Source organism: Archocentrus centrarchus, chromosome 18, assembly GCF_007364275.1.
Source record: "Archocentrus centrarchus isolate MPI-CPG fArcCen1 chromosome 18, fArcCen1, whole genome shotgun sequence".
NCBI classification, from domain to species: Eukaryota; Metazoa; Chordata; class Actinopteri; order Cichliformes; family Cichlidae; genus Archocentrus; species Archocentrus centrarchus.
The window spans coordinates 8,757,498-8,829,586 of record NC_044363.1 but is presented as its reverse complement, the minus strand read 5'-3'; the positions used below and the strand labels follow the sequence as shown (position 1 = coordinate 8,829,586).

Below are 72,089 nucleotides of genomic sequence, written 5' to 3'. Positions count from 1 at the left end.
TGACTTCACAAAGATGTAACCCAGTATTTCACAGCTATCTGAGCTGATCTCCATCCCCTACACTGACAGCATACAGGCTGTAGAAATGTTGGATTCAGTGAATGAATCTCAGCATCAGCAGCTTTGACTCAAACTCATCTCTGCTGCACTGATGTAACCTGTAACTCTGACCATGAACACAGCCTCTGTGCACCAACACAGAGCTTTACTGTAAATACAGTAGAACAAGCTAACCTGTTTATCACACACTAAACTGCAGTATTTTCATACAATCTTTGAATTACACAAAGTCAGCATACTTCAGTTTGTTTTGCCGTCCTTACCTTTAATTCTAACCTCTCTTCTTCCTCTCCTGTCCTCTTTCTCCATCTCTGAGTGAACTTCTCTCTCTTTGCTCTCCCTGAAATACAGCAGCTCTGCATTTAGCTAGCAGACACACTGTGTGACAAACTGCACACACTTTGTGTTTGCTGATATTTGTTGAGCATTTAGAAACGTTGCATTTACCTGCCACATGTTACTCCCTTCATGCTCGCTCCTCTTCGGTAGCGCTAGCTAAACTGTTTGTGCCGCAGCGCAACTTACGGACTCGGTCCGGCCCGCTGTAACCCCTGATTATAGCGCTATAAATGATACATTAATTATATGGGTTTGCGTATTTAATCCCTTTGTACGTGATAATCCCCGGTGATGGAGGATACGCCGGTACGATTGTCTCTTATGTTATTATTCCTCCGTTTAGGCTCAGATCGTTTGATGATTGACGGAGCACTGACAGGAAATGCAAACTTCTCTCTGATGTGTTAAAAAGTAACGAGTCTGTTTTGAAAATGTAAGAAGTAGAAAGTACAAATACTTGTGTAAAAATGTAGGGAGTAAAAGTAAAAAGTACTCAGAAAAATAAATACTCAAGTAAAGTACAGATACCTAAAAAATCTACTTAAGTACAGTAACAAAGTATTTGTACTTCGTTACTTCCCACCTCTGCCTGTTTCATTGCTTTCAGCCTTTGTCTCTGGGAGAACTATAAACTTAGAGACATCAGTTAATTGAGAATTCAATCCTTTTCTGTAATATCATCTGTAGATGGCATAATACTCACCAGCAGATCCAGCCAGAGCCACTATGGTACAAACCAGTGCACACACAGTCAGCATGTTCATGGTTGCAGATGATGAGATGGGAATCAGTGATGCTTCTGTAGGAGACTCGTACAGACTGCAGGTCAGTAAAGAGAAGTCGACTGATTATTAAATGAAGAACGCCTGCCCCTTCCTCCTGTTCCATGACGTCTTTTTGCTATCTTTCTGAGAACAACCAAGAATTAGCAGAAAACAAAATCATTACATCATCCCAGCACTTTAAATCTGGAAGTACAGAAAAAGAGTAAGTCACTGAATGTGTTGAGCAGTTTATCAGATTTATAATGTCCGTGCCACAAAACACTTTTTTTTTTATCTTGAAAACCACTAATTGATTTGATTAAAACAAAGAAACAAACATATCAGTATGTTATTTTCTGTTAAATGATAAAATACACACTCAAACACAAAAATATTTTATTTTATCTTGTATAGCATCACTTAATAAAACCCCGGTTCTCAAATAAAATCCCCACAACCCGCTGACCTTAAAATCCGGCAGGCGTGCAATAAAACAAAGTAAAAGCACGCCCGTGCATAACAATAGTGCTAAAACTCTACTCTGCTCCGTTTTCCTGCCGGCAAAACATCGAGGGGATCACACCAATATTAAAGCAAGGCAGCGGGCATAAAACGCTTGTATAAAAAAAGGGGAAAGGCAAAACAGCAGCACACTGTAGCTTTATCCCGAGGAAGCGATGGCGGCGCCGTGGAAATCAACACGCCGCCGACCCAGGCCCAAACACCCTATAACACAATAAATATTAAAATGACTGGCAAAAATATTGAATATAAACAGAAACCCGCGGAATTACATACCAGTCAATCAATGCTTGCAGGGACCAAATTGGCCAGTGTGGGGCTTCCCCAGCTACTACCTACAAATTAAAAGGCAAATAATCTACAGGATTAAAATTGCATTACAATAGAAAAAGGAGTCATACCATACCCGAAGCTTATGGAGGGAGGGCTACAAGGTTACCACCAGCGTACTCGGCTGCAGCCAGGAGAAACGTGAATGAAAACCCAGAAGCGTGTGCATCACCGAGAGCAAGATCACAATATGGTGTTACACGCTGCCCTTTTATACCATGACCGCCCAGCTAACCAATTAGAATCCATTCTGCTACATAATCAGCTCTCAGGACTATTCTCTTTCTCCAGCTTTGAGTTTCATCTGTTTGAACTTGGTCACTCCTGTCCTGTACTGTGCGCAGTAATCTATAGACCACCCAAATACAATAAGGATTTCTTAAATGAATTCTCTGAATTTCTGGCTGAAATTATGCCTAGATATGATCAAGTCCTTATTGTTGGGGATTGTTGGGGATTGCATACATGTGTGCTGTCCTGGAAAACCATTGGCTAAGGACTTTCAAAGCCTTATTGACTCTTTTAATTTTATGGAGTGTGTGGCTGGACCCACACAAGAACATGGACACACTCTAGACCTCGTCTTATCTTTTGGATTGACTGTTTCTAATGTGAGGATTTGTGATGCAGTGTTTTCAGATCACATGCCTGTGTTGTTTGACATTTCCCTGCCTGGAAATACTCTCAAACCTCGTACTCCTGCTCGGCTAGCACGCATAATCAACCCTTCTACTGCTGATCATTTTTCAGCTGTCTGTAATCAGAACTGTGTTATTCCTGAAGCTGTGTGCCATGATACAGACGCACTCAGTTCTTGGTTTCTTTCCACTTGTCAGTCTGTACTAGATGCCGTGGCTCCATTAAAGCCTAGGCAGCCAAAACCTAAGTCTGAGCATTGGCTGGATGAAACAACTCGTGCTATTAGGCACAAGTGTAGAAAAGCTGAACGAAAGTGGAAGAAAGACAAGCTCCAGGTTTCATTTCAAATCATGAAGGACTGCTGGTATCGCTATGTGAGAGACGCTAGAAGGAAATATTTGTCAAACATCATTAGATCAAACTGCAATAAGCCTCATATATTGTTTAAAACTGTAGACGCTGTTCTTGATGTCCCACAGAGCGTCTGCATTGAATCTTCATCTGAGACATGTGAAAACTTTCTAAACTTCTTTGTGAACAAGGTGGCTAATGTGAGAGCTCAGATATCATCTGTTGCTATCGACCCATCATTCACTGCTCCCTGCTCTGCTGCTTTGATCAGTTTGAGCCTGTGACTTTACCTTTTTTGTATGAGGTTGTTGGTCATATGAAGCCCTCTGGGTCCCCTACAGATGTAGTCCCTCCACGACTATTTAAAGAGGTTGTTACCACCTTGGGGCCATCAGTTCTTGCTGTTATTAACAGCAGTTTGTCCTCAGGTGTTGTTCCAAAAGACTGGAAGAATGCAACAGTGCAACCTCTGTTTAAAAAGGCTGCCTTGGATCCTACTGTGCTTTCAAACTTTAGACCAATTTCCAAGCTGCCTTTTTCTTCTGAGTTTTTAGAGTCAAAAGACATTTTTGAGGTTTTTCACTCTGGTTTTAAGCCCTTCCATAGCACAGAATCTGTACTATTAAAGGTTTTTAATGACATTCTTTTAGCTACAGACTCTGGGGATTATGTTATCCTAGTTTTACTGGATTTAACAGCGGCCTTTGATACAGTGGATCACAGTATTTTACTCTCTCGTTTAGAGCATTGTGCAGGCATTCATGGCACTGCCCTGTGTTGATTGAGGTCCTACCTGGCTGAGAGAACATTCTGTGTCAGTCTTGACAGTTTTAAGTCTTCATGTTCTCCTCTGCTGTGTGGGATACCCCAGGGTTCCATCCTTGAACCACTGCTATTCTCACTGTATCTTCTTCCATTGGGTTGCATTTTTAGAAAGCACAAATGTGCTTTCCATTTTTATGCTGATGATAGTCAGGTGTATGTCCCCTTAAAACAAGAAGACTCTTACTCTATAAAACCTCTGATTAAGTGCCTTGATGAAGTTAAAACCTGGATGGCACTAAACTTTCTTCATTTAAATGACAAGAAGACAGAGGTTTTGGTTGTTAGTCCTGGTACTACTGCTGGGTCGTCTCCTGTAGATCTGGGGCCTCTAACACAATACGCAAAACCTACTGTTACTAACCTGGGTGTCAGAATGGACAGTGTTTTTAACCTAGATAAGCAGATCAGTGCAGTGGTGAAGTCCAGCTTTTTTAAACTCAGACAATTAGCTAAGGTCAAATAGATCCTCTCAAAACAGGACTTTGAAATTGTAATCCATGCACCCATTACATCACAACTGGATTACTGTAACTCTCTTTATTATGGGGTTTCCCAGACATACCTGTCCTTCAGCTGGTGCAAAATGCAGCTGCTCGTCTTTTAACTGGTACATGGAAAAGAGATCATATTTCTCCTGTTTTGGCCTCACTGCACTGGCTCCCTGTTCATTTAAGAGTACATTTTAAAATTCTTTTATTTGCTTTTAAGTCATTAAATGGTCTTGCCCCCCCTTACCTTTCTGAGCTCCTACATGTGCACTCGCCCTCCCGGTCGCTCAGGTCCGCTGATCAGCTGTTCCTGGATGTGCCGAGGACACAACGAAAGCTCAGACGGGACATAGTTTTTGCTGTGACAGCACCGAGGCTGTGGAATTCACTTCCACTCCATATTAGACAGGCCTCTTCACTGTCCATTTTTAAGTCACTTCTTAAAACCCAACTTTTTTCATTGGCGACTGCTTGAGAGTTGACTTTTATTAATTTTTTACTCATTTGTTTTACTTATCAATTTTAATTATGTTTGTTTTTATTGTTTGTATATTTTATTGTGTTTTAATGTTAAGCACTTTGGTCAGCACTTGCTGTTTTTAAAGTGTTATATAAATAAAGTTGGCTTGGCTTGAATAATTCATTTGCAAGCAGTTCTGGCTATGTTCATAGTTATCGGGCTCTCCAGGACACCAGTTGGCATAGTGGAAAATGGTGCCATTGCTCCAAATCTAATGGCCCTCCTGGAGGAGAGAGAGCAGATTACAGTTAAAAGAATATTGGGGTAGTAAGGACGGACCTGAGGAACACCATCATTAAAATGGCCAACAGAAACATCAACTGTTGGACTGCATGTGTTAAATTGCATGAACACATATTGCATATATAATAATTGTACACTTAGTTGTTTTCATTGACTAAAGTATCTGCTGTGCATCAGAGCCACCAATCCAGGTTTCTTTGTAGTCATGATAAAAACTCAGTATGAGCCTCTGAAGCTCGTGGTCCTCCATGAAGTTGTGCACCAAGGCTGCACTGGTAATCGGGCGTACGGGGCATTTGCCCGGTGGGCCGACAGTCCTCTGGGGCCGATGCTGTTAGGTTTTTTTTTCTTCCCTTTTTTTTTTTCTGAGACCGGCCCACAGTTTAGAGGGGGCGCCCCATTGGCCCATCTTCAATATAGACAGTGGACCGAACCAATCAGGATATAGGATGAAAGTTGCCCCACCCTTTTTCTGTACGGTGCCACCTGCTAGTTTCAGTGTTGAGCGCATATGTTAACAGAGAGAATATGGAGAATCCGAAGCAGCAGAAAGGGGTGCAGAGAAGTTACGTGTGATGAAATTGAAGAGTGTCGCTGTAGATGCTACAAAATGTGTAAAGATCACAGACATGTTCGCTGCTGTAGCCTCCACGTCCTCTGTAACAGCAATGCTGCAGCAACAGCAGCTGTAGGCAGAGCCGGCCAGAGGCATAGGCGACATATACAGCTGCATAGGGCCCTCTGACCACCAGGGGGCCACCAAGCTCACCCACATTTGTCATGAAACTTTTTTGTTTTTTTTTTTGTTTTTTTTTTTACAAATGCCAATTTCCTAAAAGAAATAAGAGACTACTCTAACTGTCCAGATTTGTGTACTTGTAACAAAACTAATTTCATGAGTAGGCTACACTCTAATATTTCTGTCTCAGACTGATGCTGGAAAGCTAATTCATGCATTCATCACTTATAGGATGGACTATTGTAATTCTTTATTATCAGGCTGTCCTAAAAGCTCCCTGAAAAGCCTTCAGCTGATCCAAAATGCTGCAGCTAGAGTACTGACAGGGACTAGAAAGAGAGAGCAGATTTCTCCCATATTGGCTTCTCTTCATTGGCTCATAGTACCGTATCACCCCAACAGAGCACTTTGCTCTCAGACTGCTGGCTTACTTGTGGTTCCTAGGATACTTAAGAGTAGAATGGGAGGCAGAGCCTTCAGCTTTCAGGCCCCTCTTCTGTGGAACCAGCTCCCAGTTTGGATTCAGGAGACAGACACCCTCTCTATTTTTAAGATTAGGATGACTGTTGAGTTTTCTCTGTAATTATTGTGGGGTCTTTACCTTACAGTATAAAGTGCCTTGAGGCGGCTGTTTGTTGTGAGTTGGTGCTGTATAAATAAAACTGAATTGAAAAGGCTGAAACAGTAATACATCCTAAAAAAAAAAAAAAAAAAAAAATCAACTTTAACCCTCCAGCATTAATAACGATGAAATGTATTAAGGGGGCCCCAAATCAAATCTTGCTTAGGTCTCCTTCAAGGCTTGGGCAGACTCTGCTGTAGGTGAAGACAGCAGCAGCGTGATGAGCAATGGCATTTGATTAATATCAATATTTATTTACATTTGCATACTTTCCCAAATCTGGCAGCCACGGCACCTTAATCTGATAGTGTTGGATGAGCAGCAAGTGTCCATTTTAGGCTGCATCATAGCATTTTAGATATTTAGGTTACAGGTGTGCTGAAAGGCTGCACAGTAGTTAGAATTTGTAGCCTCTGTGCTGGTTAAACGTGTTTTAAAAAGCACTCAAACAGGTGAAATAACAGATTTTAAAAAGCTAAATGATGCGTAAAAGCTTTGCAATTTAAGAATTACTAAAGTAATTTTTTAAAAAGTATAATAATATTATTAGCAAAAGGTATGCTCATATTGAATAAGAGTAAGACAGTGTCAAATGCTTCTAAGACATAGTTGCGGGCCGGTCTAAGCCAAAAATGCCAGGGCCGATTTTTTTGTCCCAGTCCAACCCTGGATGAGGGTGAGACCTGTTAGATCTTAGGTGTGTGTTTGAGGCTTTTGGAGAGTTGCCAGAGTGAGCGCTGCTCCTCATGACACCTGTAACACTATATTATACTTCAGCAGTGTTTTATGACAGGTACATTCCTACAATGGAGTTCTGTAGGCCCCCACCCTCACGCTCTTCTTTCCAGGAGGGGGTAGAGATAAGACTTGGGTAAGTGGAGTGATACTAACGATGTTATCCCAGTAGATGTTTTGAAATTGTCATGACTTGAGTGTGTGTGGCAGGCAGGAGAGAACCCCAAGATGCAGACTTGGACGGAGGTTGTAACAAAACACGGTGGATTTATTAACAACGGAAAAGCCAAACACAATAATACTGGGGCTGGACAGGTGCCAGGACTAAATAACAAAAACCAGGGCAAAGGGATACACACAACACGGGAACACTTGAGGCAACAACATCAGCGACACAACAAAGAACAAATGGAAACTGAGGGCTTAAATACAAAATGGGTAATCAGGGCAAGAGGAAACAGCAGGGCACAGCAGCTGAGGCAAATGAAACTAATAACACAGGGGAAGCAAAGCTAAACACAAAGCACAGGGAAAACCAGACTGTCAAAATAAAACAGGAAGTGACAAACCAAGGTACATGCTGACTCAACATGGGGAACTGGCACACAGACTCAGGACAGAGACGCAGACTAGTCACAACACTAGGAATAAAACACCATAAGAAACACCGGGGGTCAGAGGACAGACAAGCTGACAAAACAGACACAAGACCATAGATACAGGGAAAGACAGGGACAAAGGGAATAAGAATCAAAACATTCTGGGGACAAAAACTCAGGAAATATGAAACTAAACACAAAACGCTGGGCAAACGGTCCAGGACATGACATAAATGTTCATCATTTGTGACATCTGTCTGATCTGTCATAAACCAAAAGGTACCCCTGTGATGTGTGCGCCTTGAACGTGTGACTTTAGAGTGGGCGTAGTTTAACCAAAAGACAATTGGTTGGGATTCAAGTTTCATGGGCTGAGACTTGTAAATTATGTAAATTAAGAATGTAAATGTAAATTAGGAAGGGTCAAAGGCAAGTGGGCGGTTACCATGTTTAAGATATAAAATGTTTGCCATTCTTCCTCTCACTGGACCTCTCTCTGTTTGCTCTTCTCTTTCCTGTCCTCTCTTTTTTTCCTTTCTGCCTCTTTTTCTGTCTCTGTGTTTCTCTCTTCTCTTCTTTCTTCTTCTTCTGTCTGTGTGTGTGTATCTTAGTCTCAACTATGTTACTGTCTGTATCTTGGGTTTTGTGTGTGTTCTGTGTAACTAATATGTCTAATAAACAGCCTGCACTGGAACCTGCTCGTCCCAGTGATGTTTTGGATATTTGGGGTTTAATTGGGTTTGAATTTTCGGCCAGAAGGAACATGGAGACCCTAACGAAATGCCGCCGGAAATGGGCAGAGTATTTGAAAGCCTTTTTTCCTCATTCCATTCTGACTCTGGGGAGCATTTGTATAACATTATGCTGGTTGGGACTCTTACACATATAGAGACACAGTTGTATCATGAAAGGTATCAAGGTAACAGGTACATCCTCATGCAGTTCATTACATCACAGATTATCATGAATTCAACCCAAACTGAGGTGATGGTACTGTGGTTTGTAGTGCTCTAGGGGGGCGCGTGTGTGTGTGTGTGTGTGTGTGTGTGTGTGTGTGTGTGTGTGTGTGTGTGTGTGTGTGTGTGTGTGTGTGTGTGTGTGTGTGTCATGCATCCAGCTAGGGACCAGGCTTATCAGTCTCAGGCTCTAAACTGCGACGTGACATGCCAGGAAAGAAAATCTTAAAATAAGAATTGGATAATTTCCTGTGCCAAAAAATTAAAATAAAATAAAACCTTCTGCCACCTACAATGGCAAGTAGTGACATCTTTCAGTTGAATATTTTCATAATGAAGATTGATTAATGATACCGAGGCAAGCTGAAGCATCTTTCCTTTTAGATTTCCTTTTTACGACGGAATTAAACAGAAGCGCGTAGGAGGGGACTCGAAAATGAAAGTGTGCTAAGTGCGTGTTTTTCAGCAGGCCAGGAGCCGCAAATCAAAGATCTTTTGATGCAAAGTTTTACGCAGAGCGAACAATGGTTTTACCGGCACTCGTTTTGCTCTCAGTCTGCCGTCTGTCTGTCGCGGAAGATACAGGTGAGAAAATATGTTTTTATTTTTATTTTTTTAAAGCACCACTACAGGAACAGTTTTTATTACCGCTTTTTTATCAGAGCTGGACGTGTATTTAACCACACACACACACACACACACACACACACAATAAAAACCTACTCGGAGTGAATCTTGAGTCGGGATTTCATTTGCGCAATGAGGGGAAATCCTGCCCAATAAAACGATGTGACACCGAACTTTGTGTCGGGATTACATCCACTGCTCAGATAAAACAGAATAAGAAAAACAAATCAGATGTCTACGGAGGGAGAAAAAAAAAACATGTTACTGTCCTAGGAACGAAACTTTGCCAAAGACACCTGCAAAAAATTGAATTCAAAGACATCTAAAGTGAAAACATGAGCATGCAGGCTAGTCCATTTTGGCAACATTTCATTGCAGCAACTCAAAATGGTACTCAGCAGTTTGTATGTACTGTATGCCTTGTAGTGACTTGATCCACAACTTTACAGGCCACTACCGAGGGGCTGCTATGCCGGCGTGATTGCTTGCTTGACGCGTCTCCGTTGGTTTAAAATGAGTGCCATCCACAAACTCTATAAGTGAAGCTCATCTCATTTTATTTCGCTGTGGTGTCCATAACAAATAAACACTTACTGATTCGACACAAAATTGTGTGCAACCAAAGAAAGGCCCAATTGTTGGCCACCTGATGGTCATTATGCACAGACTTATTTAACCTGTCACCTTGTACCGCTCCCTAGTGTACAGACACTCAACTACAATCAAAGAGAAAAAATGTAAATCAAAATAAAATACAAGAAATGGCTCTTACACACCGGCCCCTAATTGTTAATGACCTGGCATAACAATTACATTCCAAACGTTTCATAGAGCCATTAATACACATCATACATGATTTACATCATACATTACATTGATTACATCTGAACATGAACCAGCCAACATCATATTGAAGTACCACAACCTTAATCATTTGTGGCTTCCTGCAACAGACAAAGCTTCGTCACTGGTCTTTCTAGTATATTTGTCTTTGTCTGGAGCTGCACAGAACGGACGAATCCTCGTTTATCAGGGAATGTTTTCAAGACTCTGCCCAACGGCCAGGTACCTCGAGGAGCTGTAGTATCCACCACCATTACAATATCTCCAGGAATAAAACTTCTCTGTTTCTGGTTCCATTTTTGCCGCTCTTGGAGTAGTGGCAAATACTCCTGAGTCCATCTTTTCCAGAAAAGATCAGCAATGTACTGAACCTGTCTCCACCGCCATCTTGAATAAAGATCCTCCTTGTTAAACAGTCCGGGGGCCATAACTGGTTTGCCTTTCATCAGAAGAAGATGGTTTGGTGTGAGTGGTTCTAAATCATTGGGGTCGTCAGAGAGTTTAGTGATTGGACGATCGTTTAATATGGCCTCGGCTTCACATAGCACTGTATGGAGTCCGTCATCATCTAAAGTTTGTAGACGAAGAACAGAAGAAAGAACTTTCCTCACCATACGTATAACACGCTCCCATACTCCGCCATGATGTGATGCAGCAGGTGGATTAAAATGCCATTCAATGCCCTCTCCTAGCAAAGCTCTTCGTATTTTGTCCTGATTCAAAGCGTTTAGAGCCTCCCTAAGCTCTCTCTCTGCCCCCACAAAGTTTGTGCCATTATCTGAACGCATACTGGAAACTTGGCCTCTTCGGCTAACAAATCTTCGTATGGCATTAATACATGCATCAGTATCCAATGATGATGCCACTTCTAAGTGCACGGCTCTACTTGCCAGGCATGTGAAGATGACACCGTAGCGTTTGCAACGACTTCGTCCTCTTTTCACTTCGATGGGTCCGAAATAATCAACTCCGACGTTCGTAAATGGTGGGAGATCAGGTAGAACTCTTTCTTTCGGCAAATCTGCAATTTTCTGTTCTCCTATCCTGCTGTTGTAACGTCGACAAATGCAACACTGGGAAATAAGCTTTCTCACAGCTGAGTTGGCATTAGTAATCCAAAACTTTCTGCGCAATGTAGACAACATTTGACTCCTCCCACTGTGACCTGTCTGTTGATGAATGGCCCTTAATATGAGGGTAGAGATATGCTGATCTTTTGACAGGAGAAGAGGGTGTTTTATTTTCTCCGGCAACGCCGCCCTATTCAAACGACCACCAACCCTCAATAGTCCATCTTCCAGAAATGGGTCTAGTTTGTAAATGATACTGCCTCTTGCCACAGCCTTCCCAGCAGACAATGCTGCCATCTCTTCCTCGAATCTTTGTCGTTGGCTGTAGCGAATGATGGAAATTTCTGCTTTCAGAAGTTCCTCTGGTAATAAGGTTTGACCTCGTACTGCTTCTTTAAATCTTTCCATCTCTAACTGTTCATGGTTAACTGAACAACCTGCATCCTGTAACTCCTTCCTTCTTTGTTTCAGGCCCAGAAGAATACCCCTCAGACGGAGGAACCACCCAACTGCCACCTTGAGTTTCCTCCAATCTGAGAAGTAGGATATAAGCCGATCCATAGCATTTGGGTGGCTTTCAATAATTGTTGCACTCACAGTGACATTTTTCCTCACTTCAGGATCATCGCTAGGTATAGCCGACAATGATGTATTTGCTGGCCAATCTTCTTCTGGCTTGAAGAGAAATTCGGGGCCTTCAATCCATCTTCCCCCATTCAGCAAATCACTTGCTTTCAACCCCCTGGAAGCATCATCAGCTGGGTTGTCCTTAGTATTGACATGTCTCCACTGAGAGATTTTAGTTGCGTCTCTAATGGTGGATACTCTGTTTGCGACGAATGTGTGGAAACGTTTATCTTCATTCTGTATGTACCTCAATACAGACGTACTATCTGTCCAAAATACAGATTCATCTAAAGGAAACTGCAGCTCCGCTCTCAACATCTGATCTACACGAACTGCGAGCACTGCAGCTGTCAACTCTAAATGAGGAATGGTTACTGGCTTTAGGGGGGTGACTCTGGCCTTACCAAGCAGGAAAGAGACTTGGATTTTGCCCTGGCTATTTTTTATCCTGATGTAAGTCACAGTACCATATCCGTCCTGGCTAGCATCTGAAAAATGATGCAGTTGTGATTGCGTTGGGCATCCAAAGTCTTTGAGCTTAATACATCTCCTCACCTGGAATAATGCCATACCTTCCAAATCCTGCAACCACCTCCCCCACCGACGTCGAATATCCTCTGGTATCTCCTTATCCCACCCATGATGTCTCCTACAAAGCTCCTGTAACATAAACTTAGCAGATAGTGTCACTGGGGCCAGGAATCCCAAAGGATCATAGACTGAGCTAATTACCGACAACATTCCTCGCCTAGTATAAGGCTGGTCCTTCAACATCATCTTAAACTTGAACATATCTTTCTCCACACACCATTGTAGCCCGAGGGCCCGTTCAACCGGGAATTCATCTCGATCAAGTTCCGGTTCACTCAAATCCTTAGCCCGGTCTTTCTCAGCAATAGTCTGCAACACAGCTTGACTGTTGCTGGTCCACTTGGTCAGAGTAAAACCCCCTCGTTGGCAAAGGTCAGTGAGAGCTTGACTCATGACCACTGCCTCTTCCACTGTAGATAGGCTCTTCAGGCAATCATCTACATAGAAGTTCCAATAAACTGTCTCCACCACATCTGCAGAGAAGCAAATGGAATTTTCCTTTGCAGTCTTCCTGAGGGCATAACTGGCGCAACTTGGAGATGAGACGGCACCGAATAAGTGAACCACCATTCTGTATTGGGCCACTTTGTCCATATTACCCCCATCCCACCACAGGAAACTCAGGAAATCTCTATCTTCCTCAGTAACCTTTACCTGATGAAACATCGACTGTATATCACCCATTAATGCTATGGGCTCTTCTCTAAATCTAGTGATTACCCCCAACAGAGAACTTGTAAGGTTTGGACCTTGTAAGAGCTGGCTATTCAACGACGTTCCCTGGTATTCTGCTCCACAGTCGAACACAACTCTCAAGGTACCTTTCCTTGGATGTACTACACCATGATGGGGGAGATACCAGACCTTCCCAACTTTCCCATCCAGCTGGCTTTGGGGTACCCTCTCAGCATAACCCTTTTCGATTACGTCATTGAGGACACTGGTGTATTCCCTGTAAAACGTTTCGTTTTTCTCAAACTTTCTTTTCAAACCAAGCAGTCTTTGCTTAACCATTGCACGGTTGTTAGGTAAGGTAAGCTGGTCATTCCTAAATGGCATTTTCAGACTGTAATGTCCATCCTGAAGAGATACTGACTGGTCCATAATCTCCATAAACTTGAGGTCCTCTCTTGACCTTCCCTTTTCCTCCGCAATCTTTTCATTAAAATCGTGATTGTACTGGTTGGTCAACATTTCTTCCAATTTGCCTACAGAGATCCTATTAACAGCAGCCACTGAACTTCCTGCTTGAGTGCTACTATTATCTCTTTCTCTCAATGGACCATTTACAACCCAGCCCAGTACAGTTCTAACCGCATATGGACCGTTCCGCTGACTATTGACAACCTCCCACGGTTCCAATAACTGGGGGGCATTAGTACCAATCAGCAAGCCAATGTCTGCTGTTATATAAGGAATATGGATGTCAGATAGGTATGGCCACTTTACCAGCATTTCCTGTGTCACAATGTTATCTTCGAGGTCATCTGAATACCCAGCTTTTGAAATTCTCTGTTTTCCACATTTTATTTTGTATAATGATGTAACCAAGATAGATAAGCTGTGTGTGGGGGACCGAGTCAAAAACCAAGAGGAGTCACAGGAAATATTAGAAAAATAGGGTTTTTTATTTTAACCCAAAAGATCAAAATTACAAAAAGCTGAGCTCGTAAAAGAGGTCAAAGAAACAAAACTGAACTCAGGCAAAAATGTGCACAACAAACAAACTCACTGCACAAACAAAACATAACTGACCCACCTAAGAAATGACACACAAGGGTATATATACTGGCTGATCAGACCATTGACACACACAATAGGGGTAACTAAACAGAATACACCAATCACAAACACCACAATACAGGTAAGTTTGTTAATAAACTAAACACCAAAAAAACCCACTAAAAGCAAAATCTTAAAGCTCCCATATACAAATAATTAACTTAAACGGAAAGCTTTATTTAACTAAAGAAACAAAGCCCCTCCCCTCTACCAGAGCTGGTGGTGCAGCCCAATTTATCCAGTGTGCAGGTGTGGTCAGCCCTGGCCAACAGCTTGTCAGGCAACTCCCCAGGATTACAGCAGGTAAGTACCAGTAAAGAAACAAACTAATTATGAGCATCAACAAAAATGAACCATGGGTTGAGAAAAATACAAGTGAACTAAATGTGCGCGCTTACAAACAGAACAAATGCATTTAAACCAACCAATTTATTACAAACTAAAATAATGGTATTTGTATGAATAATGCATAAGGGAGTAACCGACTTTGCTGGAGTGTGGCCATAGATTTGGCCATCACACTGTGACTATATGAAACTGTGAACTGAAAAAGAATGCATTAGTACTTCATGTCTATCCAGTAAAACACTGGGAATGGTGTGTGGTACTGACCCAGATTAATCTGTAAAACTGTGTGACAAATGGCTAATTAAATGTAATAATTGGACTCCTTATTCCATTGTGTTGTCTCATTCCTGTTCAACAAACGAACACGCAGAAACCTAAAAGGCTTAAGCAGCAACATATATTTTTTTAAATTTCTTCAAGTGATACAGAGTCAATCAAAGGGAATGGCTGATTCATTGTAGGATCAATGCTGGCTGGTGTAGTCAAATCTTTGAAATCACAGCGATTGAACATCATTTCAGAAAGGAAAGGAAAACATCACGATTAAAGAGGAATATCTTTGGTTTCAGCTCATTGACCATGCTCAGCTCTGTTACCATGACAATTCTCAATGATAATAACATAGGTACTCAGGAGCATCTTTGGTGCTGATGCTTTATCAGTGACCAGGATCTTGCTGCTTTAATACTCTCTCAAGGGCTCTGGGTTGAGGATCAAAGTAATGTTGTGGATGGAGCCTTTGCTGGTCTTCTTACCGTACCACAGGTACACCGGGGGGACTTCGGTCATCTGGTTCAGATTCTGGTCCACCTTTGTATAGCCTGGAACTTCAGAGGTGGAGAATTTTGCATCATTGATGGCCTCAGTATGTTCCTTGGTCTGACGGTACCAGATGATGGTGCTGTGCCCACCTCCATCTCTGTTGAGGTTTCCATCCAGCCTCATTGAACTTTGCAGTGTCTCCATCACAGTTCATGTTGGCAGTGAGGTCACAGATGTAGGTTTATTTCTCTCTCAACACCCACAGGTAGATTCGGGCTCCTCAAGCATTTCGGTTCAGATCACAGACTCTCCCAGCCCAATCCAAACATGTCAGTGTCCTCATCTGCGTGTGTGGTGACACGAAGGTTGAGGATGGGCACATCACAGATTGAGGGACCTTGTAAGTACCACAGTTTGATTTTATCTCCAGGTGTTCCCTCATTGAGATTTGTGGGGATATTTTAATAGTTTACATATTGTACAGCAACTTTTTCCTCAACACATTAAATAAAATATAAAATAATTTTTTTCTTCAAAAATAAAATCAGGAAAAATGAGAACATTTCATGCTCATGAAAATTGTGAAATCAGAAAAAAGTCCAGAAACAAGAAACAACAAGCTATTTGGTTTTCTCTCTGATTCCATTTCTTTCTTTCCATGAACTGACAGATTTCCTCAGGCAGCTCATCGCACTTGTGTGATAAGGCACACCACCACACAGTGGCGCAAAAAGGGGGTATGCACTATATGCTATGCATAGGGGCGCCACTCAAGAGGTGGGCGCCAAAACTATGTGGGAAAATATCTCTCTAGTTGCATTTTCTGTATGCGCCCCTGCGCTCCCTCACCTCCCCTCCTCCTGTCCCCGTTTAAATACAGTCAGCAAGTTATGTCATAGAAGTCTTGTATTTTATAAGTCAATGATTAAGTGATCTGCACACATGAACACAGTGTTCAGAGGATGCGAATGGTGCGGTGTGTGTGTGTGTGTGTGTGTGTGTGTGTGTGTGTGTGTGTGTGTGTGTGTGTGTGTGTGTAGTGTTCTAGCTAGCGTTTGATCGCAAGGCGCCGCCGGTCTGAGACGCCCTGTAGTCGGGCTGAGGATTTCACCGCTTCACTTTCGGAGCTCTGCTGTCTCTGCATTTAGCAAACAGGAGCCCCCCGCGGACTCCGCACCGGCTAGATCGCTGCTTTAATCGCTGCTTGCGCCTGTAACTGCAATTTACAATCTACCACAGCGCAGGGAAAGTTCACAATGTGCACGCATGATTCAACACCAGTGGATCATCGCTGACAAGTTTTTTCCACGCCTCCATTGTCTGTGTGGTTTTGCTCTGTGCAGAGAATATCAGCTGTTATTTTTTTCCTTCCACGATCACTATAACCACAATCTGGTGGCAATCACACTATTGTGGTTTGGTTTGTGCGATTGTTTGGTGCCGTTACCTTCACTTTCTATGAACTGACAGATTTCCTCAGGCAGCACATCGCACCTGCGTAATAAAGCACGTCACCAAAGAAGCTATTTACTACAGAAAAGACTGAAACTGCTGTGATTTAAACCTTTGCCTCTTATAAAGTTCCCTGTCTGTGTTACGGTGTTTATGACGCATTCTGTCTTCAGGACTTTGCTGCGCAGCGTTTCCTGCTGTGTGACGCAGTGATGCACTGTCAGCTCACCTGCTTCGAATGTTATCAGTCCATTAAAGCGGGTGGTCAGCTCACCTGTGCAGGTCTCCTCTTCATCTTCTCCCATATCTGTCCCACCAATCCGCTCTTTTCCCCGCATCGCAAGTGAGGAAAAGATACAGATGGTTTACCTCCGATGTCCGCGTTCAGGTCTTTTGCCTCCCACCTGTTTGGAAAATCCCTGTTTTCCACTTTTCGTTGGGTCATTTTTGGGGGTCAGTCAGCTTAAATGTCACTGTAAAAAGTGCTGACCGATGTTTTATCCACTGATCACTGATCAATCGGCAATACGGAAAACGGGTTAGCGCACAGTTCTTGTCATATAGCTATACCACGGGTAGCCCACATTTACCACGGGTAAATGTGAGCTATTAATAATAGCTATATGACATCATCTTGCTGGCCGTATAAAATTAGATCGTGGGCCGGAAGTGGCCCGCAGGCCTCGAGTCTGACACGTGACATAGAGAAAAACTGCAGTAGGGAAGTTAAAATGTGCAGATGAATTGTTAGTACGAAAAATTATTTCTTATCCAATTACTTGATTAATTGATGGAATAATCGATACAATACTCAATTAATAAACTAATTGATAGTTGCAGCCCCACTTGTATTCAGAAAGCCATAGTCAAAAAAATTTCTGGCTAGAACCCTGGTGTGTGTATGCACGTGGGGTGGGTTGGGTTGGGGGGGCGCCGGAGGAGGGGGGCGCCTAAAAATGTGTCTGCATACACCTCAGAAAGTATATAGCTGCGCCCCTGGCTATAGAGCAGTCTTATCTTTCATGCTGACACCCGGTCAGGACCGCCAGTCTACTCTTGGCATTTTCTCATTCAAACATTGGTGTCATGGAGCCTCAAATTTTAGCATCATAATCAACTTTATTTTCATCACGCATCCCTCAGCCATCTGTGCTTAGCATTGGTATGTGTAACTCTAAGACCACCCGGTCACGAAGGTCGGCAGGCCAGCTGCTTCTGACTGTGCCTAACTAGGTTTAAGCTCAGAGGGGACCGGGCCTTTGCAGTGGCAGCACCAAATCTCTGGAAAGATCTGCCACTGCATATTAGACAGGCATCACTCGCGCACTTTAAATCACTTTTAAAAACTCACCTTTTTTCTTTGGCTTTTAACACTAACACTAATTAAACATTGACACTGTGAGCTGTGTACTCTTTTTAATGTAATTTTCAAGTATTTTAATGCATTTTATTGAGCTGTTTTATGTATATTATTGTTATATTGTACAGCACTTTGGACCCTGTGGGTGATTTTAAAGCACTTTATAAATAAAATTGCATTGGATTGGATTGGAAGTTTTTTGATAAAGAAAGGTAAACAAATAATGTCACAAAGGGGAGAGAATCAAACATATTGTGGCAGCCAATGGGAGGTGCCACCGGAGCAAGGACTTATGGGACTGTTTATGCTGATGTTTGGGTGTTTTAGTTATTGGTGTTTATCAGTTACTCGGTGATGCTGTTTTGGTCTCACTGTGACTGTTGGTTTGTGATGTCAATTACATGTTATCATTGAGGGTGGCTGATAATGGGCCACTATGACTGAGATGGCTACAGCAGCTGATGAGCTTGGGCTATTTTTCCTGTTTAAGGTGTTCTGACTTTGTGTTTATAAAGGTGTAATTTATCTGGGTGACCAGTAGGTGGTCACAGAAATAGCAAAAGCTACAAGGTCTTTTTCATCTTCTGCTGGAGCTTGCCACAATATGCCACATACAAGCAGAAAAGAAAGTGCAAATTTTAAGAACATAATACAGTAAATAAAGAAATAAAGTCTTTACAAAATTCAGCAGGTGCACACCTTTACTTTTTCTTCCACAACTTGATTCTTTTCTTCTGTCATCAGCATCAACTGCTTCTTGTCATTCAATGACATTTACCTCCGCTGCTCTCCTCTGGTGTGTTAGCTCAGATCCAAATGGACAGTCTTCTGTACTCGGGTACAAAGGCCTCTATGCAGGTTTATCAAAAAAGATCTTAAAGAATTTTATTTTTTCAAGTGGGAAATTGCGTGAATGTAATGACCACGCAGGGGGCCCGGCAACACCGATCACTGCTTGTACAAGGTGATGCCTGTAAGGCAGTTACGGAGCATCTCCAGGATCGAGAGGGACCTGGCTGCAGGCTAGAGGGCACCGCCATACCTCAACTCCATTCTGAACTCCACAGGAAGTTGGTCTTCTTCGTGAGTTTATCACTAGGGATTGCCGGTGTCATTGGGGGATGTGCAAGATGGCAACCCAACCAGACATTTCTGACACTTTTGGATAAACATCATTACTGAGAATTTTCTGAGAAACGAACATAAAAGGAGGTTAAAAGACTTGAAAATGTAAATTAACAAACTGTCAAAATAAAATAAAGCCGGTGGATTTAATTGTTCACATGACAAATGGTCACGTGACTTCCAGTATAGAACAACTTTCTGTGGTGTTCTAAACTGGAAGTATAGAACACCACAGAAGAGAGGTTAGAACTATAGAATGGGTTATTCAGGTCAGTGTTAGATTACAGGTGTGCAGTATCTAATCCAACAGAAGGAACTTTCTACTGTTTAAACAGTATCCAGGATCAGGCTCTAAGGCTGCATTTTAAACTGAGAGTAGTGTTGCAGGGAGAGACGAGTGAAATGCCACTAGAAAGAGAACAGCTAACACTCAGCCACAGGATTAATCTAAAGTGTCATGAACAAGATCATCCAACACAAGGCATTCTTAAACCTTGCTGGGAAAATAATGTGGAAAATGAAGGAAAGTTTTAAAAAGCAATGGGAGGAGGAAAGGAGAGGACGATGGTTCTACAAATCCAAAAACAGGAAAACAGGAGAAATAAGAAGCACTCAGAGAGTGCAAACCTCTGCCAATGCAGCTCACTCTCAATATTTACTCTTAAGAGAAAAGTATTGTATTTTGTATATATTCATTTTGTTTTCTTTGGGTTTTTAAATGTACTTTAAGACATTTGTAGTGCAATAAAAACAGGTGCAACATGCAGGCTTTTGCAGTGTTGCCAACTTAGTGACTTTGTCACTAGATTTAGCAGCTTTTCAGACCCCCATAGCGCCTTTTTTTCCAAAAAGAGACTAGCAACAAATTTAGCGAGTTTTTCCGGTGACGTCAGCGACTATTGAAGAGTTTTGGAGATAAACTGGAAACCTGAAATCCTCCGCTGTTGCCGTGTTTTGTGTACATAAAGCCTTCATACTGCTTCCCTTCGTACTCTTTGGCATCGCCAGAGGTGGGAAGTAACAAAATACAAATACTTCATTACTGTACTTAAGTACATTTTTCAGGTATCTTTACTTGAGTATTTATTTTTCTGACTACTTTTTACTTTTACTCCCTACATTTTTACGCAAGTATCTGTACTTTCTACTTCTTACATTTTGTGGTGTTTGTACTGCTATGTTAAACTCTATCTATGTATGGTTTCTTCCTTAAGGCCTGTATTGATTTTGTCCAAAAAGGGTAACTTGGGATGAACATAAAGGTTTGACATCAGCATAAAGGAATGCACAAAGGGCCCCTTTTGGGCTCTCTTGCTTTCCAAATAAGGATCTGACCATACATCCAGCTATAGGTTATGCCTATGGGGATGGTTGAAGCTGTCCCTTATAGCCATATATGGGAAAGTTAGGAATGTGGGGGGTTGACCAACACTATATAACCTTTGTGTGCTCTTTTCTGAACTGAGTTAGGGCGATTGGAATTCGCTCTTCCAGACAGCTATAGAAGAAGCGTCTGTTTTGACACTGTCTGTATTGACACTGTGTTTTTTGCAATTAACTCGGTATATGCATCAAGACTTTGTCAGCGAGGTTTTTTCTTCAAGAACACACCCATCAAAGATACAGCAATTTTCAAAACAGACTCGTTACTTTAGGTTTAACACATCTGAGAAAAGTTTGCTTCCCCGTCAAACATCAAATGATCTGAGCCTAAACGGAGGAATAATAACACATAAGAGACAATCGTACTGGAGTATCTTCCATCACCGGGCTTATCACGTACAAAGGGATTAAATACGCAAACCCATATGATTAATGTATCATTTATAACGTTATAATCAGGGGTTACAGCGGGCCGGACCGAGTCCGTAAGTTATGCTCGTGGGACATAAACAGCTTAGCTAGCGCTACTGAAGAGGATCGAGCATAAAAGGAGTAACTTGTTGCAGGTAATTTGAAATGCAATGTTTCTGAATGTTCAACAAATATCAGCAAACACACAAAGTGTGTGCAGTTTGTCACACAGTGTGTCTGCTAGCTATAAAAAGAGCTGCTGTATTTCAGGGAGAGAAAAGAGAGAGAAGTTCACTCAGAGAAAAATATAAGTGGACAGGAGAGGAAGAAGAACGGTTAGATTTAAAGGTAAGTACTGAAAAACAAACTGAGGTATGCTGACCTTGTGTTATTCAAAGATTGTATGAAAGTATCTGTGTTGGTGCACAGAGGCTGTATTCATGGTCAGAGTTACAGGTTACATCAGTGCAGCAGAGATGAGTCTGAATCAAAGCTGCTGATGCTGAGATTCATTCACTGAGTCCAACATTTCTACAGCCTGTATGCTGTCAGTGTAGGGGATGGAGATCAGCTCAGATAGCTGTGAAATACTGAGTTACATCTTTGTGAATTCAGTTCATCCACACAGAGCAGAAAACCTCAGAGCAGCAGCAGGTCAGCTGATCACAGCCTGCACACCAACATCATTTACTGCAGCTCACAATAGAAAACTGTGATTCTTCTCCTCATGCAGAGCCACTACAGCTGATCTTAGGGTTCCTCCACCTTCTGAATCCCACTGTAACCCCTGAGTATCCTCATGTTGGTGTTTAGGTGGAGGCACAGTCACATTTTAATCCTGCATTCATTAGGATTAAAATTTAGATTGGAATAACATTTCTATTCTCATTTATTTTTTTATATAATTACAATAACATACAATGAGGTTCAGTTAGCATACAGAAAAATAGCAGGTAGAAACGTCCTCCAAAGACCTACTTTTACTTTCTTACTTTGAGTACATTTCAGAGCCTGTACGTTTTTACTTTTACTTAAGTAAAGAAGTTGAACCAGTACTTCAACTTTTACCAGAGTAATTTTTAACACAAGGACTTGTAATTTTACTTAAGTACAGAATGTCAGTACTTTTGCCACCTATGGCGGTGTCTGATACTTTCAACGCTTTACCATTTTATTTACTTACCATTTAAAGCTTAAAAAACAGCTACAAAACATGAGTGCATGATGATTAAAAAGGTAGGCTCCAAAAACAGTGCAAAAAGGATTAAAACGGTTCATAACCCTCAGAACCAACCGGCTGAAAAACTGTGTGGCTTCCTCCTGGCTCTAATTCCCTACACCTGTGCCCCTTAAGCCTTCCTTATATAGAGCAAACATACAATCTAAAATCCGTGCCCCCAACTGCTGCAGTGACACTACTACATACCAGAATTGGCGACAAATCTTATTAAACCCATTAAAAGCTGCGTCACATTTGCTGTGCTTAATAATTTGGCTGTGCAACAACAATTGTTGCCAGTAGATGTCACCCAAGTGTACTGAATGAAACTTCGAGTAGTGAACCATCAACCGGAACCGGATACGACCGTTACGATAGTTACCGGTTGTAGCCAGTGACTTTGCGGCAGTCGTTCATGAGAGAATAAGCACGCTGGAGCTATTTTGACATATTTTGTAGCCATCCTTTTTTGGCTGTGGTGCTGCTCCCCTCAAATTCTATTCGTGAACATTTATTTTCATTCAACCCTGCTCTGCAAACCATCAGCCATGGCCCTGTTCAGGATCTGTTTGAGCCTGTTTCCGCTGTACGTCCATCAGGTGGATGCGCTAGGTAAACTCGATTGATTCCTTAGGTTGACGGACTGTAGAATGAGATTTCAGTCTGTCTAAACGAGTTCCGACTGACGCTCTCACGAGGAGTCGCCTCACGCTAATAATTTATTGCGTTACCTTAGCCTTTAGCTTAGCTAATAGAAGCATAGTCGTGGCTTGGTTCCTCTTTTTGGTTGCTAGTTTCAGCCCAGTTTAGCTACTTGTCGAGATCCATTAGTGGTAATGGGACTTGCAATAAATGTAGCTTCTGTGCCCAGGCTTAGTGAATTGGCAACGTGTCTCCATACCGTATAAAAAAAAAAAAAAAAAACCAAAACCGGTAGCTAGTGAAGCCAAATGTTGTCAGAGCTGGTTCAGTCACTGTAGGAATTTGAAATTGTTGTATCCTAGACATACAAATATGGCCACAGTCACTGCTGCATAAGCAGATATTCAAAAAGCCATATAAAACTGAAATCAAGTTGTTTTTTGCAAACACCACCAAATACTTATTAAACACATCTTTAATGCTGTAATTCTTTGTATTCACACGCACCCTCCAAAATACGCTTCTGTTGCAGATCTATTTTATTTGCTAATCAGGGATTAAAGTATGAATATTTTGACGAGGTATTCAAGTTACTCAAGGAATCGTTGCAGCCCTAGAAAGCACTCACTGAAAGGAACAAAAAACAACTTGATACTGAGGGTTTACTTAAGCCTTTTTGTGACACAGCTAAACCCCTCAAAGTACTTAGTGGAAAGGAGATGTTTTTCTAACATCCAAAGCAGCAGCACTTTTTCCTGTAACCACCATCAAAACTGAGACACAGCTCGAGGTCCTTCATCAAACGCCTGATCACCAAGTGAAGAAAAGAGAACTTTATAGCTGCTCCATCCACCACAGATGGAGTGAAGAACTGCATCACGGAAGTTCAAATATACAGAGGAACTGTGGAATAATTGATAGAATACTCGATTACTAAAATAATTGATAGTTTCAGCCCTAATATGAAGGCTGGCAGAGTTTATGATTCCATTATGAGGATCATGTTTTAATAACTGTCCTTAGTATGTATTTTGCTTTTTACTTCATTAAGGCTTATTAAAGTGGTCCAAGTGATTTTTTTTTTTCTTCTCTCTTCTCAGCACAAATCCACTTAAAGTGTCCAGAAAAATTGGAAGCAGGAATTGGTGAGAGAGTGATTCTTTCTTGCGCCACAGACCCTCAAATCAGTCTCAAAGTGATCGAGTGGATGAAAAATGAGACTGAAGTTCATGTATACAGAAAAGGAGGAGATGATCTTGAACAACAGGGAAAGGACTACAAAGACAAAACTTCAGTCTTTGAACAGGAACTATCAACAGGGAATTGTTCCCTGCAATTGTTGGTTTCTCAGTCTCATAACGGGACATACCAGTGCTTTGTTAGGGAAGGTGACAAAGACGTCAATTGTTCTATTAAGCTCATTGGTAAGTACACTCATGCTAATATCATCCCATATCATACTATATTTTAACCTTAAATGTACAAAACTTCTTCAAAGGTGATAAATGGCAGCATGCAAAATTAAGTGTGCTATGGTAATGGCAGATAAACTGGCATATAGTGCTTTTCTAGTCTTATTAATTTTTCAAATAAACTTTTTTAACCTACTATTGGAAATATATGTTAGACTTGAAATGTGTACACATTAGGATTGTATCAATCTTTTAATCCGAACAGTGTGAGATAGAGCTAGTAAACTTAGTTATGGCATCCATTTTGATTGGTGTAGACTATGGCCTTCTATAACACAAGACTGTTCAGTGTTTCCCATAGAATTTGATTCTATTTCTGGTGGTAGCAGGGCTGAACCTGTGCATATGTGGGAAAACTTAAGGTACATCTACACTTTCTTACATGGTGTATGTAATGTAATGCAACACTATATACTTTGTGACAATAGCAGCAATAATCAACTGCTTCATAGTCTCTTGTGTCCCAGGGTTGAATGCTTAAACTTCACCCTCTGATAACCTTTAAAACTGGACTAAAGGTCAGAATATGGCTACAGCTTGACCGAGCATCAGGAGCTGGTTGAAACTCAATCATGAACATTTGAAAAAGTTCTTCTTGATGTCAGATAGTCTCTGGATTAATTAAATGTCTTATATTTACTCTTTTAACAGTGCGTGGAAAAGAAACAACAAGCTCACCTCTGAACAGTAAGTTATCATTTCTGTCTTACATTTCAGCAAGTAAATTCTATGGCAACTCAAAGGTGGCCCCTGAAATGTGCTTACATATTCACAAGATATTTTATCACCCCACTGGAAAATAAGAGGACATCAAATAATGAGAGCAGCTATTCAACTGGGAAATAACACTAGAGAGGGAATGCATTTGAGGACAGCAGTGAGATGTGAGACATATGTAGTGGTTAATGAAAACGAATCTAGAACAGTGGTTCCCAAAGTGGGGGCTGCAGTAATAACAGAAATTCACTTTGAAATTACTCAAAAGTATGCATATATGTATATGTTTTTACATATTGGCATTAGCACTTTACATATGACTGTCCAGTATTAGCAATTTATAGCCAACAGCCTGTGTTACTTGTGTTTTTTTTTTTTTATCAAATTTTCAAGGAAATACATAGCTTTCTCTTTTATTTTTTATGAGTGTAAAGACAAATTTTACAGGCTGGTGTTATTGGATTTCTGAGGGAGGGGGCCCCATGAGATTTTCTTTTTTTTTTTTTTAAAGTGGGGAGCAGCACTCTTGACTTTGGGAGCCACTGATCTAGAAAGATGATTTCATGAGTTATTAACAAGGTCAGTGTAACATTTGTGGTTAGTAATACTTGGCTGGTGTAGAGAAATTTGCCACTGTGGTTACATTACCTGTTAAACAAGTGACACAGCTATATATGTTTTTAATTGCTCATCTTTACCTCACATCTCAGGAGATATCACCACCTGCATACAGAGAATATATATATATATATTTTTTCTTTTTACTTATTATTAATTTTGTGACTTGCAAAGGATACTTGTCTAAGTATCATGTCAAAAAGGATGTAAAAAATTTAAATAGGACCAGGCTTTACTATCATGCAGTACCCAGTCGTAGATCCAAGATAGCGTTGCGCATATATATATTGCCAAAAGTATTCACTCACCCATCCAGATCATTGAATTCTGGTGTTCTAATCGCATCCATGGCCACAGATGTATAAACCAAGCACCTAGGCATGCAGACTGCTTCAACAAACATTTGTGAAAGAATGGTTCACTCTCAGGAGCTCAGTGAATTCCAGCGTGGTACCATGATAGGATGCCACCTGTGCAGCAAGACCAGGAACAACATTTCCTCGCTACTAAATATTGCACAGCCAACTGTTAGGGGTATTATAAAGTAGAAGTGATTGGGACTCAGTCATGAAGTGGTAGGCCACTTAAAATCATAGAGTGGGGTCAGCAGATGCTGAGGGGCCAGAGCGGGCGACATTCAAGGAAATTTGAAACTGCTGGCTAATACTAAACGTTTGGTTAGATCATAATTTACGTCGGCAGTAATGACGCCCTTGTTACGCCAATTGGAGGTCACTAAATTGAATATTGAATCGTGTGTAACTTTGCAGAAACAATGTTGGACTCTTTAGTTTTCTCTGGGCCCCTCCCCATTCGGACCAGGAGCGACTTGTTTAGCCGCATGTTGTCCTTGAATTGCTGGCTGTCTGAGGGGTGTCCCAAAAAACGAGGTGAGGTTTATAGATAATTGGGAATGTTTCTAGGAAAACCTGGTCTTGCTAGGAGAGATAGCATCCATCCCACTTTAGATGGAGCAGCTCTCATTTCTAGAAATCTGGCCAAGTGTATTAACCCTCCTAAAACATGACTACCCACATATCCACGTGAACTGAAGTGGCCCTTCAGGGGCCACTGAGTAGGGGCCAAGCTGAAGGCTAAGCTAATGGAGAAACACAGGAGATACAAGCCATCTGTTCCCGCAGTAGTGATGGGGAATGTGAACTCTTTGGTCAACAAAACTGACGAGCTCGCTGCGTTAGTAAAACACTAAAGGATCTAGAGAGAAACAGTCTGATTTGTCTGACAGAGATCTGGCTATCGGACAACATTCCCGATGCTAATGTAAACATTCCTGAATTCACTACTGTAAGAGCCAACAGGGAAGCTAAGCAGAGTGGCAAGAGCAGAGGAAGAGGACTTGTGCTGTTTAACATCAGATGGTGTAACCCCGGGCATGTGACAGTGAAGGAGAGGATCTGCTGCCAGAATACTGAACTGGTGGCGGTGAGTCTACGACCCTATTACATGCCCAGGGTCTTTGTGTTTACGTTCCTCCATGAGCGGATCCGGAAACTGCATGCGACATCATACACATGTCCATCGCTAGGCTACAAACGCAGCATCTAGAGGGATTCATTGTTTTATGACTCCACTCGACCCTGCATTGTTTGAAGGTGTTTCCATTAGTGCCTGGTACCAGGGACTTTTTTCGTACTCACTCAGCCGGGGTTCCAAGCAATCCAAGGTGATCTGAAAATCTGACGCACAAGAACAGCAGGACACTGATTGGCCAGGGAGTGTGGTCACTAGCGGAGTCATGAGAGCGACTCCTTCACCAGAATCAATTGTGCCATTTTTAAAACCTGACAGCAAGAAACTGGAGGCACACAAAGCACAGGTTGAATGCCCAGACCGACATTTTGCAGCGACGGTTTTGCAACATGAGAGCCATCTGAAACACACACACACACACACACAGGTTACATATTTTAACCCTATACTACTGTGCAATCACTGCTGATGCACCGTTACCTGCCCCTACAAGCTGTGAACAGCTGGTTAACACAGCTGATCAAAGGAACTTTAAATTACCATAATAACATGACCGTTTAGCCTATCTGAAAAAATTCAAATGGATTCTGAAAGCTGAGAAACTGCACTTCACAACCAGCATAGGGTATTACTGTGGTGTTATTACAGTAATTGTTGCCAGAAGTCCACGAACAGCGGCACTTTTGAAGTACTCTGAGTTGATTATGACGTGTTCGGTGGTATAGGGTTATACTTAATAATAACCTTCATCCATTAAAACATTTCACGGGAGACTTATGCACGATGATGATATTAAATTGGAATTACCGTATTTTTCGGACTATACGTCGCTCCGGAGTATAGGTCGCACCAGCCAAAAAATGCATAATAAAGAAGAAAAAAACATATATAGGTCGCACTGGACTATAAGTCGCACTTTTTTTTGGGGGGGGGGGGGTTGATAGAATCCGAGACTCAGAGCACAAATTCCATCTTGAACGGCAATTTAAAATAATAATGGATTAAAGAACAGGACGAACACGGTTACACCTACGTTATGCTAACGTAGCACATTCAGCTACATGACGCACAACGAACACGTGTTCGGTATTGTTACGTTGTAAACACACTTCCAAAGTCGGCGATATTCACAACAAAGGTCGTCTTTATTAACAGAAAAACGGCTGCTGTAGGCCACAGCCACGCCAACCACAACAACAACAGCGGAACAGCAACACACACACAGGCAAGCTCTCGGTCTTTTTCTCTCTCTCCATGCTGCCTTCACGAACCTCCCGAACAGTCCGAAATCCCACAACATCAACACGCTCTCTAACTAAGAGAATCGCTACAGTATGTTAACGTAACATTAAGTTATTCAGATAACCATAGCATAAAGAACATACTAACAAGTTAACCAAACCATCAATCCATTGAATTCTTCATCCTCGGTGTCACTTCTAAACAATTCCGTACACTCCGTAGACGAAGCGCCGCTTCCTCTTCTGTGTCGCTTTCGTCAGACTCGTCGTCAGCTGCAGTTCCAATTATTCCAGCCTTTCTGAATCCCAACAGGATGGTTTGTCACTGAAGCCCATGTTTTCTTGATCCATCCAATGACTTCCAGGAAATTTGGGTGGCGCATTCTCCCAGTTGCCGTTAAGCTGTGCTCTCCATCCATCATCCACTGCGCCCACAGGTTACGCAAGACTGCCTTAAAGCTGCAGTTCACGGAGATGTCAAGTGGCTGGAGTATTTTGGTTCATGTGTTATAAATGTCACATATACGTCGCTCCGGAGTATAGGTCGCACCCCCAGCCAAACTATGAAAAAAAGTGCGACTTATACTCCGGAAAATACGGTAGCTATGTTAGCTTGCCTCTATCTCATCCATTGTTGTGTTGTGTTTTGAGCTGCATACAAATGAAGTCAAGGAACTGCTGCCCACGCTGCTATATCGACTCCACCTACACTGAGGTGGTCCTCAATTGCAGTGGAATCACAACGCAACCGTGGCGAGTCGACCCTCGATGAGTAGTTACTTATGGAAATGCAGCTTTTGTATTTACGTTCCTCTGTGAGCGGATGTGGAGAGTGCGTGTGACATCACACACATGTCCATCGCCAGGCTACAAACGCAGCACCTAAAGGCATTTGTTGTTTTATCAGAATATTTCAACCACTCTACCCTGGCTTCAACACTGTCTGCTTTTCATCAGGATGTTAACTGTTCCACCAGGAAAAACAGAATAGATCTCCTGTATGCCAGTGTAAGTGATGTATACACCGCCATCCCTCTGCCACCACTGGTAAAATCTGACCGCAATCTCATCTACCTAGAGCCTCAGTATAAACCAGTAAAAGTTCAAATATACAGAGGAACTGTGGAATAATTGATAGAATACTCGATTACTAAAATAATTGATAGTTTCAGCCCTAATATGAAGGCTGGCAGAGTTTATGATTCCATTATGAGGATCATGTTTTAATAACTGTCCTTAGTATGTATTTTGCTTTTTACTTCATTAAGGCTTATTAAAGTGGTCCAAGTGATTTTTTTTTTCTTCTCTCTTCTCAGCACAAATCCACTTAAAGTGTCCAGAAAAATTGGAAGCAGGAATTGGTGAGAGAGTGATTCTTTCTTGCGCCACAGACCCTCAAATCAGTCTCAAAGTGATCGAGTGGATGAAAAATGAGACTGAAGTTCATGTATACAGAAAAGGAGGAGATGTTCTTGAACAACAGGGAAAGGACTACAAAGACAAAACTTCAGTCTTTGAACAGGAACTATCAACAGGGAATTGTTCCCTGCAATTGTTGGTTTCTCAGTCTCATAACGGGACATACCAGTGCTTTGTTAGGGAAGGTGACAAAGACGTCAATTGTTCTATTAAGCTCATTGGTAAGTACACTCATGCTAATATCATCCCATATCATACTATATTTTAACCTTAAATGTACAAAACTTCTTCAAAGGTGATAAATGGCAGCATGCAAAATTAAGTGTGCTATGGTAATGGCAGATAAACTGGCATATAGTGCTTTTCTAGTCTTATTAATTTTTCAAATAAACTTTTTTAACCTACTATTGGAAATATATGTTAGACTTGAAATGTGTACACATTAGGATTGTATCAATCTTTTAATCCGAACAGTGTGAGATAGAGCTAGTAAACTTAGTTATGGCATCCATTTTGATTGGTGTAGACTATGGCCTTCTATAACACAAGACTGTTCAGTGTTTCCCATAGAATTTGATTCTATTTCTGGTGGTAGCAGGGCTGAACCTGTGCATATGTGGGAAAACTTAAGGTACATCTACACTTTCTTACATGGTGTATGTAATGTAATGCAACACTATATATACTTTGTGACAATAGCAGCAATAATCAACTGCTTCATAGTCTCTTGTGTCCCAGGGTTGAATGCTTAAACTTCACCCTCTGATAACCTTTAAAACTGGACTAAAGGTCAGAATATGGCTACAGCTTGACCGAGCATCAGGAGCTGGTTGAAACTCAATCATGAACATTTGAAAAAGTTCTTCTTGATGTCAGATAGTCTCTGGATTAATTAAATGTCTTATATTTACTCTTTTAACAGTGCGTGGAAAAGAAACAACAAGCTCACCTCTGAACAGTAAGTTATCATTTCTGTCTTACATTTCAGCAAGTAAATTCTATGGCAACTCAAAGGTGACCCCTGAAATGTGCTTACATATTCACAAGATATTTTATCACCCCACTGGAAAATAAGAGGACATCAAATAATGAGAGCAGCTATTCAACTGGGAAATAACACTAGAGAGGGAATGCATTTGAGGACAGCAGTGAGATGTGAGACATATGTAGTGGTTAATGAAAACGAATCTAGAACAGTGGTTCCCAAAGTGGGGGCTGCAGTAATAACAGAAATTCACTTTGAAATTACTCAAAAGTATGCATATATGTATATGTTTTCACATATTGGCATTAGCACTTTACATATGACTGTCCAGTATTAGCAATTTATAGCCAACAGCCTGTGTTACTTGTGTTTTTTTTTTTTAATCAAATTTTCAAGGAAATACATAGCTTTCTCTTTTATTTTTTATGAGTGTAAAGACAAATTTTACAGGCTGGTGTTATTGGATTTCTGAGGGAGGGGGCCCCATGAGATTTTCTTTTTTTTTTTTTAAAGTGGGGAGCAGCACTCTTGACTTTGGGAGCCACTGATCTAGAAAGATGATTTCATGAGTTATTAACAAGGTCAGTGTAACATTTGTGGTTAGTAATACTTGGCTGGTGTAGAGAAATTTGCCACTGTGGTTACATTACCTGTTAAACAAGTGACACAGCTATATATGTTTTTAATTGCTCATCTTTACCTCACATCTCAGGAGATATCACCACCTGCATACAGAGAATATATATATATATATTTTTTCTTTTTACTTATTATTAATTTTGTGACTTGCAAAGGATACTTGTCTAAGTATCATGTCAAAAAGGATGTAAATAATTTAAATAGGACCAGGCTTTACTATCATGCAGTACCCAGTCGTAGATCCAAGATAGCGTTGCGCATATATATATTGCCAAAAGTATTCACTCACCCATCCAGATCATTGAATTCTGGTGTTCTAATCGCATCCATGGCCACAGATGTATAAACCAAGCACCTAGGCATGCAGACTGCTTCAACAAACATTTGTGAAAGAATGGTTCACTCTCAGGAGCTCAGTGAATTCCAGCGTGGTACCGTGATAGGATGCCACCTGTGCAGCAAGACCAGGAACAACATTTCCTCGCTACTAAATATTGCACAGCCAACTGTTAGGGGTATTATAAAGTAGAAGTGATTGGGACTCAGTCATGAAGTGGTAGGCCACTTAAAATCATAGAGTGGGGTCAGCAGATGCTGAGGGGCCAGAGCGGGCGACATTCAAGGAAATTTGAAACTGCTGGCTAATACTAAACGTTTGGTTAGATCATAATTTACGTCGGCAGTAATGACGCCCTTGTTACGCCAATTGGAGGTCACTAAATTGAATATTGAATCGTGTGTAACTTTGCAGAAACAATGTTGGACTCTTTAGTTTTCTCTGGGCCCCTCCCCATTCGGACCAGGAGCGACTTGTTTAGCCGGATGTTGTCCTTGAATTGCTGGCTGTCTGAGGGGTGTCCCAAAAAACGAGGTGAGGTTTATAGATAATTGGGAATGTTTCTAGGAAAACCTGGTCTTGCTAGGAGAGATAGCATCCATCCCACTTTAGATGGAGCAGCTCTCATTTCTAGAAATCTGGCCAAGTGTATTAACCCTCCTAAAACATGACTACCCACATATCCACGTGAACTGAAGTGGCCCTTCAGGGGCCACTGAGTAGGGGCCAAGCTGAAGGCTAAGCTAATGGAGAAACACAGGAGATACAAGCCATCTGTTCCCGCAGTAGTGATGGGGAATGTGAACTCTTTGGTCAACAAAACTGACGAGCTCGCTGCGTTAGTAAAACACTAAAGGATCTAGAGAGAAACAGTCTGATTTGTCTGACAGAGATCTGGCTATCGGACAACATTCCCGATGCTAATGTAAACATTCCTGAATTCACTACTGTAAGAGCCAACAGGGAAGCTAAGCAGAGTGGCAAGAGCAGAGGAAGAGGACTTGTGCTGTTTAACATCAGATGGTGTAACCCCGGGCATGTGACAGTGAAGGAGAGGATCTGCTGCCAGAATACTGAACTGGTGGCGGTGAGTCTACGACCCTATTACATGCCCAGGGTCTTTGTGTTTACGTTCCTCCATGAGCGGATCCGGAAACTGCATGCGACATCATACACATGTCCATCGCTAGGCTACAAACGCAGCATCTAGAGGGATTCATTGTTTTATGACTCCACTCGACCCTGCATTGTTTGAAGGTGTTTCCATTAGTGCCTGGTACCAGGGACTTTTTTCGTACTCACTCAGCCGGGGTTCCAAGCAATCCAAGGTGATCTGAAAATCTGACGCACAAGAACAGCAGGACACTGATTGGCCAGGGAGTGTGGTCACTAGCGGAGTCATGAGAGCGACTCCTTCACCAGAATCAATTGTGCCATTTTTAAAACCTGACAGCAAGAAACTGGAGGCACACAAAGCACAGGTTGAATGCCCAGACCGACATTTTGCAGCGACGGTTTTGCAACATGAGAGCCATCTGAAACACACACACACACACACAGGTTACATATTTTAACCCTATACTACTGTGCAATCACTGCTGATGCACCGTTACCTGCCCCTACAAGCTGTGAACAGCTGGTTAACACAGCTGATCAAAGGAACTTTAAATTACCATAATAACATGACCGTTTAGCCTATCTGAAAAAATTCAAATGGATTCTGAAAGCTGAGAAACTGCACTTCACAACCAGCATAGGGTATTACTGTGGTGTTATTACAGTAATTGTTGCCAGAAGTCCACGAACAGCGGCACTTTTGAAGTACTCTGAGTTGATTATGACGTGTTCGGTGGTATAGGGTTATACTTAATAATAACCTTCATCCATTAAAACATTTCACGGGAGACTTATGCACGATGATGATATTAAATTGGAATTAGCTATGTTAGCTTGCCTCTATCTCATCCATTGTTGTGTTGTGTTTTGAGCTGCATACAAATGAAGTCAAGGAACTGCTGCCCACGCTGCTATATCGACTCCACCTACACTGAGGTGGTCCTCAATTGCAGTGGAATCACAACGCAACCGTGGCGAGTCGACCCTCGATGAGTAGTTACTTATGGAAATGCAGCTTTTGTATTTACGTTCCTCTGTGAGCGGATGTGGAGAGTGCGTGTGACATCACACACATGTCCATCGCCAGGCTACAAACGCAGCACCTAAAGGCATTTGTTGTTTTATCAGAATATTTCAACCACTCTACCCTGGCTTCAACACTGTCTGCTTTTCATCAGGATGTTAACTGTTCCACCAGGAAAAACAGAATAGATCTCCTGTATGCCAGTGTAAGTGATGTATACACCGCCATCCCTCTGCCACCACTGGTAAAATCTGACCGCAATCTCATCTACCTAGAGCCTCAGTATAAACCACGTGTCCAAGTACAACCTGTGACAATGCGTCCCTTGAGGAAGTGGTCTCATGAAGCAGAGGAGACTCTCAGGGACTGCTTTGAGTCCACTGACTGGAGTGTAATCCAGGATTCACATGTACTATGTTTCCACTGCCGAGGTCCCGGTGCTCGTGCCAGTGCTTGTGTTGGTTTCAGTGAACAGATGAAACGCTTAAGAAGCCTGCATTTCCACCGCGCTTTGTGAACTGATCCTTTACTTATCAGTGTGGGCGGGTCCTTGTCTGGACACAGAAGCCGAAGGGCACAAATGTTGGACAACACGTTGTGCTGCAAACATTTCACGGTCCAAACAAAACTACTTCAGTATCTGTGTGCAGCACAGAGGTAAACACAGAGAGCGATTACGAGCAAGACGACAAGTACGCACTTTGTGTCCTTTTATCTGTGATATGAACTGATCGGAATACTTTCAGAATACTTTATTGATCCCAGAGGGAAATTTCTGTTTTTACAGCATCCGTTTATAGAAACAATAAAACTAATAAAATAAATTAAAACTAAAACACAAAAAATTTTAAAACCACAAAGATCAATTTGAAATATATACACATGTACATTCTTGTGACTACAATTATAGCCTAGTGACAAAGTGCCAAAAAGTGCTTTAGTATGTGAGATACCTCTACTGGAGGTAGAACTAAACCCAACCATGTTTTTCCTCATCTCTAAGGCCTCCCCTATATGAAATGGATTCTTGGCCAAAATTTTTTTACTGCCAAGATGGTTAAATTGATAGATACTGTTATATAAAAAAAGAACTCAAGTACAGCCTGTCCGTATGGGGGTTAACCTACAAAAACTGACATAGATTAATAAAACAAGGCCTGAGAACTTTCAGAATAGACATGTGTAGTCAGGATTTTGCTTTACCCACTAGAAAAAACTGGATGGATGAATGAATGAATGAATGAATGAAAAGTTTATTGCCATGTGGGTGAACAGGTTCACACATTGGAAATTGCAATTAACAGAGCACCCATCAAGAATACAACAAACACATGTGGGACATGGTTGCGGAGGGTGGGACTCACCCCTCCCTATCACTCCCTATCGCTTCCTGCTGGTTGCCACTGCTGCCCCTGGAGTGTCGGGTGCCCGTGGGTCCCGGGGTTCGCGGCCAGATGTCTTGGCGTGGTTCTTGACCCGCTCCCTTGGCGGTTGTGGCCTGGGGGTGGCTCTGGCCTCTTTGGCGTGGGGGGGGGGGCTCTGCTGGGTGTCGGGCGGTTCTCGGGCGCCTGGGGCCTTGGGGCTGCATTCGCGGCTCGTGCGGGGGATGCCGGCCTGCGGTGGGGGTTGGCTGCTCATTGCCTCTGGCTGTCTGGACTCTTGCTGTTTGGCCGTGGGGGGGTCCGTCTGGGGTTTCCCTCCTTCCTCCTCTGGGGTGTGTGCGCAGTTGCCATCGGGATGTGTGGCCTCTTGTCTTCTGATGTCCTGGTGGGCTGTGGATAGGCCGCGTCCCCTGGGTCCTTTCCCGTTCGCCTCTAGATCACGGGGGGCATGATTGCAGTTACTTGCTTCCATTGGCGAGTACGTTCCATGACAGAGGCACATACACACATTACTTGCAAGCAACAGCAGTATGCGTATGTATGTGCATGTGTAGATATGTGGATATCATTCTTTGATTATTCTTTTCTCACCTTTGTTTTGTTTTTGTTTTTCTTTCTCACTTCTTTTCATACCCTTTCCTTTCTGCCTGTCACGCCTGGTATAAATAAATAAAATAAAATTAAAATTAGGGGTGGGACTTTAACGCGTTAATTTCGATTAATTAATTACGGGGAAATTAACGCCTTAAAAAATTTAACGCATTTTAATCGCACTTTGCACCGTGGAACGTTTCTCAGTGCGCGAGTTCCCGGCGTACAGATTATATCGACGCACAATGTCCAAATTAGGGGCCGCATCCTGCGAAGGACCCGCCCACGTCTTTCGTAGCCCACGAAGACTGCAAAGGCTGGAAGTGAGCGGTTAGCCTTCATATCACCTGCCGTCACCTCTGCGTAGCTCATGTCGCCTAGCAACTGTGAGTGTGAAGCACAGCTGTGTAAAAGCAGCTGGTTAAACGGAGAACGAACTTTTTCTCCTTTTTGTGGTTTAATTTTAAGTCTTTGATTCAAAATAAGCTGTTAAAACAAGCATAACACATTTCAACATCAAGGAATACAGCTGAGCTAATGATTAATTTTCAACTATATTAAGTGAGACATTAATGTTGAATAAAACTATCCAGTTATGATGCTTACCTTTAATTTTAGGAGTTTGCTTATCACAGGAGCACTTCCACCCTTTGTTGGTCTGTGTAGCAGACTGGTGGGAAAATAAACAAAATTTTGAAGTTTAAGCTTATGTATATTGATTCATTCATCAACTAAACTTAAATTAATATTTATCATGTCAAATATTGAAATGCGATTAAAATGCGATTAATTTCGATTAATTAATTACAAAGCTTGTAATTAATTCGATTAATTTTTTTAATCGAGTCCCACCCCTAATTAAAATACAAACTAAATACATGCTAACAAGAGTAGCCTATTGTAAAACTTAAAGAGCTATTCTTGGAAAAGCAAATATGTTTGGTACACCAGCGTATTCAGATCATATTCGGAGTGCGAAAACTACCAGACATGACAGGCTAAAAAAAAAAAAAAAAGAATACAACAAACACAACACTGGGGGACAGGTGTCCTGAGGTTATGCAGCCGACTTGCAGCGCTACCTTTACAGTTCCCAGAAAAGGAAAACAACACACATCATAGGGTAGGTAGGTTAAAAAAAAGTCATCTGGTACAGTGCTCAAAATGAGCACCATACCAGGGTCCAAAAAAACCACCGTAGCGAAGCATATTTGCACATTTAAAGCCAGGATAGCAGTATGGTGGGTGAGGTCAGGTCAGGAGGGGATGCAGACGGAGACGAGAGGGTGGGGGCATTGTGGAGCCCAGATGCCAGCTCCTAGCCAAAACAGTTCGCTGATAGTGATGGAAGTTCATCAGCGGCCGTGGTACACCAGATCCAGCTTCACAAATCACAAAGTGGAGTGGGGGGAAGAGCGACCGTCACACATAGTCCTGGAGAGATATGATTTCCAGCCCAAGGCCGGCAGGGGAGCCGAATTCCTGATAATGCGGATGTTGTTTTGGAACAGGCTGCTTGTTTTTTTCCAACAGCCTTCAGTCTCACTGGGGAACCATTCAGTAAATCCAATATTCCAAATTCATTAGTTACCGTCCTCCCTGTGCAGAACCGAACCTTATCTCCAGATCTAACCCCTCTCGCCTGCGAGCACGTTAACTTTATGGCTCAGGTCCAACAGGCTTTGAGTCTGAGTCTGTACGGCTCTGGACAGGCCGTCCACCTGGGTCGGCAGCCTCTGCAGATGTCGAACTGCCGCCCAGATTTTCTTTATTTCGCGGTAAATCAGGTATCCTCCGAGCCCAAACAGAAAAGATACCGCTACCAAAAGGCCGAATATGTAGGCGTCTTCCACGTCTTCCACCTCAAGGGCCGAGAAGCACACAGGTCTCCATGAGCTCCAAGAATCGATGACGTATCCAACCGGGTCTGTTCCACTCGGACACGCAGGCTCCCCTTTCCCCGATCTCATAGTGGAAAAAATTCGATCAATGATGGTGAAGGACCAGTTTGCCAGATCCATGTTGCTTTCAATCTTATTCTTATTCGGACAGTGTGTGAGAGACGCTCTCACAGCAAGCAGTAAGCAGGAGAGATGGGGAGGGCAGGGAGAGAGACCGTCTCCGACAAGAGCAGGAAGAGAAAAAAAAAAAAAAAAAAAAAAGGGAATATCTTAAAGTATGGGGCAGATATAGACCTTGGAACACATACCTAAAATAGGCGAACATGGAAAAAAAAATCCATTCGCTTCCGCTCATCCTGTTCAGGGTCGCGGGGGGGCTGGAGCCTATCCCAGCTGTCATAGGGCGAGAGGCAGGGTACACCCTGAACAGGTTGCCAGCCTGTCGCAGGGCCAACACAGAGAGACAAACAACCTTTCACACTCACATTCATGCTCTCATTCACACCTATGGGCAATTTAGTGTAGCCAATTAACCTAACCCCAGTAAGTGCATGTCTTTGGAATGTGGGAGGAAACCGGAGTACCCGGAGGAAACCCATGCGAGCACGGGGAGAACATGCAAACTCCACACAGAGAGAGGGAGAGGCCTGGGCCAAGGTGGAATCGATCCCAGGCCTTCCAGATGGTATTCTAACTGTGAGGCAGCAGTGCTAACCACTGCACCACCGTGCAAAATGTTTTCTTTTACTTTGTAATTGCTTTGCCAAGGTTTGTCATAGAAAAGCATATAATGGCTTGTTGGAAAGGTGAGGTTATGCTGAATCCAGCAATACCAAATATGTAAATATACCATTCATAATCATTTAAAAATGTGTGATCTGTCCCAAATGAAAGAATATACTGCATTTCATAGCAATATACTCGACTATACTGTCAAATCACCAGAGATGAGTGAGTAGGACAGGAAACCACAAGAGACTATAACAGTTTGGCTTTGATGGGCCTTTTTAATAAAGCTATAATTTAACTACGCACAGTATAAATCAGGAGCAGAACTCCATGCATGTAAAGCCCACTGCATTTGCTGATCTCACTGCAGTTGCCATCCTTACAGTAAGGTCCTTACAGTCCTTACTGGTGCCTTCTGATTCATAACAGGCTCAGTGAACCTGTCTTGTCTGAGCCTTCGTCCTCTACCCACTGGGTCCCAGAGAAGAGGCTTGGGCAAGTGGTTGTGACACCACACTGCTGCTTGGTATAAAGCTCTCTGCACGTGTTGTGAGAAGTCATCCTCAGCCGGGGGTAAATTAGCTGCTGATGAATCTGTGGTAGATGCTAGTATGTACCGCAGGGCATCCAGGTTAGTGCAGAGACATCCATCCTCCCTGTTCTTTTGGCCATACAAATTGAATAGTACACAAGCAAAACCAGCACATCTGTATGATCACATTTTACAATGACGTCTGAATGTGAAGGTGCAAGGTGTACTGCATGTAACACCAGCCTTGTGTCAGCCTCTTCCTGGTCACTGTAAAGTTCTGTCAAACAGTCAATACCTGACTTGCTAATCCTCCTGACTTTACCATTTTCAAAGCCACCTGCCAAGATTGTTCCCACTGTTCCTCAGATATTTCTTGTAGTTTGGAACTCTTGTCTGGCCTGTGATAACATGTGTTGCCTGCTGGTTTGAGTGGTGCCTCTTCTTTGCTTTTCAAGATCTTTCACTGAGTGTTGACGGTCATATCTATCAAATACTAAAACAATGTTAATGGGAGAGGAAGCTCATGTCTTCCTTTCCCATTAACATTGTGATCTTTTTCCAAACATGTTCTCTGAGATCATTAAATGTCTGAATGAATCATGGAGACTCTGTAGAAGAGCCATGCCATCGCTGATATATGCTGACGGTTCATCAACATTATGAAGTTGCTATCTCTTTTCAATGACAGACTCCAGTTTCTTGGAATGGCCAGCTTTGTCATCTTCCTCATGTTTCCATCATCATAAAACAAAGAAGGTGGGACAGCTGCAAGCTCATGAGACATCACAGTCTCCATGAACACATCTCTTTGTTTGGAGGCAGCAAGTAACCTTTGAAAGAGTACATATGAGTCCATGTGAACCTGTTTAGATACACTGACTCCAGATGTTTTTTTTTCATATCTTTGAAGGTTGCACACTGCTGTCTTTTCTCAGGTTCCCAGACGCATCCTGGTTTGCACCAACTTGTAGGAATTTTAAGAGCTGTTTTGCAATATTCTCAGATGCAACCTGTCCACTTGCGATGTTTATTAGTTCCTCAGGAATGCTATCAAGGTCAAAGGGTTTCTGCTTCTGCTCCACAGCTTCCATTATCTTCTGTATATCTTTCTCATCTCTCTCCATTCTGGATGCTCCATGCTCCTGGTGTTTTTTGGGGGGCCAGTGTCACAAAGCTCTTTCATGGCATACGCATATTCTGTAGTCACATATCTTGTTGTCAACCTTCTTGTGTGTGCTCCCTTTCATAATGTGAACCCAATTACCGTATTTTTCAAACCATAAGGCGCACTATCAGTGAACGGGTCTATTTTCACACATAAGGCGCACCGGGTTATAAGGTGCATGATAAAAACATATGTAGACCGAAGCAAAAGCGTCAGGTAAGTCGAACTTTATTGAACTCATTCACAATAACTCAGAATATTGTTCAGTTGTAAGAAATACAAAAAAATACCCTCACATTTTAAATTCTTCATCTTCAGTGTCTGAGCTGAACAGTTGGGCGATTTTGGCATCAAGCATGCCGGGTTCCCTCTCGTCATTATCCGAGTCAGTCTCATTGTTACTGTTTTGTTTTGGTTGCGGCACACAGCAACCATTTAATTGTTAATAAAAGGGTAACTTTTGAGACAGCCAACAGCGAGTTTTGTTGCACAAAAGTTGGCAACAGCGCCGGCCGCTGATCGCTAGATTACGCACAAATATCCGGGACAGCATAGATGAAAATAGGCCAGGAACATGTAGAATAAAATCCATCATAGTTTTCTGCGGTTTACTACATACGGTTTCTATTTTTGGAACAATGTTTCCACTTCTTTTTGAATTTATCTCCGGCGGCTTCGGCTGCTTTCCACACCTGCTGCACTGCACTCACAGCTTGTTCCTGTCTAATATCGTCAGCAGAGTCATTTTGTGAATCGATGATGGACTGTTTTAGAGAATTCAATGAGGCCTTTGAACTGATCTGCCAGACCGGAGGAAATACCGCTGCAGACCACACAATGGTGCAGTGGTGTGGATGCCTCGGCCATCGGTGGTCAGATGGCAGCGCTCAACTATTTGAAAAGCGTACCCCCCTGTTGTACGCTTTGTACGCTCTGGAATATTTCGATATTTATTAAACGTCCCTTACCAAAGTCACACTAAAACATTTCGACATATTTTTGAGCGCAGTGTACCACAAAAAAATGGTTCAAGGTCAGTAAGCACAAGAAGAATTCACACATAAGGCGCACCAGATTATAAGGCGCACTGCCGATTTTTGAGGAAATTTAAGGATTTTAAGTGCGCCTTATAGCCCGAAAAATACGGTACTTCACCCTGACTCTTGCCCTCTCGATTAATGTTGCTAATGTACTCTTTCAATGGTTACTTGCTGCCATTCAAACCAGCAGGCAACACACATTATCACAGGCCAAGCGAGGATCAGTGGGAACAAAGCTGCTGTACGTAGCTTTATCGGCAGCTACATCATCAGTTTTGGTCCAAAGAAAATCTTGTTAGGGAACTCTGTCATCTTGGCAGGTGGCTTTGAAAATGTTGAAGAGGTCAGAAAGATTAGCAAGTCAAGTACTGACTGTTTGACAGAACTTTACAGTAACCAGGAAGAGGCTGACAAAAGGCTGATGTTACATGTCTGTGTAGATTCTCAGTCATCCAGGTCATGCAGTACACCTTGCACCTTCACATTCACACCTCATTGTAAAATGTCACAACCACCTGCCCAAGCCTCTTCTCTGGGACCCAGTGGGTAGAGAATGGAGGCTCAGGGAAGATGGGTTAATTGAACCTGTTGTGAATCAGAAGGCATCAGCACCTAATCAGGTCTGTGACCTCACACACGTATACTGTAATGATGGCAATTGCAGTGAGATCAGCAAATGCCGGTATCTGTCAGTGGAGTGGAGTTCTGCTCCTGCTCTTTCTCAAACTGTTCAAATATGACCAATTTTGTTACTGATGATTATTTGGGAGAGTGGCAGTGATATGTTTCAGTTGTGACATCATGGGGAGCTGACTTCACCAAAGTAGTTATTGGAGATGGCCTACCCCCAGAATGGCTACCAAAAGCAGCGTGTGTTGTGGTTGCTACTAAAAGCCCCAGGCTTAAAACTGAACACTGTAGCTCGAGAAAAGAAGGAATTCCATCCCCAAGCTTGTTTGTTTTGTTGGATGGACTTTTGTTTGATTTGAGCCAGGAATTTGATTTATGCTCTGTGTAGTTAGGTTATAGTTTTATTAAAAATGCCCATCAAGGCCAAACTGTTATGAATTAGAAGGCACCACCCCCTAAAGAGGTCTGTGACCGCACACACCTGTACTGTAATGACAGCAGCTGCAGTGAGATCAACAAATGCCAGTGTCTGTCATTGGGCTTTACATGCATGGAGTTCTGCTCCTGATTTATACTGTGTGTAGTTGAGTTATATTTTTATTAAAAAGGCCCATCAAGGCCAAACTGTGGTCTCACAGCCAGCCTTTGATATGCAAACTTCAAATGGCTGTAACTCCTCAATGCTTCAATATACAGTCATCAATGAGGGCTCTAATCAAAGATATTACCCTGAGGAATCCTCTGATATACACAAATTTACTGATAGTACAAATTAATTATAATTATAGACATAAATCAGAGGTTGCCCTAATTTGTAAAAAGAAAATGTTAAGCCTGTATTTGTCTCCAAATGGCACATGTGAGACCACGCCTGGACATCAACACACAAAAACCTTTACAAAACAATAGTAGTAGTTTTTGTGCTATCTTGGTAAAATTTGAAATACCTGTTGAAAAGACTTCATTCTGCAGCTTCATTATATTTTCCAGTCGATACCTTCTACACTCAGTGTGTAGTTACATAAAAACAAACAGGAAAAACCTAGGCGAGACAAAAATTGCCTAATTTTTGTGTGTTCCAAACTTAATAGCTACATACTCATTACAGTTACAGCATTTTTGATTGCAAAAATGAAAAATATAGCTTGTCTTCACAAAGAGACCGAGCTTTGGCATGTACTCCAAAGAGTTCAGGAACAGGAGCTGATTTAATTTGGGTATGCTTTTTCAGGCAGTTTTGGTGATTTTGGAGCGGCCAGTTAACAGATTAAAATACTCAAGAACTTATAGTTTCTGGAGAAGATCTTGACCATGTAGATGAGCTTCATTATAGATTGTTAGTAATTTCTTAGAACCTTATAGACAGTAAACTCACAGTTTCCTCATCCCTTCTGCTTGAAGCAACTCTATGTGGTAATCAGTTGTTAATGTAAACACAATTGATTTGTTGTAAAAATGCAATGAAGTTCCACAATCATTTGATCATCTCTCTGTCAGTAAAACCAAAACCCCCAAAAAATAGCTATTTGTCCTTTGTAGTATCTGGATCCAAGATCCAGAATATACATCCATGGCTCTGGATAGAATGATGTTTTGCTGCACAATGTTTTTATAACTTCTTAACATTAATAACACTGTGTTAACTAATCTCATTTGGTGAAAATTTGATAACCTTTAAAACTGGACTAAAGGTCAGAATATGGCTACGGCTTGACCGAGCATCTGGAGCTGGTTGAAACTCAATCATGAACATTTGAAAAAGTTCTTCTTGATGTCAGATAGTCTCTGGATTAATCAAATGTCTTATATTTACTCTTTTAACAGTGCGTGGAAAAGAAACAACAAGCTCACCTCTGAACAGTAAGTTATCATTTCTGTCTTATATTTCAGCAAGTAAATTCTATGGCAACTCAAAGGTGGCCCCTGAAATGTGCTTACAGATTCACAAGATATTTTATCACCCCACTGGAAAATAAGAGGATGACAGGTAGCAGGCTTGTTTGTGAAGGAAGACACCTGAAACACTTTAGTTACAAAAGTACGACATGTAATATATTAAAGAATCAGAAGTTATCTCACATGCATGTGGGGACTCAGAGGAAGAGACAGGCCCGTGTGTGTGCTCTCTCTCTCTCCCTTCTGAGTGCATGTTCCTGACTAACCATAACATCTTTATACTTCCATTATCTATGTAAACAAATTCTGGGAGCTGTGAGTCGGCCTTCATCATTTGGTCTTGTTCAAGCTGCTTTTCATGACCCAGACTCCTCTAATCAGCAATAACGTCATAAGGCACATCATCTTTCCTGATGTTTCAATTTAATCAATACAGAGCAATCTTGTCCAGATTAATAACAGAACATGGTGACATTGGTGATGCTTTAATTGTAAGTACTATAGCTGAACCTCCAAGATAAGTTGAACCGAGACAGAGGAGTTAAGGCCCTTTCACACCGGATGCGTAAATTCCGTGCGAATGTTTCGTGCGTTAAAAATATTGTTTGGACTCTCCTGTTCTTAATGCAGCCGTTCACACCGACCGCGTCATTTCACAGGACGAATTTGCGGCATTTATTTTTTCGGATCAAGTTCGATTTTTCTGACTTTCGCAAGTGAACAAACAGGACTGACCAATCAGAGCTCTGCATTTAGCAGCATGTGAGGTCATAGCTCAAAACACGCACCGATGTACTGAATATACAGTGATGTGGGAACAATAAAATCATAATATTTTACCTCAGACACACAGCTACACGCTGCTCCGGGTCAGTCGGCTCTCTGATATTATCCTCTGCCTCCTCACATGATCCCAACTCTGCCAACAAGAGCTCAAACTGTCCCACTGACATCCTGAAATATGCGCGAAAGCATCCGTGATGCAGCTTCAACTTCGGGATCAAACCATGAAACTCTCCCTGTTGCTGCTTTCTTATGAGTTGGATGAACCCATAAACTCTTTCTTTCTTCTCTTGTTTAGAAACATCAGGGCCTCATTACATTATCGCTTGAAGTCGACTTTGCACTTTGCACCGTGGAACGTTTCTCAGTGCGCGAGTTCCCGGCATACAGATTATATCGACGCACAATGTCCAAATTAGGGGCCGCATCCTGCGAAGGACCCGCCCACGTCTTTCGCAGCCCACGAACACCACAAAGGCCGGAAGTGAGCGGCTAGCCTTCATAGCAGCTGCCGTCACCTCTGCGTAGCTCATGTCGCCTAGCAACCGTGAGTGCGAAGCACAGCTGTGTAAAAGCAGCTGTTAAACGGAGAACGAACTTTTTCTCCTTTTTGTGGTTTAATTTTAAGTCTTTGATTCAAAATAAGCTCTTAAAACAAGCATAACACATTTCAACATCAAGGAATACAGCTGAGCGAATGATTAATTTCCAACTATAACAAGTGAGACATTAATGTTGAATAAAACTATCCAGTTATGATGCTTAACTTTATTTTCAGGAGTTTGCTCATCACAGGAGCACTTCCACCCTTCATTGGTCTGTGTAGTAGACTGGTGGGAAAATAAACTAAATTTTGAAGTTTAAGCTTATGTATATTGATTCATTCATCAACTAAACTTAAATTAATATTTCTCATGTCAAATATTGAAATGTGATTAAAATGCGATTAATTTCGATTAATTAATTACAAAGCTTGTAATTAATTCGATTAATTTTTTTAATCGAGTCCCACCCCTAATATATATATATACATATATATATATAATTAAAAAAACACAGTGGCCCTCTGCTGAGATGACTGAACCAGAGCAGTGGCCCCTCATTTGAGTTTGAGACCCCTGATCTTACATGTTAAAATCACCCACTATAATGATTTTATCTGAACTGAGCACTGAATCAGATAAAGAGTCTGAGAAATCAGACAGAAACTCTGAGTAAAGACCAGGTGGACGATGGATAATAACAAATAAAACAGATTTTTGAATTTCCCAATTAGGGTGGACAAGACTAAGAGTCAGGCTTTCAAAAGAATTAAAACTTTGTCTGGGTCTTTAATGCCTATGATGATTAATTAATAAACTGGAATTGAAGATTGCAGCTAATCCTCCTCCTCGACCTGTGCTTCGAGCATTCTGACAGTTACTGTGACTTGGGGGTGTTGATTCATTTAAACTAACATATTCATCCTGCTGTAACCAGGTTTCTGTAAGGCAGAATACATCAATATGTTGATCAATTATTAAATCATTTACTAACAGGGACTTGGAAGAGATAGACCTAATGTTTAATAATCCACATTTAATTGTTTTATTCTTTGGTGCAGTTGATGAAGCTGTATTATTTATTGTTTTTGAATTTTTATGCTTAAATATTTTTTTGCTGATTTTAGCTTTGTTTTTTGGTGGTCTGGGAGCAGGCACCGACTCTGTGGGGATGGAGTTTTGGGGGGATGGCAGGAAGAGAGAAGCTGCAGAGAGGCGACTGCAACTCTGCTTCCTGGTCTCCACCGTAGATGGTCGGGTTTTTTTGTTTGTTTTCCAAAGTGGGGTTGATGCCATCTCTCCTAACAAGACCAGGTTTTCCCCAGAAACTTTCCCAATTATCTATGAAGCCCACATTGTTTTTTGGACACCACTCAGACAGCCAACGATTCAAGGAGAACATGCGGCTAAACATGTCACTCCTGGTGCAATTGGGGAGGGGCTCAGAGAAAACTACAGAGTCCAACATTGTTTTTGCAAAGTTACACACCGAGTCAATATTAATTTTACTGACCTCCGATTGGCGTAACCGGGTGTCATTACTGTCAACGTGAATTATGATCTTACCAAATTTACACTTAACTTATTCCATAGTGTAATTGCTATCTAGAATTTTGTAATTAACTGAACTACGTAACACATCAATGTATACTGTATCGGAGCAGGAAGTGATGCTATACTCCAGTGAGTGTCAGCACCAAGTGAAAGCTCAACTCTTGCTACTTTTCCGTTGCTGAGGTGCCAGTGCTGGTGTCGGTTTCAGTGAACAGGCGAAACGCTTAAGAACGAGCCCGCATTTCCACCACGTTTCTGTGTTATGTATGAGTGTGGGCGGGTCCTTGTTTGGATACGGAAGCCGCAGAGCACAAATGTGAGAGAACACGCTCCCCTTTCTTGTGCTGCGCACACATTTTACGGTCCAAACCAAACTACTGCAGCATTTGTGTGCAGCACAGAGGTAAAAACAGACAGCGATTAGAGCAAGATGACAAGTATACACTTTGTGTCCTTTTATCTGTGATATGAACTGATAAAAAGCAGCAAGTTCAGCCTTAGAGCCCAACCTAATTCACAGCCGTGAAAATCGCTTTGCTTTTCTCATGTAATACACACCATGCAGTGAGACAGCGGTAGAAAACTTTACCTTGAGATGGCAGAGTCATGCCTTTCTGCTGCTTTCATCACGCATTCTTGGTTCCAGACCATCTTGCTTGCGGGGCCGAGCACCATGTGCGTTCATAGTGGAGAAACTGCTGAACGGTTCAAATACTGGCACCGGCATCAGAACCCTGTTGGCGGGAAAAAAAAAGGAAAAGCAGCCTCTGCATTTAGACTCTAAAAGCTACATGCCATAACTCTAATCACCTCGTGTGTCATGGTACTGAGGCCACATGTAAATATGAGGTACAAGGGGCTTTAACTCACCAGCATTGCTGAGAATTAAAATAGGAGGCTTAAATTTAAGACTTTCGAACCCATTTTGCACTAAAATCCTGTCTGGCAATAATCGTCTGTTCTTTTGTTTCAGATACCGTTCCTGACAGTCCATCTACATCTCCAATAGCTATTGGAGTATGTGTTGCTGCTGTTCTTTTTGTTTTTGCTGCTGCTATTCCTCTTATTGTCTGTTGCTGTAAAAGAGAACCTGAAACAAGTAAGTCACCTAATGTATTTCTGCTTCAGAATTTCTTAACATTCAGATTTTTTAAATTGTCATTATATTTGTTGAATGCAAATGTATACCACATGATGTAGACGCAGTATTGTAAATTAACAAAAAATTAAACTCATAACTTGCATCATCAGAATTTAGACCAGTAAGTGTTAAGATAGTGTTTTTGATGTAAGGTAAGGTCATTGTTAGTATATAAAAGATGTAAGACCCTTGATCTGAAAAGTGAAGGCAATGCAGGAAGAAGAACCACCTTTACCCTGCATTTTTTTTTTTTTTTATATATAATTAACAGCAGGTGACTCCTCTGGTTCTTGTAAAAAGTAGTAGAACTGTACTACTCCTTTGTTAGTAAATACTTACTCTTAGTAAATACTTTCCTTATGGGTGTGGAGGTTCACTTACTACTTTAACGTTTTAACGAATAAAACACGTTTTCATTTTGTAAATGATGACCAGATTAAAATAGATCCTAAAACAGAATATGATTTAGTTTGTGGCTAATGTACTCTATTATCAGCAGAATGTCTAATCTGAAAAGAGTGCACAAGGTACAAATTGAACAATATTTTTCCTTTAAAAAATTTGGAAAAAGCTTTTGGATATTTTGGTGTTTGTCAAGGCATGTTATTGTGGCGTGCTTCATGAAAACCCAGCAGACCCACACAATGAATCATCTTCCATTGATGCAAGACTTAAGTGAAACCCAATTAAATCCAGAGTTTCAACAAAACAAATCACTGGCATGAGCAGGTTCTTGTGCAGGCTGTCTATTAATTCAATTCAATTCAATTCAATTCAATTTTATTTATATAGTGCCAAATCACAAACTGTCGCCTCAAGGCGCTTTGTATTGTGGGTAAAGACCCTACAATAATACAGAGAAAACCCAACAGTCAAAACGACCCCCTATGAGCAAGCACTTGGCGACAGTGGAAAGGAAAAACTCCCTTTTAACAGGAAGAAACCTCCAGCAGAACCAGGCTCAGGGAGGGGCAGTCATCTGCCGCGACCGGTTGGGCTGAGGGGAGAGAAAGACATGCTGTGGAAGAGAGCCAGAGATTAATATCAATTAATGATTAAATGCAGAGTGGAGTATAAACAAAGTAAATAAGGTGAATGAGAAACAGTGCATTATGTGAACCCCCCAGCAGACTAGGCCTATAGCAGCAAAACTAAGGGATGGTTCAGGGTCACCTGATCCAGCTCTAACTATAAGCTTTATCATAAAGGAAAGTTTTAAGCCTAATCTTAAAAATAGAGAGGGTGTCTGTCTCCCGAATCCAAGCTGGAAGCTGGTTCCACAGAAGAGGCGCCTGAAAGCTGAAGGCTCTGCCTCCCATTCTACTCTTAAGTATCCGAGGAACCACAAGTAAGCCAGCAGTCTGAGAGCGAAGTGCTCTGTTGGGGTGATATGGTACTATGAGGTCTTTGAGATAAGATGGTGCCTGATTATTCAAGACCTTGTATGTGAGGAGAAGAATTTTAAATTCTATTCTAGATTTAACAGGGAGCCAATGAAGAGAAGCCAATATGGGAGAAATATGCTCTCTCTTTCTAGTCCCTGTCAGTACTCTAGCTGCAGCATTTTGGATCAGCTGAAGGCTTTTCAGAGAGCTTTTAGGACAGCCTGATAATAATGAATTACAATAATCCAGCCTAGAAGTAATAAATGCATGAATGAGCTTTTCAGCATCACTCTGAGAAAGGATGTTTCTAATTTTAGAAATATTGCGCAAATGCAAAAAAGCGGTCCTACATATTTGTTTAATATGTGCATTGAAGGACATATCCTGGTCAAAAATGACTCCAAGATTTCTCACAGTGTTACTGGAGGCCAAAGTAATGCCATCCAGAGTAAGTATCTGGTTAGACACCATGTTTCTAAGATTTGTGGGGCCGAGAACAAGAATTTCAGTTTTATCTGAATTTAGAAGCAGGAAATTAGAGGTCATCCAGGCCTTAATGTCTTTAAGACATTCCTGCAGTTTAATTAATTGATGTGTGTCATCTGGCTTCATTGATAGGTAAAGCTGAGTATCATCTGCATAACAATGAAAATTGATGCAGTGCTTTCTAATAATACTGCCTAAGGGAAGCATGTATAATGTAAATAAAATTGGTCCTAGCTCAGAACCCTGTGGAACTCCATAATTAACCTTAGTGTGTGAAGAAGACTCCCCATTTACATGAACAAATTGGAGTCTATGAGATAAATATGATTCAAACCACTGCAGTGCAGTACCTTTAATACCTATAGCAAGCTCTAATCTCTGTAATAAAATGTTATGGTCAACAGTATCAAAAGCTGCACTGAGGTCCAACAGGACAAGAACAGAGATGAGTCCACTGTCAGAGGCTGTAAGAAGATCATTGGTAACCTTCACTAATGCTGTTTCTGTACTGTGATGAATTCTGAAACCTGACTGAAACTCTTCAAATAAACCGTTCCTCTGCAGATGATCAGTTAGCTGTTTTACAACTACTCTTTCAAGAATCTTTGAGAGAAAAGGAAGGTTGGAGATTGGCCTATAATTAGCTAAGACAGCTGGGTCAAGTGATGGCTTTTTAAGCAGAGGTTTAATTACAGCCACCTTGAAGGTCTGTGGTACATAGCCAACTAATAAAGACTGATTGATCATTTTTAAGATTGAAGCATCAATAATTGGAAAGACTTCTTTGAACAGTCTAGTAGGAATGGGATCTAACAAACATGTTGCTGGTTTGGAGGAAGTAACTATTGAAGTTAACTCTGAAAGATCAATTGGAGCAAAAGAGTCTAAACAAATACCAGCAGTGCTGAAAGCAGCCGAACATGAAGAATAATCTTTGAGATGGTTATGAATAATTTTTTCTCGAATGTCTAAAATTTTATTTGTAAAGAAATCCATGAAGTCACGACTAGTTAAAGTGAAAGGAATACTCGGCTCTACAGAGCTCTGACTCTTTGTCAGCCTGGCTACAGTGCTGAAAAGAAACCTGGGGTTGTTCTTATTTTCTTCAATTAATGATGAATAGTAAGATGTCCTAGCTTTACGGAGGGCTTTTTTATAGAGCAACAAACTCTTTTTCCAGGCTAAATGAGCATCTTCTAATTTAGTGAGACGCCATTCCCTCTCCAGCTTTCGGGTTATCTGCTTTAAGCTGTGCATTTGTGAATTATACCACGGAGTCAGGCACTTCTGATTTGAAGCTTTCCTTTTCAGAGGAGCCACAGTATCCAAAGTTATACGCAGTGAGGATGTAAAACTATTGACGAGATAATCGACCTCACTGGGAGCAGAGTTTAGGTAGCTGCTCTGCACTGTGTTGGCACATGGCACTGAAGAGCATAACAATGAAGGAATTAGATCCTTAAACTTAGTTACAGCACTTTCAGAAAGACTTCTACTGTAATAAAACGTATTCCCCACTGCTGTGTAATCCATTAAAGTAAATGTAAATGTTACTGAGAAATGATCAGACAGGAGGGGGCTTTCAGGGAATACTGTTAAGTCTTCAGTTTCTATGCCATATGTCAGGACAAGATCCAGAGTATGATTAAAGTGGTGGGTTGGCTCCTTTACATTTTGAGAGAAGCCAATTGAATCTAACAATAGATTAAATGCAGTGTTGAGGCTGTCATTCTCAGCATCTACATGGATGTTAAAATCACCCACTATAATTATTTTATCTGAACTGAGCACTAAATCAGATAAAAAGTCTGAGAAATCAGACAGAAACTCTGAGTAAGGACCAGGTGGACGATAGATAATAACAAATAAAACAGGTTTTTGATTTTCCCAATTAGGATGGACAAGACTAAGAGTCAGGCTTTCAAAAGAATGAAAACTTTGTCTGGGTCTTTGATTAATTAATAAGCTGGAATTGAAGATTGCAGCTAATCCTCCTCCTCGACCTGTGCTTCGAGCATTCTGACAGTTACTGTGACTCGGGGGTGTTGATTCATTTAAACTAACATATTCATCCTGCTGTAACCAGGTTTCTGTAAGGCAGAATAAATCAATACGTTGATCAATTATTAAATCATTTACTAATAGGGACTTGGAAGAGAGAGACCTAATGTTTAACAATCCACATTTAATTGTTTTATTTTTTGGCGCAGTTGATGAAGCTGTATTATTTATTGTTTTTGAATTTTTATGCTTAAATAGCTTTTTGCTGATTTTAGCTTTGTTTTTTGGTGGTCTGGGAGCAGGCACCGACTCTATGGGGATGGGGTTTTGGGGGGATGGCAGGAGGAGAGAAGCTGCAGAGAGGCGTGTAATGGGCTCGACACACGGGGAGCGACAAACGACAGCGACGAATGGGTCGCATCGCCACTGGGGTGAAACCGAACACACGGGACGCGATAGCGACGGCAGCATTGCGAATCGCGCTCTTACGTCACTCGTCTCCAAGAAATGTGATTGGTTATGAAACTGGAGGGATTTAGACATTTTCAAAGCAGTCCGTGTCAGACACGGCAATAAAGATGAGGAGTCTGAAGATTTTATTGGAACTGACAGAAATCCTGCTGTTAAGTCTCCTCTACAAAAGAAAAAGACAACCTCGCGTTCATCCTATATTAGCACAAAAGTCCTCTCTATCCGTCTGTTTAACGTTAGTCTTGCACCAACACGTTCTCATATGGCTGCCTTTTATGTTTAACTCGATAATCACTGCGTAAAGTGTCATATAATATAGGAAAGTCAAACACAGCTAAAACGATGCTTTCCTTCCTGCTGAAAGTGGTTGCAGACTGCAGTGTGTAGCATACTCTCCGCTCATTGGTCAGTCAATGAAACTCTTGCTGATTGGTTTAGTGCCACGCGACAGCGACAAAAGTAGAACATTTTCCAACTTCGTTGTGTCGCGTCGCCTGGTCGCGTGTGCACGTCTACGAGCTCGAAATTTCACATGCACGAACGTCGCCGGTCGCTTAGCTGGAGGAGGGCAAGCGATTGTCGCCTCATCGCACAAGCTCCATAGGAAATGAATGGAGAGCGAGCGACGTCGCTCCCCGTGTGTCGAGCCCCTAAGACTGCAACTCTGCTTCCTGGTCTCAACCCTGGGTAGTCAGTTTTTAGGAGGGTTAATAAATTTGGCCAGATTTCTAGAAATGAGAGCTGCTCCATCCAAAGTGGGATGGATGCCGTCTCTCCTAACAAGACCAGGTTTTCCCCAGAAACTTTGCCAGTTATCTATGAAGCCCACGTCGTTTTTTGGACACCACTCAGACAGCCAGCGATTCAAGGAGAACATGCGGCTAAACATGTCGCTCCTGGTCTGATTGGGGAGGGGCCCAGAGAAAACTACAGAGTCCGACATCGTTTTTGCAAAGTTACACACCGAGTCAATATTAATTTTAGTGACCTCCGATTGGCGTAACCGGGTGTCATTACTGCCGACGTGAATAACGATCTTACCAAATCTACGATTAGCCTTAGCCAGCAGTTTCAAATTTCCATGAATGTCGCCTGCTCTGGCCCCTGGAAGACATTTGACTATGGTCGCCGGTGTCTCTAGCTTCACGTTTCTCAAAACAGAGTCACCAATAACCAGAGTTTGTTCCTCGGCGGGTGTGTCGCCGAGTGGAGAAAAACGGTTAGAGACGTGAATAGGTTGGTGGTGTACCCGGGGCTTCTGCTTAGGACTACGCTTCCTCCTCACCGTCACCCAGCTGGCCTGTTTTCCCTGCTGCTCGGGATCTGCTGGGGGGGAGCTAACGGCGGCTAAGCTACCATGGTCCGCACCCGCTACAGGGGCCTGGCTAGATGTAGGATTTTCCAGGGTGCGGAGCCGAGTCTCCAGTTCAGAAAGCCTGGCCTCCAGAGCTACAAACAGACTACATTTATTACAAGTACCGTTACTGCTAAAGGAGGCCGAGGAGTAACTAAACATGTGACACCCAGAGCAGGAAAGTGCAGGAGAGACAGGAGAAGAAGCCATGCTGGTAGTGAGTCGGCTAAGGGCTAAGCTACTAGCTAAGCTAAGCTAGCGAATTTCTAAAAACAAATAAAGTGAGTAATGTGAATACAGGTGATTCAGCAAAGAGTATGCTATTTAAAGTAGGTGAAGATTACACTAAAATATGTTATTATCCAGATAAATCGAGTTATACAGATATAACAGCTAACAGACAGCAAAACACTGTGCTCCGAAACAGGAACAGGAAGTGATACAATACCGCAGTGAGAGCCAACACCAAGGTGTTGGACATCTTAGTTACACAAAACACAGACAAAAACCAAAATGCAGACAGTAACATAGTTAAGACTGAGAAACACAGAGAGAAGAGAGAAACAGAGACAGAGACAGATGCAGAGACAGGAATAGAAGAAGAAGACAGGAAAGGGATGAGCAAAAAACTCAGAGTCAGACAAAGAGTGGGCCATCATTTATATCTTAAAGATGGTAACTGCCCACTTGCCTTTGACCCCTCTTAATTTACATCTTTAAGATATAAATGGGCCATCATTTATATCTTAAAGATGGTAACTGCCCACTTGCCTTTGACCCCTCTTAATTTACATAAAGTCTCAACCCCTGAAACTTGAACCCCAACCAATCAATTTTTAAGGCTCTGCCAACTCTCGTCCCATTTGGGCTAAATAAACAAACATCACCAGGGTATCTCAATGGTTTACGGAAGCTCTGGCAGGTGTCATAATGAAGGATCTTCCAATCAAAACCTGTGCAATGAAAACACATCTAACATCTTCATGTGAACCAAAGATGTTCCTGCATCCCACCGGGCCTCAAACACATGAGTAATAGATATAACAGGCCTTACCAGTAACCTTAAAGCATACAGTGCTCATTAATCCAGTGTGTGTGTTACTAATATATTTTAATGTGTGATATAAAAATAATAACAGTAAATACCAATAGAAAAGTGATAAAAAAAATTCCCAACACAACAGGCCAGACTGGAGGTTTAAATAGTGGAGTCCACAAAACAATGCTTGATATCCCAGCATCAATCTTCAGCACTAAAAAATTAAGGTAATGAGTAAGTGCCAAAAACTGCAATTCCTCTGTTATCCCACTTGACGCTGGCTCCAAAAGTAAGTTGATCGCTATATACTCCCATGTTATAATCTCTGTGTTTAATATACATGTGCACAGTCTTCTACAGACAACCATTTTGGTTTCTGTGGCTAGTTCTCACCCTTTCATAACAAACTCATCCAGTTACTGGAGTTAAGCCACTTTCACTGACCTGTCCAGGGTATACCCCACCTTTTTACCATGACCCTGAACTGGATAAGCCTTTATTGTCATTATACAGGATGTACAATGAGATTGGAGGGCCACTCCTGTTCAGTGCCATGCTTTTAAAATATAAAATAGAACTTCTAAAAATATACAGAAAATAAAACGGTATGTATAAAATATACAGAAAATAAAATGTATAAAAAAATACAGAAAATAAGAGAATGTATAAAAATATATACATTGTAAAAATGTATATGCATGGCAGATGTTTGTTTGCTCGTTGCATCTGTACTGTTCATGGATGCAACTCGATAACATTAGCTGATAACTTTGAACTACACCCTCTTGTCCAAATGTGGTCACTTTTCTCAAAAATGTGAAGCCAGAAACCTGTGATGCATCTCACCCTGTCATCTGTTTGTTTTTTTGTTTTTTTAAAAAGTCTAAATTTTTTAATTTTAACAGTAAGACAGAATTAATTTTGAAGTGTCCTTAAACACAGAAGCACAGCAGCAATATCAGTTAATATAATTTGTGATTTTGTAGAATCAAACTTCAACCCAATTAACCTTCTTGACTCTTTTAAGCAGGAAACGAGCAGGAAATGAATCCCCTAAATTCACAGAACAACAACGGGGATGTCAACGACGGGGGTGTCAACGAGAGGGATGTCAACGACGGGGGTGTCAACGACGGGGGTGTCAACGACGGGGGTGTCAACGACGGGGGTGTCAACGGCGGGGATGTCAACAGTCCTTAGCTGACATTCCCCAACAGGAACAAGCTGCCCTTGATGGAAAACTCTGGTTTATCTCCCTCAAAATCCTCAGTAATGTTCAACAGCAACCTCTCCTTCAAACACAAATGTACATCTAATCAGCAGAGCTGCGTTTAGCTTTGTTGTGCTTTCAGTTGTCTTCTCTGTTGCTTAAACTTTGGGCCATACCTTCATCTCATTTATAAATGACAAAATGTAACACATACCAGCATTTTTTGGAGTATAACATCCCTAGTCCTTAAACTCTAGTACATCCACAGCTCTGTTACACATCACCCTCTTACTCCTTTGACTACAAGTCCTCTTCACTCACTAAACCATCCATAGGTGGCTGTAGCTCAGGAGGAAGAGCAGGTTGTTGGTTTGATTACTGGCTACTCCAGTCTGCCTGCCAAAGTAGCCTTGCAAAGGTGTTAGTGTGTGAACGTTTGAAAGCTCTTAGCTATAGAAGGAAGTTCTCGTGAGAATGGGTGAATGAGGCATGTTTTATAAAGCACTTTGAAAAATTGCTATGTAAGTAGATCACAAGTGTGATCTATCACAGTCCTTCTACTGTGATTCCAAATGAATGTACACAAATATCAGTAACAAGCTTTTTTTCTTAATATTATAGACTACATAGGTACTGATGAAGCACTTAGAATCTCACTGCATATGTCTTTTTGTTTTTTCTTCCTCTAGAATCACCACTACCTAGCTATGCCTAGGTAGTGGTGATTCTATACCAGTGGTTCCCAGTGTGGGCCTTGGCCCTGCTGCACAGGGCCCATTGCAGAAACAGAAGTTTAGTTTGAAATTACTCACAAGTATGCAAAGTTATTTATATAAATATATTTTATATAAAAGTGAATTAAAATTGGTAATAGGAGGTTGTTAGTTTGTGATATTGTTCTTTAATCTGACCTAAATTTACTGCTCTTGTATTGAAATTTGTGTCCCAGCCAGTCGCAGGTGGGTCACATAGCACTTTACAGATGACTGGGTAGCATTAGTAACTTATAGCCCAATAACCTGTGTTGTTTGTTTTTTGAATCACATTTTCAAGGAAATTCATATTTTTCTCTTGTATTTTGATGAGAGTGAAGACTCAATTTAACAGGCCAATGCTATCAGATGAGCAGGGTGGGGTGGGCCACAACACTCTTGACTTTGGGAACCACTGCACTATGCTATAGATTTCTACTGCATATTTATGAACTAAACAAAACATGTCCATTTTGCATCCTGTTTCCCTCGTCAAACCACAAACATGAAATGAAAATGCCGCATTTCCTCTAGTACCTGCTCAGCGCAGGTCCTCTTGATACAACTCACCATGGTCTTGTTTTTTTTCCATTACAATTTAGTACCACCTCAATGTGGGTGGAGTCAATATAGCAACGCAGGCAGTAAGGGCGTAGGAATGATTTTTATTTGGGGGGGACACATATCGGAAGCCTGACAGATCCACTGAGCAAACACTCTGAGCAAAGCTTAAAAATTTTTTTTTATTTTTCAAATGTTTCTTGGAAAAATAGTGTTGTGTACACCTATATTATTGCATGTATAATTACATATGTCTGTGTTTTATAATCGTATGATGTGGGCAAACCACCAAACAATGGCTTGAGTCTTTATCAAGCGTTATGACCATTCCATGGCTGTACGCTTACTTTATCAGGTGGCCGTACTAGTACTAGCAAGCTAAATATTGGAGGAGGGACCATCCCAGGATTAAGATAACTAAAAAAGATTTGGTTTCTATATATGAAAGTAAACTGACAACAAGACGCAGTAAACAAGCCATATTTACAGCAACATTCGTTCCGTTTTACCTCACTCAAAGAGTGACTCCTGCCGCTGTCTCCCGCCTCCCAAACACTAGCCGCTCAGAGGGGGGCGGGGGGAGCACAGTGACATAACGCTATGTTGTGCCTTCAAAATAAAAGCGTGCGATTTCAAAATCAAGTATTTTTCTCCTCTGCGGTGTACTTTTTGGGTGGGACAAATGCGCCTGTCTCCAATATTGGGTGGGAATAATAGAAATGAGTGAATAAATAAAATATAAAGACAAACATTAACAAGAGTAGCCTATAAAGAACTTGTAGAGCTCTTCTTGTAAAAGCAAATATGTTTGGTATAATTGTGCATTGGATCAAAATTCTGATTGTGAAAACTGCCAGTCATGACAGGCTACCAAAAAACAAAAAAAGTGACTCACGCAAAGCTTTAAAGTCAACCTTGAGAAGCTCACTATTTTATCCAAAGGATTACTGCCATCTCTCCTGTAGCCTTATTTTAAACCATTGACAGTAAATATATTGGGCATAGCTTCCTGGTTGTGAAAAATGACGCTAATGTGGAAGTGCCTTAAAACCTGCATTCTCTCTTAAGGCCACCAGATAGTGATTGCTGTGGTTGCAAAAAGACTTGGGGTCCTATAGAAGTCTATGGGGTAAAAGGCTTTCTTTTTTGACCTGCTCATGTCATGGTCTTCATTACTCATTTTGGGTCAAACTGAATAAAAGCTGTTTTGTGATTTTCATACACTGCATGAATAATCAAAACTAAATTGAGAGTGCAGTAACATGGGATGAAAGCAATATTGTGATCCTTGTTTTCTATACTTTTTTTTCCCTCTTCACCTGGCAGACATTTTGTAAATGTACAGTGCTTAAAAAACTTATTGGACCACTACCCAATGTGAGGCTTATGCCTACTAAAAAATCATTTTGTTTCTATGATGGTTAATCCACTAGTATGTGGGAATTCTTTAATCAAAAGATTTTTAATGCTAAAACATTATTGTTCTCTACAAAAAAACAGCAAAGCACATAATTGTTTTTGATTATGGCACAAAATTACAGTTACTTATTTGCATTGCTGAACAGAAAAAAATGTTTGTGGTTGATTGCCGTGCTTCATTAATCTCTGAATTCTCAGAAGTCCAGTGTGGCAGCTCAAATTTTGGTATAAAAATGTGAATTCCATTTGAAATTCCTCACTCCTGTTCAAACTGGTAAAACATCGAGAAATCACTTAAATAGAAAGAGTCTGCATTTAAGCATCAGGCTGGATGGTCTCTCATTTTTGTGACAGGTGGTCTAATAAATTTAAGCACTGTATGTAGCTTTATTGTTGAACTTATAAAATGTGAATGCCACTCATGCAGAAAGATAGTTTGTATTTTACTGAAGAATTTCCATTTTCCACTTACAGTACTGTACTGACTAGTTTTTCATGACTACGTTTAAAAAAAAAAAAAAAAAGACATTAATGAGAAAAAAATAACTTTCTCCAGGTTTGAGATTTTACTGACACAAAATGTCCAGCTAACTGTTGCCACTATTATACCAATTTCTTAATATGCATTTGTTTTTAACTGACTAAATTTGCATGGTGATCCTTTTTATATGGGCCTTTGGACTGCCAACCCAAGCTGTGAGACATAGTGTACAGTGGTGTAATTAACTCACCAGGTGTGGTGCTGAGTTTGCCTTACAAGGGTCAGGAGTATGTATGTGTGTCTTTCATTTCTGGACCAAAGTGCTCTTTTAGTCTATAAGTTGTCTTAGACGTCTTTTATACTTTCATATGCAGAGATTTTTTTATATATATATAGTTTATATAGATTTATTTATATGTATATTTGTACGACACGGCACTGAACAGGACTGGCCGTCCAATCTCACTGTACATTTGATATAGAGAGATGTCTCTTCTCCAGAAGCATTTTGGGACAACTAAATTCTGTGATTTTAGCCAAAGGAACTACATCTATGTATTGCTGGTACTTAATGGAAGGTTAAAATGTTTATCTGTAAAGAACTCAGGTCCTGGTACTGTGCACTTTGCTGCTCAGAGCAGCCATAATGCAATTCAAGAATAGACTAAAATACATCAGTAACATTATGAGTTTACTAAATTGCAACTTCAGTGGACCAGGAGCATTGAAAATGCCAGCCATAAGCACATAAATGTTATACTGATGAGATTATTTTAGTACTTATAACTCCTTTATTTAAGGAGAAAAAAATTCCTCAGTATATTATTATTGCACAGAGGAGAAAAAGACAAGGTGTACTAATTCAGTTTTTGTGGAGAATTTTCATTTTAAAGGATTTTTTAAATTTTTTTCAGTTTTTGTTTTTATATATATATAAATGTGAATTGTTTTACTGTCATTTGTAAATGTACATCAGTCTCAAGAACATTTTGAACAGATCCTCTTTGCCAAAACGTGCCATTTTGTGACACGCTAGACAGTAAACTCAGTGATTTTATCAGGAAAAAAAAAGCAGGAAATGGCTTTATTTTACACATTTGACATTGTTGGAAGTATGTTAGGAATCTGTGAATATACCAGCTGTGTTAGATTAGTGTGTGTAGACTAATGTGAGAGTGAATGTCATTTTTATGTGCAATAAAAAATGAATAAATCCTTTTAAACCAGTTGTGTGATATTTTAACTATTAAAAATGACACTAAGTGGTGTGATGCACGTTTTTAGTCCAAAACATGGCAGCAGCACAATGTTTTAGACTAAAAAGCCAAAAGTAAGAGCAACGAACTGAGAATTTGACCAAAAATAATTCATCACAGTGTCACAAAGCTTGTTACTAATTACAGCCATGGGCAAAAGTTTTTTCAGTGGCACAAAGAGTGGTTTTCAATTAGCAGTGGCACCACCTATCAAAACTTTTGGCCTTGACTTTTAAGAGGTTAAAGGATAAAATATGTCAATGTTCTCCATAAGATTAAAATGCAGCCATGTACATCCACATATTTTATTTATACAGTTTGTGTCACTTTATTTGCACAGCACATATACACACATACATATGCTCTCTCCACCAGTAATGTGACTGTTTTCAAAGTATGCAGACTTTATTTTTTTCATTAACTATGTCAAGTAAATGTCATACAAGCAACCCAATAGCTATGTTACAGCTTTAAAAGTATGAATAAGGAAACTAATAACCATAGAACATGGCCAAGGCAGCCATAACCCATAATACCGGCTCTTTCCATGTATGGTTAGCAGCACAACAGGGACTGAATGTACTGTGAATTATTATTACCTTTGTTTTACTAGGAAGTCCTATTGAGATCACACTCTCTTTTACAAGATAGCAGCCATATAAACTAAAAATACTGTGAATGTAAAAACACTGACGGAAGCAGAATAGCATTAAACTTGATGAAGTGTTGTTAAATAGTTAGAATTCAAAGATTGCAACACTAACCTAGCCAACATATCCTGAGAATAAAGCAGTGAGTAAAATACTGAAATATAGTAAATCAGACTCTTAAAGCAAAAGCACGAGAGCCCGTGTATTGAACCGGTAAACTAAAGAGCAGTGCAGAAGATAAATCTTGTCTCTTACAAATTACTGTACCTTCTTATACTGCAGATTTGCAACATCAATATATTGCAAACAGTATTTGTGAAATATTAAGGAAAAATAACAGGCTTGTTTCAATAGAATATATTTATTTGGTTATTTTGACATTTCACACAACAATCTATAAAAGGTACACTCCACAAACCAACCATAGCACTTAAAAATATAGTACATTCAAACTGATTCATATTATTGTCAAACAATACCATATCACAGTTTTCTTAGGATTTACAGCACATCCATTTGACAATTTAAAAAAAAAGAAAATAAAGAAGGAACGAAGGGAAAACAGATTAACACATTACTGCTTGATTTGTTGGGACTGGAAACAATAGTGCAAAATGACAAAAACTCCAGTAACCAAGGATATATATGTTTTTTCTCATAAACAGAGAGTATCCATCATTTCAAACGTACACAAAGAAAACATAAGCACAGCCTAACTGACTAAGCAGCAGCACTACACTACCCAATGACAATGATGGGAGGTTTGCCAAGTACAACCACAGCAGCTTTTCTTAAATGTTAATGGCTCAGTATCAGAGGTTCAATTCAGTGACTCTAAATAGCAGAGGTAAAGTTGCCTGTATAGGCACACCTAGGGGTGGGCAGTAAAATATATATTATATAGAATATTTAACACATTAATGCTGGCACAAAAGTAATAAAACTAAATGAAATCACATAAAACAATAAATCCACTCTGGATTATTGGACTCAGGCAATATAGTGTATTAAAAAAATACATTATATTGCCAAATATTCACTCACCCATCCAGATCATTTAAGGTGTTCCAGTTACATCCATGTCCATAAGTGTATAAACCAAGCACCTAGGCATGCAGACTGCTTCTACAAACATTTGTGAAAGAATGGGTCGCTCTCAGGAGCTCAGTGAATTCCAGCGTGGTACCATGATAGGAGGCTACCTACGCAACAAGTCTAGTTATGAAATTTCCTCACTACTAAACATTCCACAGTCAACTGTTAGTGGGATTATTACAAAGTGGAAGTGATTGGGACTACTACAAAGTGGTAGTCCACATAAAATTACTGAGCGGAGTCAATGGATGCAGTGTTGCAGCACGCCACCACTGGATGAGTCTGGGTTTGGTGGTTGCCAAGAGAACAGTACTTGTCAAACTGCATTGTGCCAAGTATAAATTATGTGGAATCATAATTGCAGGCTGGATTAAGTTCTCTGTGGTTTGTGAATACAGATGTGGACAAAATTGTTGGTACACTTCTGTTAAAGAAAGAAAAACCCACAATGGTCACTGAAATAACTTGAAACTGACAAAAGTAATAGTAAATAAAATTGTACTGAAAACTAACTAATGAAAATCAGACATTGCTGTTGAATTGTGGTTCAACTGAATTATTAAAAAAAAAAAAAAAAAGTTACTGTTAAGTTAACCCTTTAAAGCCTGACCCATCAAAAAATAGAAAATTCTAATTTTTTAGAACTGACATGTTTATTAGGCCTTTAAACAAAATCCCAAAAAAAATTTGTGCCATATCACTTTATATTTTTTTTGTATCACATCTGATATACTGGGCTCTTTTGGTAACATTTTGCTCACAACAATGTTAATGAATCAAAAGACTGTTTTGCCCATAACATTTAACAAGTTTAGAACACTCTAGGCAGCTCACTTCTTTGTTTTTTTTTTTCATTGAACTTTTTACAGCCATTTATTTCAATTTGTTGTAGGCACAAAAACAGTTTCTGTCCTTGTTCAAGCACAGTGGTCACTTGAATTGCCATCTATTATCATATTGATGACATTTTCAATGAACTTTCTTTTTCTCTCCCTCAATTCTCTTTGACATCTAAAATACACACATAAATAATTGGTCAGCACAGCGTAAGAGTATAATTTCAAAGAAACCCCTTTGAAAATAACCAAAATTTATTTTCAAATGGCATTTCAGTGATTAACCAGTTTATGTCAATCATCAAAAATAGTGTGTGGTTGTATTGTGGCAGGAATGCTGTAGATTAAATTACTAAAATATCACATTACAGTTCAGGACTGGAGTACCTTATATACCTGCAGTATCAAGTTTGATACACACATTTTTAACACAGTTTAACTGTAATATTAAAAAATATTTTTTAAGTAATTATGCATTGCTTCAGCACAGGAAGTATTTATTTTTAAAAATTGCTAACAATATCGATGTTATTCTTACCATTACTTCTCCAAAATTAGCAAAGATTTTCCTGAAAAACATCTGTGGAGGACTACCTGTTAGCAGACATTTTGAAAAGGCAAAAATAAAGCTCTTCCACTGCTTGCAGTACATTGATAATCCACTAGAGGGGAGAACACAGGTCTCAAATGATATACAACAGGTTTTTGAGGTAAAAATCTTGCGTAGCAAATATGATACAAATGGCGATGTTTGCTGGGTGGTTCTTCTCTATATCACAACGTAACAGGGAAGTACAAAACATAAATGTAATACAATGTTCCTTCAAATTAAACAATTTAATAAAAGAGGTTAAAATATCCACATTGTAATGTACCGTGCCTTTTGTCCTGTGACACTACTTCTTCAGTTCCTGTGTGTGTTTGGTTTTGCTTTTGGGCTGGCCCTTAAGCTTACCCTGGTCAAGATCATGCAGCCTGTTTTTGCAACCATAATCATCACTACCCTATTAGCCATAAGACATAATGCCAGTTTAATATACATCTGTATTGTCATCCAATCAATGGCAAAAAAAAAATTGCTTATTCCACGATTAAGCCATTCATGGTTGTGAAAACTCAGCATCAACTTCTGAAAGTGATTGTTTGTCTCAGAAAGCAACTCTAAAGAAGGAATAGTCTTACCATACTTGATGTGACACATACCAAATGTTCAGGATGAATACATGTATATTTACACCCCCTAATTCTTAAGGAGTATCTACATAGAAAGTTGCAGTGATGTGGTAATAATATTTAGCAACTTCAAACAGCAAAGGGTGAACTTGCCCAGGCAGTATGAAGTGGGTTGGTCCTGAGAAAAACTTTTCTCAGCTTCAAGCTGTTAACTGACATACAGTATCAGTTCCATTTTAGTTGTATAGCCCCAAATTACAACATCAGTCATTTCAAGAAAAACCCCACATATCAGGGGGTGATAAATATATTAGATGGTTACTTAGGCAACAGGAGGCTGGAATGTCCACTAGTGACCAACCAGTGAGCCAAGTTACTGCATGACAACTGAGTTGCTTCCTGTGTGGATGCCTGTTTATGTAGGTGCTAGTACTGAAAAACACTACTAGTGCATGCATAAACAGAATGACTTCCATAAAACAGTACAGAAGGGATGGCACTTTGATACTGGAACAAGGTGGGGTTTAAACTACCGTATTTTTCGGACTATACGTCGCTCCGGAGTATAGGTCGCACCAGCCAAAAAATGCATAATAAAGAAGAAAAAACATATATAGGTCGCACTGGACTATAAGTCGCACTTTTTTGGGGGGGGGGGGGTTGATAGAATCCGAGACTCAGAGCACAAATTCCATCTTGAACGGCAATTTAAAATAATAATGGATTAAAGAACAGGACGAACACGGTTACACCTACGTTATGCTAACATAGCACATTCAGCTACATGACGCACAACGAACACGTGTTCGGTATTGTAACGTTGTAAACACACTTCCAAAGTCGGCGATATTCACAACAAAGGTCGTCTTTATTAACAGAAAAACGGCTGCTGTAGGCCACAGCCACGCCAACCACAACTACAACAGCGGAACAGCAACACTCACACACAGGCAAGCTCTCGGTCTTTTTCTCTCTCTCCATGCTGCCTTCACGAACCTCCCGAACAGTCCGAAATCCCACAACATCAACACGCTCTCTAACTAAGAGAATCGCTACAGTATGTTAACGTAACATTAAGTTATTCAGATAACCATAGCATAAAGAACATACTAACAAGTTAACCAAACCATCAATCCATTGAATTCTTCATCCTCGGTGTCACTTCTAAACAACTCCGTACACTCCGTAGACGAAGCGCCGCTTCCTCTTCTGTGTCGCGTTAGTCAGACTCGTCGTCAGCTGCAGTTCCAATTATTCCAGCCTTTCTGAATCCCAACAGGATGGTTTGTCACTGAAGCCCATGTTTTCTTGATCCATCCAATGACTTCCAGGAAAGTTGGGTGGCGCATTCTCCCAGTTGCCGTTAAGCTGTGCTCTCCATCCACTGCGCCCACAGATTACGCAAGACTGCCTTAAAGCTGCAGTTCACGGAGATGTCAAGTGGCTGGAGTATTTTGGTTCATGTGTTATAAATGTCACATATACGTCGCTCCGGAGTATAGGTCGCACCCCCAGCCAAACTATGAAAAAAAGTGCGACTTATACTCCGGAAAATACGGTAGTACCAAGTCATGTGTGAAATAAAACAAAAAAATGCTTCTATTGTTACTGTAGAACAGGCTTAGTCTTTGTAGATGAATAGAATTTAGATATTTTGTACAGTACCTAAGCAGCACTTACATGCAGTATGACAGTAAATTATTAAAATCAACCAACAAAAATATTTGTCTGCCTGGACCTGTTTCATCAGGTGTTTCTACTTGTTGCCATCAGCTGAAATGCTTAGATCCTCATCTCTTCTGCCTTATTTCCATCTGCTCCAACCTCTTTTGGCAGTTGTCTGACAAGATAAGATGATAGCATGTTACAAGGCGGGTACTGAAATCCCCCAAAACTCTCAACTGCACACTGATCTTCAAGGGCCTTACCTACGTTTAATAATTGCTTCTGAAACAAAATAGTCTTTCATTTGGACATAATGTAAAAGAAAGCTGATTTTGAGATGAAGTTGACAACAGCCTGAAACATTACCACAGTGTGTTGGCACTGGAAAAGATAATAATCAGATTAACTTTGAGAGTGCTGAGTGACTACTCAGAACATTTGTTTTCATTGAAAAATTCTGCTGTCCAACAGTGCACAGCCACAGTAAGGTTTCAGTTTTCATTTAGTTCCTGATGGTTCAAATGTTGACTCTATGCAGTATTCTCAATGATGAAGCAAATGCTAATGTTGCCTCTGCCTAAATTCAATTCAACTCAACACAGCTTGATTTAAAAAGCACTTTAAAATCAATCCTAATGGCCACTCTTCCACATAGTGTTGTGGGAAGAAAATGACAAACAAAAGAAACTGAGCACTAGCTAGTTTGAGCCTTTAGGAGAAAAAAAGTCTCCAAAATTATGGAGGACACTGTATACACCTTTATTGGTTAAACCTGCAGATGATGCTTCAAAGTACAAGATCTGTTTAAGGACATTTAAATGCCTAAGCTCAATAATTTAAAGAAAAGAAAACAGAATGACTTACTTGATACTTGTTTTCTAATTTAGTGTCTAAAGAAGGCAAACAAAAGGAGAAGAACAGCACAGGCGATGGCAGTGGAGAAAAGATTTGCTTGCTCAAAGTCAAAACTGCTTTTGGGACCTGAAAGAACATAAAAATAGAAGGTGATGGATACAGTAGACATCAGTACCTGTATGTTGTAAGTGGTGATATATAAAATATATATTATACATTGCTGTGAAAAAGAATGTGCCCCTCCCTGCTGTTTTTGCACATTTGTCACAGTTACATGTTTCAGATGATGAATCAAATTTAATATCAGTCAAAGATAACCCAAGTAAACAAAACAACCATCCATCCATGGAGCCTATCCCAGCTGTCATAGGGTGAGCGGCTGGCTACACCCTGTACAGGTCACTAGTGTCGGGTCGTGGTGCGGCTCTCTCCCGCTGCCCCTCTTACCAGGCGGAAGTGAGACCAATGAAAACCAGTCCACCTTGATAGTAACTTCACACTTTACAAAAACTCACTGGAGATGAGCAGGTTTAGTTTCCAGGATTTATTGAAGCACAAAGTTAAACAAAGCACAAGAAAGCAGGAAGCCCTCCCGGGAGCGTGTGCCTTTGGAGCCACTGCAAAGGTGGTAGAGGAAGAGCAGAAAAGTAGAAGTCCAGAGTTTAACAAAGTATAAGAAAGCAAAAAGCCCTCTCGGGAGTTGAGCACCTTGGAGCCACTGCAAAGGGGAGAGAAGAAGAGCAAAAAGTGCACTAAAAAGAGCTAGACAAAAAAGCTAAAAAAGAGCTCTCCCCCAAATTTGCCTCTGCCTTTTATCACCTAAACTCACACCTCCCCCTGCTGTTATCAGGAACAATGGGCATAGAAGGATGCTCCCAATCCACTATGTATCGTACTAGTTCGATCCTCATGCAATGGCTCCATGACTTGTTCTCTGGGGCTGCCAAAACAAACAACTTTCCCACGTGAAAATACCTCCCACTGGAGCACTACCCCGCCCTTCTATCCATATTTTCACATTACTAGAAACACTTTTAGGGCGGTCTTATCTCAATACTCCCTTACATTATTACAGTAGCTCAGGTGGGACTTCAACTCCCCTTTTCGGGACACACACTCCCCGCTACTTGACCTCCACACTGGCAATGCTGTGTCAAAAGTGCAGTGTACAAAGGTGAGCCTCTAAATATGAATGACTGCAGTTCTACTAGTGGAAAATCCCAAGGCCCTGGGCAGAGCAGGCATCAGTCCTTTCCACTCACCTAAAGCATGCAGTGTTCCAGTGTGTGAGTGACAATATAGGTGACAAATAATATATAATGTGACCATTAATCCAGATTAATATAGGTACTAATAAATAACATAGTAAAATACCAATATCAGATGATAAAAATATCCAACACTAGCCTGTTGCAGGGTTAAAACAGAGAGACAGACAACCATTCACGCTCACATTCACACCTATGAGCAATTTAGAAACATGGGGAGAACATGCAAACTCCACACAGAAAGTCCAAGATGGATTAGAACCCAGACCTTCTAGCTGTGAGGCAACAATGCTAACACAAACATTTTTTAGGTTAATGAGCTATCCAAACCTACCAGGCACTATGTGAAAATTAGTTGCTATCTTTTTGGTTAAATTGTAAATTAACTGTGATGTCACTTGCCATGCCCAGGCCTGGTTACTGCCAGACCTGTGGAATCAAGAAATCACTTAAATAGAGCCTGGCTGACAAAGTGAAGCAGGTTAAAAGATCTCAAACTGCAGAACATCATGCCACGATCTAAAGAACCAGCAGAGAAACAAAGCCACTGACCATCTATCAGTCTGGAAATGGCGGCAATTCATTTCTAAGACTTTGGGACTCCAGTGAACCACAGTGAGAGCTGTTATTCACACATGGAGAAGACTTGGAACTGCAGTGAATCTTTCCAATAGTGGCTGGCCTACCAAAATTACTAAAAGAGTGGATCAACGACTCATCCAGGAGGTCACAGAAGAACGCAGAACAACATCTGAAGAACTGATGGGTTTAATTGCCTTAAATCAGGTCAGAGTTCATGATTCAACAGTAAGAAATACTGTAGACAAGGCAAAACTGGCATCCATGGGAGAGTTCCAAGGAGAAAACAGATACGTTTGGTTAGCTTTTTTCCTTAATAAAGGAAATCATCTTTTAAACCTGGATTTTGTATTTACTGAAGTTATCTTTGTCTAATATTAAAATTTCTTTGTTGATCTGAAACATGTAAGTTTGACAAATATGTAAATAATTAAGAAATCAGGATGTAGGCAAAACACACAACAAACATATTTGTTTTGATTTTTTTTTAAGTTGGAATGTTTTCATACATTTTGCTTAATAAGAGTTTGCAGCATATATCAATCAAAATCTTAAATATGACATCTTTAAACCTTAATATCATCTTTGTGGGTTATTCTCTTTTAAGTAAATTTGAGTAGTGACTAGATTTCAGCTGTATTACATGCAAATATTTTATTTCCTCACTTGGAGGTAAAAAGTGGAGTATAGCTACATCAATGGAAATGACAAAACTCTCACATGCAACTCTACTGTACTGTACAATTTAATTGCTGAAATATGTATAGTAACTTACGGGCAGCATTCCTTTGTTCTCCTTTTTCAAGAACTGTTGAAAAAGTAAAATATTAAAAGACATTAGAATAATCTGGAGAATATCTGGCCTTAAAGATTTTAAGGTGAAATTCACTGCAGATGTTTAGTCAAACTGTGATATATTTATGTATTTAGACTGATTTTTAGACTTTTAAAAGTTGCAAATGGCCTCTGAAACTGAAATAATCCGGAATTAGCTGCTAAAATGCTATTAATCACTATAACGAGAGTCATATATTCAGGAACTGAATAAGACATACACCAATCAGACACAACATTATGGCCACCAACAGGTAAAGTGAATAACACTTATTATCTCTTCAGCATGGCACCTGTTACAGGGTGGGAATATATTATGGAGCAAGTGAACATTTTGTCCTCAATGTTGTTTGGAAAAATGGGCAGGTATAAGGATTTGAGCAAGTTTGACAAGGGACAATTTGTAATGGTTAGGTGACTGGGTCAGAGCATCGCCAAAAATATAGGTCACGTGGGGTGTTCCTGGTCTATAGTGGTCAGTATCTATCAAAAGTGGTCCAAGGAAGGAGCAGTGGTGAACCAGCGACAGGGTCATGGGTGGTCAAGGCTGCAGTTATGCAGACTATGGGTCACAGCACACATTCAAGGGTCCCAGTGGAGTCCATGCCTCAAAGGTCAGCACTGTTCTGGCAACAAAAGGGGCACCAACACAATATTAGGTAGGTGGTCGTATTGTTTTACCTGATCAGCATATTTAATTCTGGATTTTGGTTTTCGTGAGAAGGATCTTGTCAAACAGTTGTGGTATTTATATGTTTATTTTCAAGTGAGCGTGGGGATGAAGAAACAGTGAGTTTACAGCCTATGAGGTTCTGAGAAATGACTAAACAAATCTCTCCAGGTTCTTTCCCCTGCCAGTTTTCAACCCTGAGATGAGTTTCCAATTTCTGAAAGAGAACCAACCTAACCTGACAGTTTTTATTCAAAACAAAGCAAAAAAAAAAAAAGCCAGTTTCTCTTTGGCTCCTCCCCTCCTACTGAGCCCAGTGTAGCTGACACTGTTTCATTTCCTCATTCATACAGCTAACATTACAAGGAATAAAGAATTCAAATGGAGGTTCTGCCATGTGTTTGGTGAAGACTTTTTTTTTTAATTACCACTCCCTGCACTTAATGTTTGGTTTCCAACCTGTAGCCTCGCTATACTGATCGGGCCAAGCATCTTAATTTTTGACTGATTCAAGATCCACTGTGGTGGTGTACAGAGGCAAAAATTAAAAAAACAAAACTAAAATAATTCTCCTAACCTATGGAGCTACTGTATAATATTTATATTATACAGTTAGCTCCATAGGTTAGTTACAATGAAAAGCTACCAAATGCAAGTTCAGCACTTGGAATTATCCTAGTGTTCCAATGTTTTGGGACCTAACTGTATAAACTACTGAAAAAAAATGTGAATGCACAGAAATGGGATCTAATTCTGGGGAAACACTGAACAGTCATGCATTGCTGCCAGTTCAGTTCATTGTACAGGCTACATGAATCAAACTTGATGCCCTACCAATGTTTATTAGCTTTATTTACCAGTTTTGGACTACGAGATTAATAAAACCATAGTGTATCACCTTAAGTCTGATTTTCTGTTATGTAACCAAAAGCTTCATATCAGAGTTCATCGAGTCAGAATTCAGGGTTACACTCAGAGTTGAGGGCTTCCATGACAGGGAACTGTACTAAACTGTGTAAAAAAGTTTTGAATGGAGAGTAAGGCTAGAAAAGTACTATATGAATGTAAATTTATTTGCTGTTATATTACTTTCAAAGAAGCTTTGTACATTTAAAGTTAAAATATCTTATGATATGGAATGCTACAGCCACAGTATACTTACCAATGAGATTTAAAGAACAACTGGCTTCTTCATTTCCATTTTTAACAAAGCACTGATATGTCCCAGCATGAGATGGCAAAACTGTCAGTTTCAGGGAACAATTCCCTTTTGACAGTTCCTGGTCAAACAGAGATGTTCTTCCTTTGTAGTTCTGTGCCTGATCTTTAAGCTCATCTTTTCGTTTTCTGTTCACATGAACTTCTGTAGTCTTATTTGCCATCCACTCCACTCGAGTGACGCTGATTTGAGGCTCTGTGGTGCACAGAAGAATCACCGTCTCACCAATTCTAGCTTCCCGTCTTTCTGGACACTTTAGGCGGAATGAGGCTGGAAAAAAAATGTTTTACTTAGACCACAGAACTGAGTACGTAGTTAATGATCCTCATAACTGAATATACACAAATTAGCAGCCTGCTTAGATTATTACTGAATAATTTCAATAAATTAATGATTAATTCAAATTAATTTACTCATGGAGTCTTCCTTTAAAGTGCTGAAGAAGCTGCAAATTAACAGGAAGAAAATAGGCTGAGAAAACTGCATGTGTTATTTGTGAAGAATTGTTTCTTGAAACATCCAGCAATGATTCACAATAAATGACACAATCCAAACCATAACTTCCGATAGGAATCAAATTACTCTGGAAAACACAAGGCATCGTGTTCTGCCAGGGGAAATTTTTCTCAGCTATCTAAAAATGCAAATTATATCAGTTTTTTTGTCCACGAAGTCCACTTTAGTTGTAACTGCAGCTCAATTTTAAACACACTGGGCTGCTCTCGGGCGCTTGGGGCCTCGGGGGCCGCATGCCTGGCTCGTGCTGGGGGTGCCGGCCTGCCGGGGGGGGTGGGCTGCCCGTCGTCTCTGGCTCTCTGGACTCTAGCCCCTGGATTGTGGGGGTTCCGTCTGTAGCCTCCCTCCTTCCTCTTCTGGGGAGTGTACGCGGTTGCCATCGGGATGTGTGGCCC

At 40.8% G+C, this 72,089-nt stretch overlaps 1 protein-coding gene across 1 annotated transcript; it reads left to right on the top strand.

Moving 5' to 3' along the window:
• The first annotated feature begins 22,728 nt into the window (after positions 1-22,728).
• LOC115796977 (CD276 antigen homolog) lies at positions 22,729-55,855 on the top strand. The gene is made up of 8 exons (XM_030753472.1): positions 22,729-22,944; positions 24,075-24,398; positions 25,098-25,133; positions 29,830-30,153; positions 30,855-30,890; positions 43,828-43,863; positions 47,752-47,877; positions 55,686-55,855. The coding sequence occupies exons 1-8, from the start codon at positions 22,881-22,883 to the stop codon at positions 55,853-55,855; spliced, it is 1,116 nt and encodes a 371-aa protein (XP_030609332.1). The 5' UTR covers positions 22,729-22,880.
• The last annotated feature ends 16,234 nt before the right edge of the window (positions 55,856-72,089 follow it).

Coding starts and splice junctions, on each gene's coding strand:
- LOC115796977 (XM_030753472.1), top strand. CDS start 22,881: ATGGCCCTGTTCAGGATCTGTTTGAGCCTGTTTCCGCTGTACGTCCAT. Junction 22,945..24,074: donor CCATCAGGTGGATGCGCTAG/GTAAACTCGATT, acceptor CTCTCTTCTCAG/CACAAATCCACTTAAAGTGT. Junction 43,864..47,751: donor AACAAGCTCACCTCTGAACA/GTAAGTTATCAT, acceptor CTTTTGTTTCAG/ATACCGTTCCTGACAGTCCA.